At 37.8% G+C, this 72,089-nt stretch overlaps 3 protein-coding genes across 3 annotated transcripts; 2 read left to right on the top strand and 1 right to left on the bottom strand.

Annotated features, from left to right (window-relative positions):
- Positions 1-23,397: 23,397 nt before the first annotated feature.
- On the top strand, positions 23,398-25,826 carry LOC127107976 (uncharacterized). The gene is made up of 4 exons (XM_051045334.1): positions 23,398-23,676; positions 23,867-24,086; positions 24,166-24,270; positions 24,941-25,826. The coding sequence occupies exons 2-4, from the start codon at positions 23,903-23,905 to the stop codon at positions 25,669-25,671; spliced, it is 1,020 nt and encodes a 339-aa protein (XP_050901291.1). The 5' UTR covers positions 23,398-23,676; positions 23,867-23,902; the 3' UTR covers positions 25,672-25,826.
- Positions 25,827-29,760: 3,934 nt separating this feature from the next.
- Positions 29,761-30,168, top strand: LOC127103972 (uncharacterized). Its single transcript, XM_051041196.1, has one exon. It carries the CDS (start codon positions 29,761-29,763, stop codon positions 30,166-30,168), a length of 408 nt encoding a protein of 135 aa, XP_050897153.1.
- Positions 30,169-49,973: 19,805 nt separating this feature from the next.
- On the bottom strand, positions 49,974-51,572 carry LOC127103973 (uncharacterized). Its single transcript, XM_051041197.1, has 2 exons — positions 51,030-51,572; positions 49,974-50,912 (listed from the first exon to the last, which is right to left on the bottom strand). The coding sequence occupies exons 1-2, from the start codon at positions 51,570-51,572 to the stop codon at positions 49,974-49,976; spliced, it is 1,482 nt and encodes a 493-aa protein (XP_050897154.1).
- Positions 51,573-72,089: the final 20,517 nt, after the last annotated feature.

Below are 72,089 nucleotides of genomic sequence, written 5' to 3' on the forward strand. Positions count from 1 at the left end.
CCAATACACACCCCATCGAGTTCTCGGTCACTGATAGGTACATTATCAGAGGTCTCCCAGGAACTGGAGGTATAAGGATCGGAGGTTTCTGTAGATACTCTTTTATCTTCTCGAAAGCCCTTTGACAATCTTCATTCCACCTGATAGCCTGATCCTTCCTCAGCAATTTGAAAATTGGCTCACACGTGGTTGTTAGGTGAGAGATGAACCTTGCAATGTAGTTCAACCTCCCTAAGAAACTACGGACTTGCTTCTCTGTTCTTGGCTCAGACATTTCCTGTATTGCTTTTACTTTGTCAGGATCCACCTCAATCCCTTTTCCGCTAACAATAAAACCCAGCAATTTTCCCGATCTCACCCCGAAAGTGCACTTATTCGGATTAAGTCTCAGTTTGAATTTCCTCAAACGCTCAAACAATTTCTGCAAATTCAACAAATGTTCTTCTTCTGTCTGAGATTTGGCAATCATATCGTCCACATAAACCTCGATTTCATGATGAATCATATCATGGAACAGAGTCACCATTGCTCGCTGATATGTTGCTCCGGCATTTTTCAGACCAAACGGCATCACCTTGTAGCAGAAGGTGCCCCATGGGGTTATGAAAGTTGACTTTTCCATGTCTTCTGGTGCCATCTTGATTTGGTTATAGCCAGAAAAGCCATCCATGAAGGAGAATACCGAGAACTGAGCTGTATTATCCACCAAAACGTCGATGTGAGGTAATGGGAAATCATCTTTAGGGCTAGCTCTGTTCAGATCCCGGTAGTCGACACACATCCGTACCTTTCCATCCTTCTTAGGTACTAGGACGATGTTTGCAACCCATGGCGGATAATTGGTGACTGCTAGAAACCCTGCATCCAACTGCTTTTGCACTTCTTCCTTTATCTTGACAGCCATCTCTGGTCTTGTTCTTCTGAGCTTCTGCTTGACCGGAGGACAACCTTCTTTGAGAGGCAAGCGGTGTACCACGATGTCTGTGTCCAGCCCAGGCATGTCTTGATAAGACCAGGCGAAGATGTCAACGTATTCTTGCAGCAATTCAATCAGCCCTTTCTTCACATTATCTTCCAAAGCAACCCCTATTTTGATTTCTCTCTTGGCGTCTTCGGTGCCGAGATTAATCACTTCAACAGACTCTTGATGCGGTTGAATAACCCTTTCCTCTTGTTTCAATGACCTGGTAAGTTCTTTAGGGAGTTCACAGTCTTCATCACCCTCTTCTTCAGCTTGAAAGATTGGATTTTCAAAGTCGAAACGAGTCATAGCAGAACCGTTATCAATAGGATCCGGTGTTGTGCATCTGCATGAGTGATGGTATGTGCTTATGAGTGTGAACAAGAAGTGAAAACTAAACAAAACATTGCCATTTTTTTTTATTTTGAAAAACTGCAAAAATAGAAAGACAGGGAACGAAATATTTGAATGCAAAAAGACGTCCTTTATTTATGATAAAAATGCAATTGTCACATAGATGGGCCCTACAATGAGTCATTACGCCCTGGGCGGAACGTAAGACTTGGATATGCATGAATAAACAAAGAAAATTACTCTTCAAGAAAAGTGACTTGGATAATCTCTTCAGAAGACCAATTGTTGATGACTTCACCCGGGATCTTCGGACGCACCCAATTGTCAATGTCACAATCACTATCCCCCTCTTCTTCGTTGACTGCAGAGACTTGACCATACTGAATGATGCCAGCACTGGAGAAAGTGATCGGCCCCTGATGAGTCTGAAGTGTTGAAGTTGTAGAAGTTAGAGCTGGCTGATATCCAATCCCGAACTTATCTTCTTTCACTGGTAATTCCAACAGACGCCCCCAACCGGGAGCAACACCTGAATCCACCACGGCCCGTGCCTGCTTAAAGGATGAGATAGAGGCACCCGCTTTAACCTCTTCCACCGACTCTTGGACAGACAAATCTTCAACCTGGAGGATACCTTTGTCGAGCAAGGCCTGGATACCCTGATGTAGCTTCAAACAACCTCCACTCTGAGTAGCACAATCCAAACAACCCTTCCCACAACCGGGGAAAACATCGGCCTTCAGCAAGCATCCTTTGATATCCAACAATGGAGTCTTCAACTTCAACACATCCTTAATGGACTTGGCTTCTCCCTCTACCAAATTAACGTTCGCACCACCATGCTGGGGCATGGGATTGTTGACGACATTCGGAGCCGGTGCAAGATCGATGGCCTTTGAATCTATGAGGTCCTGAACTACGTGCTTAAAAGCTTTGCAGTTCTCAATATTGTGGCCAGGTGCCCCAGAGTGGAAGCTACACCTAGCGTTGGTGTCGTAACCCACCGGAAGTCTACCAACAGGAGGAGCCAGAGTGCGCAGTTGCACAAGCTGTAGTTGTTGAAGACTAGAAAGCATCTGAGCGTACGACATTGGAAGGGTGTCGAAACGCCGGTCCATCATCCTTTGCCTCTGTTGATAAGCGGGTCTGTTACCCGGTTGTTGCTGCTGTTGATACTGAGCTGGTTGACGTTGTGATTGTTGTTGTTGTAGTGGTGCTGTAGCTGGAATGGTCACCCCTGCGGCAGTACCTGTTATGCAAGACATGCTAATGAATATGCAAATGCAATGACATGTTTATCAATTCCAAAGGTATTCTACCCCCTTGATTCCAGTCTCACATTTGATAAACAGTGTAAGAAAAGACTAAGCCGTTGATGAGAACCAAGAAAATTCCAACTAGAATCAAGTGGAAGATATAAACCCCACAGAAATGGATAAACATGTGTGAATGATTATGAATGCAAAATGATGTGATGCAAAATGATGTGAATGCAGTGCAGTGGTATGTCAATCAGGATTGCTATATCTGCTTGAACATCTGTCAGGTTGCACTGTCTGGAGAGAAATTAAGAGCACACCAAACAAAGGTCATGGGATGGATCATGTTATCCTTAATATCAACCACCCATTTTGGCGGATTATGGTTTACACCTTATCAATACCCGAGTTTCATTGATATTAAGGATACCTGATCGGATCAACCATGAATCAAGGGTTTGTCGCAAGTCACGAGCATGGAGTTTAGGTTAAGAACCACCCAAAAGGAGTGTACTAAGGTTTAAACCTGCCAAACATGTTCTACAAAAGGTTCCCATAGTCATAATCCCATCTTTCGGATATTATCAGAGGAACGACTACTCGTATTCCAACAATATTCTCAAGAGAGACTCTTATGAGTGTAGTATCGCGTAACAATCGTATCAAATCTTACATTTGAACGACTTTCGCACTACGTCCTACGAATAGGCCAAGATGGGTTAGGTAAACTAAGGTCCTTGGCTTCTTAGGTCTATATTGGAACAAGTAATGTCTAACCACAACTTACTTATGTGACATTATTGATCTCAACATGACCTCCACCAAGTGAATGGGCTTGCAAGTCAACTCGCTAAGGAATACTCCACACAAGTTGACAGGACTATGCCATTCTCCTATCTTAAGTGCACTCGAGTTCGGGTATAGAACTCATCTCACAAAGATCAACAAGCAGCCAGCCAACAGAAACAGATACAACAATGATATGTACACAATGTAATAAGGTAAAGCAGGTAAATAAATAACTGTACAAAAGCATGAACACCCAATAAACAAACAAACTACAAAAGCTAGGAGGGACTCGCTTAGGGAAGATGGACCAGCAAGAGGTCAACTTCTTAAAGTCCCCAGCAGAGTCGCCAGCTGTCGCAACCTGAAAAATACAGTGTGCGAAAAAAAACAACCGGCGAAAGAGAATGACAGAAGAGTCGCCACCGTGCGTTATTCATCCCAAAGGAGGGAAAGGAAACGCTCGAAGTAAACCTGAAAAAGGAAAGGACAAGACGGGGTCTCGCAACCAAATCTTGGGTTCGGGAGTCGGTTATGCGGAGGGAAGGTATTAGCACCCCTACGCATCCATAGTACTCTACGGGATCCACTTTTGTAGTTTTTGTCTAAAGGGTGTGGGTTTACCTAACGTGTTTATTTACTAAAAAGGTTAAGAGAAATGACTCGCGCGGATGTCGCATCCACTGCATACGTATCTCATCTGAATATGAGAATCAGAGTCTTCGTAGCTCGGCTGACCTATGGGTTAAGGGGATGTGTGCTCGCTAAGACATCGCGTCTTATGCCTACGTATCTCATCTGGAATAAGAATCAGAGCAAGCCGTAGTTCGGCTAACTACGGGGTTATGGATTGGGTTTTGGGTGAACAACGTTACTACGCAATCTACCGGATGCTCGACCTTTGGAGACTTACTCGCCTGTAGTAGAAGGAGTAAACGTGTGTTATGGAGAAGAAAAATCAATAAAGGGTTAGGGTTTGGGATGCTCAAGGGCAAAAAGGCAGTCCTTGACGAAGGAACCGCGCTACCTGCAGGGATATGAATACAAAACACAAAACATGTATCTCAAAGTAAAATGCCACCAAGGGGCTCAAACATTGCCTCCTATCGAGGTCTTCCAGCTAAGAAAGCGATAAAGTATGAGAAAGGGAAAAAATTACCACACGGATAAAGATCCGAAGTTACAGCAATTAAAGGAATGGGAAACCCAGGGATCCTTCCAAGCTAAACACCATCAAAGAAAGTGAGTCAGTACAGGTAATCGGAATGAAACCTCTAGGGGTATCCCACAAATAAAGTGGGAAACCACGCAAGTTATCCCTGCAAAAGTCATGTGCCTTCACAAAAACTCAACAAAAGGGTTAGTGAAACAAAATAGGGTAACCAAGAGTTGCCCTCAAATCAAAATGTAACCACATGAATCATGCCCTTTCAATTCACAAAAAGCAATAAAGGGTAGGAGGCTTAAACCTCTTGTCAAACACATGCATCAAAAGGGTATCAAATTCACCCATAATACCTAATATATTTAGAGCATTCAAATTAAAGGCATAAAGATGATGGATATAGGGCAAACCTGATTGGAGAGCTTGATTGAAATTGAGTTGCACCCGTCAGGTTTACAAGTTGATTTCCCTTCAGGGTTTGGAGGCTGCTCTGAACTCTGTTAGTTCTTCTCTCACTATCTTTTTCCTCGGGGTTTTGTTCCAAGGAAACCTCAGAGTATTTTGCTTCTCTCCCTTTTTCTCAAGTGAATCTCCCAGTGTAACTCCAAGTGTGTTTTCCTCTACTGAAACTTCAGTATTTATAGACTGATTTTCGTGGGTAATGGGCTCAAATGAGGGAGCCCCAAGTCCAAAATAATTTGTTATATTTTATTTATTTTATTTATTTAATTAATTAATTAATTAATTAATTAATTAATTAAATTTTTTTTTTTTCGTTTTCGTTTTTTTTTTTTTCGTTTTTTTTTTTTTTTTTTAGGAAAAATGAAGGGTAAATTTTGGGGTATTACACCGAGGCACCCTGGAAATTTATGCAGTCAAAGAAAAACTATTGTTGGACACAGTGGGATGAAAACTGGATTGAGATAGAAGTATGGTACACCTGAACCAAAAAGAAGCTACATTACACAGAGAGTGCTTTGGAACCTGCAAGTTTACCCCACATGGTGAGATTACAAAAAGTCAAATACTAAGAGATCATCATGAGAGTTAATCCAGGTATGACTCTATCGCTCTGGTTTTGCGTACGTTCTACTGACATAGCACTGCATTATGACACACACTGAGGCATTTTTGTTGTTGTTTAACCTTGAGCCTTTCCAGCCACCCTTGTACGTTTTATCCGTTGCGAACCCCTTTGAGCCTTTAACCATTTTGTTTGTTTGTAAACCGCTTATGTTACCCTATGGCCAGAAAAAGAAAAAAAAATAGATAATAATCTCTTCTACCCTTGCTCGGCATAAATGTTGTGGATTTTGGAAACTGTGTGAATTCTAAGTTTGGGGTGGTAAATCTAATACCAAAGGGACAAGTGTGCGAAAAATTGTTACAAGAAAAGAGAAAAGAAAAATTGAAGGCGCTTTGAATGCTCCGGAAAAAGAAATAAAAAGAGAAAAGAAAAATAGAACTCATCAAAACGCACTTGTCCCAATTAAACGACTTGATTACATTTGAAATACTCAATCAGTTGAGTAAAGTTAAAGAGTCGATGTCGAACCCCTGTATATCAAAATAAGCACAGGTACAAGAAACATAACAGGAGTGCCGAGCCCAAACCCCTTGTGTATCCGTTTGTTATTTATCCTACCTGTCCTAAGCCCCGTTACAACCCTAAGTCCTCCAAAAGTGTGTGAATTATGTTTGTGCAATAGAAGTAGAATTTATTCAAAAACTAAGAGTCGATATTGCATACACTGAGTCTTTAGTGCTAACCCTGAGAGATTGTGTGAGATGTAGGAAAAGCTTGCAGGTAAAGAGGTGCTGGACTGTGAGGTGTAGCGGATAGTTCGGATTGGGTGGCCAACGTCTTGACCATGAAGGTAGGAAACTCGGTGCGAATAACATCGGCTGCATAGTGGTAAAAAGGAATTTTGGGGTGACCTCTGTTTGTTGTCTCTGGCATCACTTGAGGACAAGCAATGAGATAAGTTTGGGGTTGTGATCGGTCACATTTTAACTTGATTTTCATCATGTTCTCGGCCAAAATTCATCAATGTGGTAACCCTTTATTTTGTGTTTTAGTGTTTGAATCTTAAGTATTTCATAGTTGAGTAGATTTATGCTTATTTTGCTTTTGGTGTTAATTTAAGTTTTTAGATGCGTTTTATGTCGTTTCCATGGTATTGTGCATGTTTCAGAAGTAGTTGAAGAGTCGGAAGTGCCAAGGCAACAGTGGAAGAGTGAAAGAAAAAGAAAGAAAAAAATAGAAGGAAATTCCTGGAGCCAAACACGGCCCGTGTCTCCTGACACGGCCCGTGCTGCAAGAAAACCTTTTTCCCATACAAAAACCAGGGGGCTGACACGGACGGCTGTAACACCCTTCTAAAATACCCCAAATATTTAATTAAAATAATAAACATATATCAAATCAGAGTAATTATGCCATTCAAGGGTGTCACACATAATATTCACACCATTCAACCATATAACGGTCATGTTCTTTTATTAATTCAAAACATAAACATTTGCATAAAACGCAGCGGATAGAGATCTCCTCAATCATGTAAAACATGTAACATTCACATATAAATTATTCAACAACATAAAACATCCCATCCCGATGTTACATCTATCAGAGCACGACCCACTAAGGAGACTACACTAGACTCCAAGCATTCGCTTCTACTCAACTCATTTCTCGTTACCTGAAAAATAGTTGTAAGGGTGAGTTCCTCAATCAATATAATAAGCATTATAGAATATAATGTCATGTTAAGTAATTTAACACATTAATCACCCTAATCGCAACATACAATCAGTAACAGCACATCAGCTCAACATCATACTCAACACCAACATAAAGCACAAGTATAATCTCAAATCATACTCCACAACAACATAAACACACGTATAATATTGGAATACATCCATTCATATTATACGCCATACATACATTATGCAATGAGACTCCACACATGCGGTACCGACTATTCTTGAACATATAGTTCAAGCTCACCGATCAATCCAGATACGGCTACTAAGCTCACTAGTCCCACTCATTTGAGATCTAATGACTCACTCACTAATTCCTCACCATGGGAATTAGCTACAGCCCCGAAGGCTATGCTATGCACACTAATCATCTAGCATGCAAACATCAACAACAAACCCACAATGGTTCACTCACTAATTCCTCACCATGGGAATTAGCTACAGCCCCAAAGGCTATGCTATGCACGCTAATCATCTAGCAATACAGCATCAACAACAATTCATAATGGACATATGCTCACACTCTAAGCCATACAACAGTCCATTCACAAATACAGGCATAATATATACATTCACATCATTATGCATGCCATCATACATCATCAACACATGTATCAACACATCATTATCATGTAAATCCATTAAACACAGTATTAGCACACTCTACTAATACCTATACTGCTCAAAACAGCGGGAAATAATCCCTATTACATCATACGCCAACATAGGCCAACTCTCAATTATGTACACAACATTAAAAAAGCCAATTTTTCCACTCTGCAACAGTGTTAACCGGTTAACGCCCTGGGTTAACCGGTTAACGCAGGCAAAACACGCTCACTGCCCAAAACTTAACAGTGTTAACCGGTTAACGCCCTGGGTTAACCGGTTAACGCAGGCAAAACAGCACCAATTTCACAATTCGCAACAGTGTTAACCGGTTAACGCCCTGGGTTAACCGGTTAACGTAGACAAAACAGCAGTTCCTGCGCTAACACAAGGCAGAATGCAGAATTCTCCGCATTTTCCGCCGTTGGAGGACTTCCGGACCTCCAATCCCGATTCCGTAAAAAGCTATACGTTCGGAATTTCACAACTAACCCAAACACAGATTCAATTACAGTCTAAATATAATTTATCCAATGCAATTCTTCAGCATCAACAATCCCAATTAGGGTCAAATTAACGGCTTATCACTACCCATCACATATTATCCCATAATACCCATTAATCGACGATAAACCCCCTTACCTGATTAATCCGGCAAATCTTTGAGCTCCAAGCTTTTCTCTCCTCAACCTTCAGCCCTTGCTCTGTCTCTTTGCCCTTTTCCTCTTTCACGATCGTTTCTCTGTTTTCACGTGAAACTTTCTTTTTACCAAATGGGATTCTTTCTCTTATTTCCAACATATATATATTTTCCGAATAATAATAATAATCCAAAAATAATAATAATAAAATTTCCAATTATTTAATTAAATTAATAAATAAATTATTAACTCAATTTAAATAATTATTTTATTATTATCGGGGTGTTACAACTCTCCCCCACTAAAAGAGTTTTCGTCCTCGAAAACATACCTCAAGCGAACAACTCTGGGTAAGACTCCTTCATCTTACTCTCCAGTTCCCAAGTCACGTTGCCACCTGCTGGTCCTCCCCAAGCTACTTTCACCAAGGCAATCTCTTTACCCCGCAACTGCTTCAACTCTCGATCCTCGATCCTCATAGGTGATGTCTCAACAGTCAGGTTATCTCTCACCTGTACATCATCTACTTGGACTACATGCGACGGATCATGGATGTACCTCCTCAACTGAGACACATGAAAAACCTCATGCAAATTCGCAAGCGACGGCGGTAAAGCGACACGATAGGCTACCTCCCCTATCCTCTCCAAAATCTGATAAGGACCAATAAATCGAGGTGTCAACTTTTTCGACTTCAAAGCTCGCCCAACACCAGTTATCGGAGTAACACGAAGAAACACATGATCTCCCTCTTGGAACTCAAGTGACTTCCTCCTCTTGTCATGATAACTCTTCTGACGACTCTGAGCAATTCTCATCTTCTCCTGAATCATCTTAATCTTTTCCGTAGTTTGTTGAACAATCTCCGGTCCAACCACAGCACTCTCACCGGACTCATACCAACATAAAGGTGTCCGACATCTCCTACCATACAAAGCTTCAAACGGTGCCATACCAATACTTGAATGAAAACTATTGTTGTAGGTAAACTCAATCAAAGGTAAATAACAATCCCAAGCACCTCTTTTTTCCAAAACACAAGCCCTCAAAAGATCCTCTAGTGACTGAATCGTCCTCTCAGTCTGACCATCGGTTTGCGGATGATATGCAGAACTCAATCTCAGCTTAGTTCCCAAAGCCCTCTGCAAACCTTCCCAGAACTTCGATGTAAATCTAGGATCTCTGTCCGAAACAATACTCGACGGAATACCATGCAAACTTACAACCTTCTCAATATACAACTCAGCTAATCTCTCTAACGGATAATCCATTCTGATCGGAATGAAATGAGCCGACTTTGTCAATCTGTCAACAATCACCCAAATGGCTTCAAAATTCTTATTTGTCCTCGGCAACCCAGAAACAAAATCCATACTGATACTATCCCACTTCCACTCTGGAATAGCCAACAGTTGCATTAGCCCAGACGGCTTCTGATGCTCAATCTTTGACTTCTGACAAGTCAAACAGGAATAAACAAAACTCGCAATTTCTCTTTTCATTCCCGGCCACCAAAATAACTTTTTCAAATCATGATACATCTTCGTAGCTCCAGGATGAATACTCAAGCCACTACGATGTCCTTCCTCCAGAATACTCTGCTTAAGTTCGGTAACATCCGGAATACACACCCGATTACCAAATTTCAAAACACCATTCTCATCAACTCTGAATTCACCACCTTGGCTTTGATTCACTAAAGTCAACTTATCAACCAAAAGCGCATCGGATTTCTGACCTTCTCTAATCTCATCCAAAATATTACTCGTTAATTTCAACATTCCCAATTTAACACTATTGTGAGTACTCTCACACACCAAACTCAAGTCTCTAAACTGCTCAATCAAATCCAATTCCTTAACCATTAACATAGACATATGCAATGATTTCCGACTCAATGCATCAGCCACTACGTTTGCTTTACCCGGATGGTAATTCAAACCAAAGTCATAATCCTTCAGAAATTCTAACCATCTCCTCTGTCTCATATTCAGTTCTTTCTGATCAAACAAATATTTCAAACTTTTATGGTCACTGAAAACTTCAAATCTTGACCCGTACAAATAATGCCTCCATAATTTCAGAACAAATACCACAGCTGCCAACTCTAAATCATGTGTCGGATAGTTCCTCTCATGAACCCTCAGTTGTCTCGAAGCATAAGCTATAACCTGCTTATTCTGCATCAACACACCACCCAAACCCAACAATGAAGCATCACAGTAAACCTCAAATGATTCCGACGAACTCGGTAATATCAGAATAGGAGCAGTAGTCAACCTTCTCTTTAACTCGTGGAAACCTTCTTCACATTTTGAGTCCCAAACAAATGCTTGTCCCTTTCTAGTCAACATCGTCAACGGTAACGCCAACTTAGAAAATCCCTCTATGAACTTCCTATAATAACCAGCCAATCCAAGGAAACTTCGAATCTCAGCAACAGACTTCGGAGCTTCCCACTTAGACACCGCTTCTATCTTAGAAGGATCAACAGCAACACCACCTCTTGAAATCACATGACCAAGAAAACTAACCTCTTCTAACCAGAATTCACATTTAGAGAGTTTAGCAAATAACTTCTTTTCTCGGAGAACTTCTAAAACCACTCTCAAATGCTCAGCATGCTCTTCTTCAGATTTCGAATACACCAAAATGTCATCAATAAACACCACCACAAACTTATCTAGGTACGGATGGAAAATCCTATTCATATACTCCATAAATACTCCAGGCGCATTAGTCACACCAAAAGGCATTACAGAATACTCATAATGTCCATACCTTGTTCTGAAAGCAGTCTTCTGAATATCCTCAGTTTTCACACGTATCTGATGATATCCAGATCTCAAATCTATCTTGCTGAACACACTCGCACCAACCAATTGATCCATCAAATCATCAATCCTCGGCAAAGGATACCGATTCTTGATCGTCACTTTATTCAGTTGTCTGTAGTCCACACACAACCTCATAGTACCTTCTTTCTTCTTAACCAACAACACTGGTGCACCCCACGGTGACACACTCGGACGAATAAATTTCTTATCCAACAGATCTTCCAACTGACTCTTCAATTCAGTTAACTCAACAGCAGACATACGGTACGGAGCCATCGATATCGGTCTAGTACCAGGTACCAAATCAATCGAGAACTCAACTTCACGTTCTGGCGGCAATTCATTCACTTCTTCCGGAAACACATCAGGAAAATCACACACCACAGCCAGATCACAAATCACCAGTTTATCTGTAGCCTCCAAAGTCGCTAACAGCATAAACAACTCCGCCCCATCTGCTACTTCCTCATTCACCTGCTTGGCTGATAGAAACAAACTCTTTCCTTCTTCAATCTCAGGAAATATAACAGTCTTATCAAAACAGTTGATAGAAACTCGGTTGAACACCAACCAGTTCATTCCCAAGATAACATCAATCTGCACTAATGGAAGACACACAAGGTCTATCCCAAAGTCTCTACCAAAAATACTCAAAGGACAATTCAAACAAACTGAAGTAGTAGTCACTGAACCCTTCGCAGGAGTATCAATCACCATACTTCCAAGCATCTCAGATATCTCTAACTTAAGTTTCACAGCACAATCCAAAGATATAAAGGAATGAGTAGCACCGGTGTCAATAGTAGCTACAAGAGGAAAGCCATTAATATAACACGTACCTCGGATCAAAGGATCATCTGCAGAAGTCTCAGAACCCGATAAAGCAAAGACCTTGCCTCCTGACTGATTCTCTTTCTTCGGCTTAGGACACTGTGGACTGATATGCCCCAACTCTCCACAGTTGAAACAAGTTACAGTCTTCAACCGACACTCTGCAGCCAAATGACCACCTTTCCCACACTTGAAACACTTCATCTCAGCACTGGTACACTCATGGACACGATGTCCAGCCCGACCACATCTATAACACTTAGCAGGGGCACTAGAGTCTCCCCCACTAGGCCTCTTCATCCCACTCTGTTTCTGGAAACCTTTGCCAGCTGCATACGGTTTTCCACGATCATTCTGATTCTTGCCTTTCCTATCAACCCTTTGCTGATAGCTCTCTGCTCTGGCTTTGGAATCCTGTTCAAAAATCCTGCAACAGTCAACCAAGTCAGAAAACACTCTGATCCGCTGATATCCAATAGCCTGTTTGATCTCGGGACGCAACCCGTTCTCAAACTTCACACATTTCGAAAATTCCCCAGTAGCCTCATCATAGGGAGTGTAATACTTCGACAGCTCTGTGAACTTAGCAGCATACTCAGTAACAGACCTGTTACCCTGCTTCAATTCCAAAAACTCTATCTCTTTCTTTCCTCTGACATCCTCTGGAAAGTACTTCCTCAGGAATCTCTCTCTGAATACATCCCAAGAGATCTCAGCATTACCAGCAGTTTCCAACTCAGTGCGGGTAGCAACCCACCAATCATCAGCTTCCTCTGACAGCATATGCGTACCGAATCTGACCTTCTGGTTATCGGCACACTCAGTTACTCGGAAGATCCTCTCGATCTCCTTCAACCACTTCTGAGCGCCATCTGGATCGTATGCTCCCTTGAACATTGGAGGATTGTTCTTCTGGAACTCACTCAGTTGACGAGCAGCTCCCATTCCCACAGCATTCGGATTTCCTCCAAGTACTCCAGCTAGCATACCCATAGCCTCAGCAATCGCAGCATCATCTCTACCTCTTCCAGCCATCTCTATTCTGAAAACCCAACAAGTTAAAACGATAAGTACTGATAGGGTTACCCAACACCTATCCCGTACAGGGAAACAGAATAATTACGACTCGACTCGACCGACTATGCTCTGATACCACTAATGTAACACCCTTCTAAAATACCCCAAATATTTAATTAAAATAATAAACATATATCAAATCAGAGTAATTATGCCATTCAAGGGTGTCACACATAATATTCACACCATTCAACCATATAACGGTCATGTTCTTTTATTAATTCAAAACATAAACATTTACATAAAACGCAGCGGATAGAGATCTCCTCAATCATGTAAAACATGTAACATTCACATATAAATTATTCAACAACATAAAACATCCCATCCCGATGTTACATCTATCAGAGCACGACCCACTAAGGAGACTACACTAGACTCCAAGCATTCGCTTCTACTCAACTCATTTCTCGTTACCTGAAAAATAGTTGTAAGGGTGAGTTCCTCAATCAATATAATAAGCATTATAGAATATAATGTCATGTTAAGTAATTTAACACATTAATCACCCTAATCGCAACATACAATCAGTAACAGCACATCAGCTCAACATCATACTCAACACCAACATAAAGCACAAGTATAATCTCAAATCATACTCCACAACAACATAAACACACGTATAATATTGGAATACATCCATTCATATTATACGCCATACATACATTATGCAATGAGACTCCACACATGCGGTACCGACTATTCTTGAACATATAGTTCAAGCTCACCGATCAATCCAGATACGGCTACTAAGCTCACTAGTCCCACTCATTTGAGATCTAATGACTCACTCACTAATTCCTCACCATGGGAATTAGCTACAGCCCCGAAGGCTATGCTATGCACACTAATCATCTAGCATGCAAACATCAACAACAAACCCACAATGGTTCACTCACTAATTCCTCACCATGGGAATTAGCTACAGCCCCAAAGGCTATGCTATGCACGCTAATCATCTAGCAATACAGCATCAACAACAATTCATAATGGACATATGCTCACACTCTAAGCCATACAACAGTCCATTCACAAATACAGGCATAATATATACATTCACATCATTATGCATGCCATCATACATCATCAACACATGTATCAACACATCATTATCATGTAAATCCATTAAACACAGTATTAGCACACTCTACTAATACCTATACTGCTCAAAACAGCGGGAAATAATCCCTATTACATCATACGCCAACATAGGCCAACTCTCAATTATGTACACAACATTAAAAAAGCCAATTTTTCCACTCTGCAACAGTGTTAACCGGTTAACGCCCTGGGTTAACCGGTTAACGCAGGCAAAACACGCTCACTGCCCAAAACTTAACAGTGTTAACCGGTTAACGCCCTGGGTTAACCGGTTAACGCAGGCAAAACAGCACCAATTTCACAATTCGCAACAGTGTTAACCGGTTAACGCCCTGGGTTAACCGGTTAACGCAGACAAAACAGCAGTTCCTGCGCTAACACAAGGCAGAATGCAGAATTCTCCGCATTTTCCGCCGTTGGAGGACTTCCGGACCTCCAATCCCGATTCCGTAAAAAGCTATACGTTCGGAATTTCACAACTAACCCAAACACAGATTCAATTACAGTCTAAATACAATTTATCCAATGCAATTTTTCAGCATCAACAATCCCAATTAGGGTCAAATTAACGGCTTATCACTACCCATCACATATTATCCCATAATACCCATTAATCGACGATAAACCCCCCTTACCTGATTAATCCGGCAAATCTTTGAGCTCCAAGCTTTTCTCTCCTCAACCTTCAGCCCTTGCTCTGTCTCTTTGCCCTTTTCCTCTTTCACGATCGTTTCTCTGTTTTCACGTGAAACTTTCTTTTTACCAAATGGGATTCTTTCTCTTATTTCCAACATATATATATTTTCCGAATAATAATAATAATCCAAAAATAATAATAATAAAATTTCCAATTATTTAATTAAATTAATAAACAAATTATTAACTCAATTTAAATAATTATTTTATTATTATCGGGGTGTTACACCGGCCGTGTTGCTTGGCACGGCCCGTGTCAGCAGGTCTGAAGGAAAATCAAAAAAATAAATAATTGAAGAGCCAACACGGCCGCCCGTGTTGCGTGGCACGGCCCGTGTTGGCAGGAGCGCTGAAGTTTCCGATTTCTTGTTTTCACTCATGTAAGTGATCCCGGAGGGCATTTTTGACTTTTTGGCCTGGCTGCAATGTGTACCACACTATTTAGACCTAATGGAAGGACAAACAAAGGGACGGGATAGAGAGAATGAGAGAATCAAGATTTTTGAAGAACGGAGATCATCAAGCGCGGAAGCAATTGAAGATCGAAGCTATCTAATCTCTTGTAATGTCTAATCTTATATTTGTACCTTCTTTGAATATTATCATGAGCTAAACCCCCCCAATGCTAGGGGGGTGTCCCTGAATTGCTTTTGTAATGAACCTTTTTCCTACAATGTTATGAATGTCTATGTTTTTATGAAATCAATTTGTTATAACACGAGTGTAATGCTTGCCGTATTGGAAAATTAGGTATTGAATTGGAGGTAAAGGAGGTCTGACAAATCCCTTTATCACTATGTGTATAACAACATCGCTAATTTCTCTTAGGAATGAGGATCTAATAGCGATGATGGAAAATTCTTGATATTCATACATGAGATTAATATTCTTTTGAATGGCTAAGGAATTGGGATTTAAAATAGAATGTTAATGGTTTCTGGCTAAGGAATTAGGGGAAACTTCTCTTGAGAACCTTATTGAATCATTCGAACATAGATATCATAAAATAAGGATTAAGTTTATTTCAGAGCAATTCATACACCCTTGATCTAGCATGTTTAACGTTTCTGCATTCAAAAATCTCTATTGTACCTTTATATTTTACAAAGCAAATTCACTCTTCACTTACCAACCTAAGGTTATTTTGTTTAATTGAATCATTATCAACACTGATAGTTCCTACGCAGTCCTCGAGATCGATACTCAGGATAATTCCTTTTATTACTACATCGGTAAAATAGTACACTTGCTATTTTCCCGATCAGTGCTTATGAGATTTGAAGAGTTTTAGAGGTTCTGATGAGGTGCTTTCTTATTTATTACATCAAAAGCTGTGTCCTAAGAGTCAGATTAACTTATGTTCAAACCTGCAAATTTAAAACTAGCTTTGACTTTCTCAGATTCAAGCTTATCATTAAACTCAACATTAGTTGATTCCTCAATGATGTTAGTTTAGTGTTACATACTATGTAGCTTTTTGAGGGTAACATAGTGTCTTAACATGATACATTTTTTTAGTAAGAATTAAACTTGTTAGTATTTACATACAAGGTACAACATTATTGATAGAGAGAAAAAGGTTAATACCGATAAATTATGAACCAATGATCTTACTCTCTTGGCCCTCTTTAGAACCTATAAAGCCACTAAGCTTAAGTTCCATATCTTGGAACATATTCCTTTTTCCCTTTATATGTTGAGAGCATCCATACTCTAGGAACCATGATTGGTGTCTCAACTTTGCTACTTAGGATGTCTACAACATAAGTTATTTTATCTTTTGGTACCCACATCTTTTTGGGTCCTATGAGATTAGTTTTCCCATAAGTTTTATAAACCCAAGGTTTATGAGCAGAATATAAATAATGAGAGTGACCATAAGCATAATAGGAATGCATTGCCCTTGGCTTTTTCACATTCTTTTTATGTTTAGGTTTGAATAAGGTGTTCTTTGGTTTATGATAACGAATACCTCTTTTCCCTTTACCATTAATTCCATAAATCATTGAAGCAATTTCGATTTTATCTATAATTTTAGCAAGAAATTCTTGAAAAAAACTTCATATTTCTTAAAAGCACATTCAATATCCATAGAAGCTTATGAAAAAATTTCTTTTCTAAAATTTTCACTGTGGGTTGGGACTGAAGGCTCAAAAGTGGCATTTTACCATAATTGGAGTAACCAGTATGGGCCAACTAGTAGCAGGTTTGTCCCTGGTTGATAGGTCTTCAGAATTTTGACAGCTTCTCCCAAAGACTCATAAAGTGAACCCATGATCCGTTGACTTAGGCAGATGTTGCGTCTAACGTGCAGTTGGTTCGCCAGGGTTAAAAATATCTTCACCACTTGAAAAGACTTTGAGCAGAAGATACATCTTGACAACCAAAGTGCCAGGAAGGCAATATGCTCTTCGTTAGAAACTCCATCATTTTCAGTGTTGTGATGGTCAGATATATAGTGAGTGAAGGTGACTCTGTTGGTATCAAAATTGATGGTGTTTTCGTTCATATCACTTGGGTCAAATACTTCTCCAGTTGGTCGAAACACAGCGATAACAACAATGTCGAAAAGGGCAGGAGTCAACATTCCGCAGGGGAAATGGAAAGTATTGTGAGTACTATCCCAAAAATATAAAGAGGCTATTAACATATTTTGACTATATCCTGGCCCTACTTTCGACATTTGAATCATGTCATAAATACCCACTTCTTTCCAAAATTGGGCTTTCTCCTTCTCAACTTTGGTAAGCCAAGTGAGATAGGGTTCAAGGTTTTTTGACAAGGGGAAATAGCGAAACTCTCTAAGAATGCCACTCATATAGTTAAGATTGATAAGCTTTTTTATTTCTAAGGCTTCAGTCGAAGACTAGGCTTGATTATCATCTACAGTTTTCACTTAGGAATCATTACTTTCTGGCTTACTGGCTAAGGGTTTTGCATGATGATAAGTAGGGAAAAACTTTTTGAGTTTTTCAGCATCAACATTAGGGATAGGAAAATGACCCATATATGCATGAGTTTTACCAGCAATAGTGAGAGGAATCAATACCTGGGATTGATATATTTTTCGCTTTTCTTCAAGGAGAGGAGGTTCGGGAACATATTCTTAATTTCCTACCAGTGATGGTTTTGCAATATAGGTTACGGGTGATAATAAATATTGATGTTGCTTGCCAGCTTTGTTGTTCTTGGTTTTTGAAGACGCCATTGTTGAAGATTTGAACTTTGGAAGAGGAAAAGCTTGTGTAAGTTGTTACTGAGAAGGAATCGCAGGAGAATCAGAGGTTATGACTTAAGAAATGGAAATTTTTACAAAGGAGGAAGATGAAGAATATTTATAGAGGGAGAAAAATCCGTTTACATTTCCTTTGTGATGACAAGTGGAACGAATAGTGGGACGCATATATGTTTTTCATTGGTTGAGCAAAATTTTGGAAGACTAACGCTTGTTTACCAAAATCCAAGGTAAACAACCATATACGTGACTTTCTTTTGAGGCTTATCCTCTTCTATTATGAAGACTTCATCCTTCTGGATTGAATCCAAAGCCTTAATTTTCTCCACTTGCTTATTCTCCACTTGCTTATCCTCTTCTATTATGAGAGAGTCATTTGTGTTTCAAGAAAATGGATCTTTATTTGACATAATTAAGTGTTTGACACAACGAGCCAATACCAGAACCGAGGCTCTAATTCCAATTGAAGGTGCAAGAAACACAAGAAATAGGGGTTTCAATTGGGTTTCTGGATTTAAAAACTTTTGCAACCCATAATCTCAAACAACAAAGATAATGATAAAGATAAGAACACAAGTATTTTTATCTTGGTCCATTGTTAACAAAGCTACGTCTCCCACCCGAGTGATTTTATGCCTTCTCAGTAAGGACTTAATTCAATAATCAAACCGATTATACAACTTAAAGACCAATTGTCTAAGACTTCTTGAGAATTATGACTATACCCAGGTCTCTCAAGGTAATACAACTCAAAGACTAATCGTAAATGACTTCTTAAGAATTTGGACTAAACTTAGTATCTCAAGAAAATTAACAATTGTTAATCAAATTAATTGTGTTTACAAAGATGCTTCTCAGTAAGCAGAATACCCATAATAACATTCAGGTTTACGTCAAAGAATATTTGAAATGAAGCTTGATGTGATTCTTCAATCTTTTCTTTGTTGAAGATGATTTTCTTTAAAGAATTTTCTTCATCATGAAGTTTCTTCACTCTTCTGTGCGAATGCCTTCTATTTGTATTTTCTTCTTCTTTTTAATCAACCATTTTTATTATATCTCACAAATCCCTTAACCTCTTTATAGATAACAAAATAAGACTGTTGGAAGATAGTATTGGAACACTCTTCAAGGTATACTATAGTTGTAGAATAGGTAGATTCAACCATAAACCTTGGGTAGTTGGTATATAATATTTTATAGCTATTTGAAGTACAATACTTTTGATTAGACGCTTAACATATACTACATATGAGAACTATTCACCCATTTTAGAACTCTAGAACATTGTCATTGCATACGAGAGATTTAACACATGTTCAGAATTCAGAACCTTAAGAATAGACATCAGAGTCTAATGAGTAAATGAGGCTTGAATGAATCGGAGTGCATCAGAGACGTCTATATCATAAGTGTTAATTGGTGACAACTAGAGTTGACTATAACTTTATAACTTCTTCAAGGATTGCTTTGTTTCAAATTCTAATGATGTCCAATATTCAGAATCTCTCAATATCAAAGTTCAGAGTCTCAATATTCAAAGTCTTCATATGACCACAGTTCAGAGTCTGATTTGGAGCTATCTTCACTCAATTTCTTTCTTGATCAGATTTAGCTTGTCTTTACTTTAAGTATGCTCAGAGTCAGCACACTCAACAAACTATTAGAAAACAAAAAATTTCTTTTATAATTTGTTATCATCAAAACTTAAGGATAATTGTAGAACCAAACTTGTTACAACATCTTTCTCATTCAATATATGATATTTAGAATCAATTTTATAGGAATCGTAGGAATTGAAAGTCGATTCCCACATACGACACAATTATTCTATTGCGGAACCATAAATGGCAATGGTTGCAAAAGCTACGGTGGAGCGAAGCTTCTGAAGTATTACATTGATATGACACTATGGATCAAAGGTTGCAATCACATATCTTCTTGAACCATAAGTATTGGTCTTGATGCAAGGTCGTTAATCGATGTTTGTCATCTCCGATACAGTGGACCTAGGGGATGTACCTGCATGGTTAACCCTCTAACTCCTAAGTCAATTTAGAGTTCAAGATAGTGATAGTGAAAATGGAGATAGAGATTGTGTACCTAAGAACCCTTTGCGAAGGTATTTATACCTTGGGCCTGACGAAGTAGGTTGGATAATGCGCCTCGTGCTATTGGGCCTTTGGGCGATGTGGAACAGTGGGTCCTGAGTCTTTGGTCGGCATGGAACACTATGAATGATTGAAGTATCGCTGCTTCACCATACAAAAATCGGTCACAAAGCATAATCAACATCGAACGTCCAAATTTAGAAATCTTGATGCCAATATTAATTTTCTCTACTAATATTATTTAATTAATTTTGTATGTTTAATCGAATTAAAATGAAAGGTACAAAAATAAACAATTATCATACTCACAATTTCATAAGTGACTCAGATACCACTAAAGGAAATAACGATTAAAATACACAATAATAAACAATAAGTTCCCTTAAATCAATCCTTATGAATGATCATGATCACTGGTAGAATGGTTGCCTCTTGTGGCGATTAACCATTGATACAAAATCCAAAGAATGATCATGAGTGTTGAATGAACAATAACACCTCTACTCAGTCCATACAAATAAAGTGTCTTCAATCTCATCATTAACTGTTTTGAATGAAGACTTTGATATATATATATATATATATATATATATATATATATATATATATATATATATATATATATATATATATATATATATATATATATAGAGAGAGAGAGAGAGAGAGAGAGAGAGAGAGAGAGAGAGAGAGAGAGAGAAAACATATGGCTAGGGTTTCACAAACCAAATTTCATCAAGTGTAAATACTTCAACACAAGGATTATATTTATATAATCGCTTGTGTGAGTTGCAAGCTCAATAAGTCCACTTAAGTGCATTGTATCTTATTATGTATTGTATTCCACTTAAATGCATTCTATCTTACAGTGTTCTATATTCCATTTAAGTTCACTATACCATACGGTGTTTCGTATTTCACTTGAGTACAATGTACCTTATGGTGTACCATGTGTATCTAGTTAACGTTAGTGCTTCGCAATAATGCACAATTGAATAAGCTTCACTTATTCATTTTATCTCTCTTCAATTCGTCCTTACATGTGTATCTCTTTAGGTTCTCGTGACGTTGACATTTAGATTAAATCATACATTAAATATAATAAACATTAAAGTATTTAGCAACACATCATTATTACCCTAGTCACAAAAAATTCAGGTAATCCAATGAAACCTTTATGTGATAAAGTTTGTGTATAATTACCTTTTTTCCCCTTGTGTTTATATTGAGCACAAGACACATATCATATCATCATTGTCTAGTTCAATATTGGATCTTTTGACATTTATTTTGTCACGTAAGATGGACAAATTTTATCTAGGTCACTCATATTCCTCAGTATGATTTGTGAAGTATACATCAACCATATTTATCGTCATCCTTTTATAGACAATGTTTTAATGGCAATAAAGTACTCGGCTACACATCAATGTTTTATAAACCATTATCACATTGAGAATAACTTATGACACTAGCGTAACATTTTATATAGTATTCTGATGGTAGGTAAATCCAATATAAATATTACTTCTAATATGTATATTTATGTGAAGACTTGATAATATTTTATCAATGATCTATGAGATGTGATCATTAGTCTATCCACATAATAGTCTAAATGCTTTAATTTTATCTTACTTCATAATAAAACTTAACTACAAATACTTTAAGAATAATATCTTTATGTTTAATGAGATCTCACAATTAAGTCACACTTAATGCTTTATCAAACGAATTAACTATTCTATGAACTTTATTACTTTAAAAAATTAAATATAATAAAGAAATCCATTATTATTATTATCATTAACATATAATTCGATAAAATATGAAATTCTAATAAAACTATTAACCTATTACACCAAAAGAAACCAAGGTTAATGTCATAGATTTGATTAAAATATAAAAAAAATCACGTGAAAGGTATATGCACAACTATGATCCTAGAATATGAATTAGTGCAAAAGGTTGCAAAGGGTTTAAACTATGACATTCGAAAGAAATTGTTTAGTCGACAACTTACAAATATGTCACAATTGGTAAATAGTGCTAGACAAATCAAAAAATCAAATATTGAAAATAAAAAATAAAGAAAAAACAACATTTTCCTCAAAAAGATAAAGGTTCTTATGTAACCTTGTTGAAGAGCATATACATGACACTTATAATGAATTAAGTTATCAAAGTGTCAGATGATTTGATTTAACTAAAACCTAGACTAGCTATATAGATATATTATAAGTATCTAAAATTTAAATCCACATATTAGAATAAATGTTCAAAATTCAATAAAAGAAAATATATGTTAGTATAGTTGATCATATTTTTGACATTCTATTGAAAGATCGACAAATTCATGCATACAGTTTGGTCATCTTACTAATTCATGGATACAATTTGGTCATCTTACTAATTCATTGGTACATTTAAAGGATAGAATCCAAAAGACAATAAAAGAATGATAAGTTATTTTTGATGACAAGGTTAACACAACAATGAAGGTTGATAATCATCAGATTCTTGTAGATATAAGTTTTGTTGAACCTAATTTTATTGGAAGTTGTGTTTGTAAAAAGAAAAAAATATCAATGTCGTGATTAAAAAATTCAGAGATTCTCAAAGAAAAATATATATTAAGAATAATGAAATTATGTTACATTTTCGATAAAAAAATATAAGACGCATAAATAAGACATCTATCTACAATATAATTTAATGTATCACAAGACTACAAGGAAAAAAAAACTTTTGAAACATCTAAAAGAAATAATTTTTTTAGAAGAATAACAAGACTAGAAAGGTCATTAAAGAGAAAGAAAGTCAATTTTATGCAACAAATTATTGAAGGAAATTCTAGAATCTAAGAAGGAATTATGAATCTCCTATGGACCCAAAAACTTATTTATCTAATAATGGGAAGAAAAAAAACTATTTCAAAAGCATAACTTTTGTTAATACGGTCGTTAATGGACTTTACTTGGTTTTATCTTGTTAAAATTTTCCACTTTATTTTAGCGGTCAAATATTTCTTTTTGCGAAACCCAGCCTCCTCTCTCCTCTCTCACAGAGTCGCTTGACTCAGTTAGTTAGCCGCACCCGCACATCATTAAAAAAAAAACCCTTTTCGTTTCCCCCATTTTCTCCACACCATGTCTCCGTCCACAACCTTCCACCACCCTTGCGCCACCGTTTACTCATAGGCCAACGCCGTTCCACATGCACTTTACCATTTCTCTCTTTCTAAGTATTACTTGTATTTTCTCTTCGTTTTATTGTTTTTGCATTGTTAATTAGAATTTCATCATACTTTTTTTTTTCATTGTTAATTAGAATTTCATAATACTTTTTTGGTGTTGTTTTTGCATTGTCAATTAGAATTTTGTAATACTTTTTGGTGTTGTTTGTGCATTGGTAATTAGAATCTATTTGTGTAGCTTCTTCTTCCTCAACATTTTGTTTTATCTCTTAAAATGAAACAACAAACGAATGGGTCTAGGGTTCATAAGCCAAATCATACTCGAGTTGAAGGACCTACCTGGCTTATTATTGCTGCTGGTGCTTTCTTGAGTACATTGTCTATTCGCCTCGGTTACAAATTGAAGCAGGCAATTGACGCTAAATCCACCACCCAGAATGCAACTACTATCCTCAAAGGTACACAACTATTTTGAACTTCCACAGATGTGTCCTTTGTCTATAGTGGATTCTCAAAGAATAAAATTCTTAATTTCAGGTAATGGAAAATCCTCCAACACAAGGAAACCTCCAGATTGCTTTATACAGCCCAATGGATATTCCCAAATGCAACATAATCATGCCCGCTTCACTTGCAATCCAGGTCTAATTTGTTCTTTAAACTTGTTTTTGATGTTGCTGACCAATTGGCTTTTTTTCCTTGTATGTTTATTTCTCCCCATCTAGAATTTATATTTTTACTAATAACAAATTTTGCTCTTGTATTTTTCTTCTTCTTTTCATTTGCCAAGATTTATTGAGTTGAGCCTTAATCCAACAATGTTTAGGACACGTATCTTTTCTTGTCTAAATATGTTTACTTTCTTTCTCTTATCTGTCTCTAGTTCCACTTCTACATTGGTAGCCGTGGATGAGAATTCTAAATCAAAATCTTTAGCCCAGCAGGTCTACGACACTTGGTATTTGTTGTAGAATAATTGCAGTTGTGGAGATAAAACATTTTAATTGGTACCAGCAAACTATATGAATTTACTTATTCTTGAATGTATATGAGATTGGCTTCTGATAAAATCTTGTCTACTTTCTACTAGAGTTATTCACAATTAATCTGTAAAATTATATTTATGGCTAAAGAAGTCATTGTTGATGGTGGTTTCGTGGATCTGATTTCACATTTTCTGACATAAATTACATGACATATACTTCTATTATGGTGCAATTTTTCTGGGCAGGGCAGCGAGTGTCTGGAATGGTTAATTTTTTCTAAATATGTGCTGCATTTGACTTAGATTTATGTATGTGATGATGGACAGGAACTGGAACTGGAGGTTCTATGGAACTAAAGTGCCCACAAAATGAACAGATGTTGAGTGAATTCAATGGGGCCCTACCTTTGGTGACTGTCCCTCCTGCTGAGTTTAGCAAGGAAAATGGTGTTGTCTGGGCTTGCTCCCCTGATCGTCTTGAATTGCCTTCAAAGCCATTCCATCTTTCAAACTGCTCAGATTCACCATGTGTATCAGAATCTGGTTCGGACATTTTCAGCAAGCGGGAAGTTATACAGAAACTGCGGCAACAGTTGAAGAGAAGAGACGATATGATATTAGAGATGCAAGATCAAATGGCTGAATTGCAAAATTCACTCAATGCTCAGCTGGGGCTTTCTTCTCATTTACAATTGCAGGTTGAAGCTGCAAACAGGGACCTATTTGACTCGGAGAGAGAGATCCAACAGCTAAGGAAAGCAATTGCAGATCACTGTGTTGGATATGTTCCTCATGACAAATCTCCCACAGGCACAACGTGGTCTGCTGAGACTAGAAATGGGCATCTCGATGGGGATATTCATTTGGACCTCTCTGAAAAAACAAGGGATGAGGAGGAGCGAATTGAGATGCTGAAAAGGCAAGTGGGAGAATTGAAAGAGGCGATAGAAGGAAAGGAATACTTGCTCCAGAGCTACAAGGAGCAAAAGGCCGAACTCTCTATGAAGGTCAAAGAATTGCAGCAGAGATTGAATTGTCAGCTGCCTAATATTTTGTAGAGCATGTGAATACTTTTCATTTAAAGCGTCTTCCCTCATTCTTTATTTTCTCACTGTAATTAGCTCAACTTTGATTGTTTGATATAATTCAAAGTTTGTGCAGTGTGGCGAACCTGAGGGCTGGGTATTCAAATGCATGCTCCTTGAAATTTTAACTCTTCGTTTTTCTTACATATTTTCTAATCTTATGCTCAGTACAGTTTACCTTTCTACAAAACAAAATACAGGATAGGTTAGAAACATTGTGGAAGAACAGGGATTGGTGGCAGTCCCAAACGGCTTGTTTATTGCCCATTGATTTATCATTGAAAAATACAAATGTAGGTTCAAATTTGTAAATCTTCAATCCTAATATTCCATTTTTTAAAATTCTTATTCAATAGCCTGGGACAATTCAGTTATGCTTTTCTAATCCCTTATCTCTAAATAACTCGAGGTTGGTAAGTTTCTTTCATTAGTTTTGAACCTAGGCGAAACATGTCTCTTGTAAAATCCATAGTTGAATGCTATTTTAGTAAACATTGATTTATAAAGCCATGTTTTGATGCAACATGAGAATGCCAAGCTTTGGTTAACTGTTAAAGCGCAATTAGTATACACGAGTATTCAAGAGAACAATCAAATACATGTTTTTAGAATTTTATATACTAGTATTTAGGCTCTTGTGACGAGAAATTTTTTGAGCTTATAGTTTATAAGATTTATACGACAATAAAAGAGTTTTTTGGTAATAGTCTTTTATCACGAACTTATAATTTATTTTACTAGTTTATAATTTATTTTTCAGACGCTATTTTAAGTAGTATTTTAGTTTATAACTTATCATTTTTTCTTTCAATTTTGTGATTATTATTTTAACTAAAATTTATTATTATTCTTTATAATTTATTTTAATTTAAATAAAACAATTATATATTAAATATCTTTTATGTTATTTTAATTTATTAACTAATTAAACCATTAATTTTACAAAACAATTTAATTAATTTATCAACTATAAATCATCAACTATAAGCTATCAGTCATCAGTTATCAACTATCAACTAACTTATCGATCAATCACTATTTTTACCACTTAGAGCCTTGGTACATATGGAATATAGTAAGCAATTATCATATTCTCCTCTTTCTTTTTTTCAAATATTTTACTATGATTATGAAACTCATAAAAAAACAATATTAAAAATGAAAATTAATCTATATATAATTTTACGATAATTTTGTTTTACATTTTCATATAATTAATTGTATAATTTATTGACAATTTAAAAATAATTATGTTAAATAAATTAAAAGTAAATAAAAATTTGATGTTTATACAGTGAAATTATAATAATTACATTTCAAAATATGTTATTTATTCTTTTATTTTTATTTATTGAACCAAGAGATACCTGAATAATGACCCAAATACATAGAAATACAAATAGTCATTTCCAAGAAGTGTTCAATCAATAAAGGTTAGTTCGAATTTTCAAAAATATTTTTGACAATTTCATTTTTCAACTGAATAGTTGTTTTGTACTGTAATCATAATTCGAATTGATTAGTGATGATTGAATCCTAATGCGGTGGTATGAGTCTTTGATACAACAGTGCATAGATGAATCTGCAATGTTAGCACTCCAACGCTTAAGTCAGTTATATAGTCTATAATAAGTGTTGTAAAAATATGATATAAAAAAGTGTAGCTTATGTCTCACGAATGTCAATTATATATAATGGATAATTTTAATGGGTTTTGCGCCAAACAATGGGTTTAGGGCACCCCTAATGGAGCGAATCGTGACTTAGTTGGGTACACCGATTCTTATTTCATTAGATGCAAATTGGATAGAAAAAGTGCAATACTTTGTATTTCCTTAAATATTCAAATTCATATCAGTTGAGATCAATTGAGTTCATATGTGCTCCAAAAGTTATCAGTTGAGACCAACACAGTAACTAGTGAACTCAGATTGACTTAATTAATATTATTTGAGACTGACCTTTTATTAATTGGCATAAAAAGGGATATTTTGGTAACACTAATAATGAGTCAATTGCTCTAGTAGAACAAATATTAAAGTGTAGCATCACTTGGGATATTTGTTACCATCATTAATCTTTTCTAACCACACATTTCTATCTTTCAATTGTGACCACATACATCATTTCACCCTTTTGCCAATGTCACCACATGTTAATCTACTTTATCTAAGTATCATCCTTTCCTTTATCAGTAGAAGAAGTTAAAGAGAGCAAAAAGGAAAAAGAGGTGAGGGAAAAAGAAGAAGAAAACTTGTGGAAAGGAGAATAAGAAACTTGGAGAAATCAAGAGTTTGGAATCAGTATCTCATCTCAACATCATTCAACAATCTCTTCATCTATTCATTAAGGTGAGCTCTAAGTAGAAGTTATTTGTTTGTAGAAATTAGGGTTGTAGAAACATAGAGTAAAAATTGATGACTCTTAACATGTTGTTATGTTTTCTTCCATCATTCTTGAGAAATTGCTATGGTTGTTATGTTCCTATATAAATGTATGTTGTTGTTGTTAGAATGATGGATATTGATGTATTGTACCATGAAAATCTTGTGTCTTATGATTGGTTGTTGTTAGGGATGTTTGGGTATGGCTAGGAATGGATAGAAATATGTTTCAGCAAGTATTTTTGACATAACTCACTGTGACAATCAATTGTCACTATCTTACAATCGATTGCACCTTCGCAAATTACTGAAAAAACCAGAAAATTAGATAGTACAATCAATTGTACTAATATGACAATTGATTGTTTCCCCCTAAAACAGAAACAAAGGATTCTGGACATTGATGCAATCGATTGTGGTCTTTATGCAATCGATTGTATCCTTTAGTTTTTGCAAAAAAACATGTTTTCTATGGTTCCTGAGCTATCTTAAGGGTCATATAACTTGTCCTATGATATGTGGGCATGGAATTATCATTGAATCAACTATATTTCTTATATGATAACATGATGAATATGTTGTGGCTTAATTGATGTGTGAATGTGATAATATGATTGGAAATTCATAAGAATTGTTGAGGAAACCCTAGTAGCAAACTAATTGAATGAATTAGAAAGATAATTAGGGTATGATGTATGACTTAGATGATAATGCTTGTCTAAATGATACCTAGGTGTGTGTCATGGACAAGTAGTTGTTTAGCTAAGGATGTTAGGCATTGTAGGTAACATGTGTTGTTGTTGAGAAGGTTAAGGTGAATGAGATTGCCTTGTGGTTGTAAAATAAAATCATGTTGTGTTTTATCTAGTCAGGTAGTCAGAAATAACCCTTTGATTGTGCCGTATTAAGTTGCGATGCTTATATAGATTAAGAATTGGGACGTACACACTAATACTTATATGACATGGGTTTGAATCCCAAAAGCGGTGGATCTCATGGTGGGTGGAAATCCCATACGGGTAAAAGGCTTGAAATGGGTTTAGAGTCTTATAGGAAGCGACGATTCTTAAGGTGGATGTTATCCCTTAGAATCTGATGTCCATTCGTATTTCAAAGTATAAGATAAGTATATGTGACTCGTGTTGAGAATCCTAGATGTAGGGTTGGCCGGGGAAAGATACTTATGATACAAAGATCCGTGAACTGTGTCGAGAATCTTAGACGTAGGGTTGGCCAGGGAAAGATACCTTGGTATGGTTTTCGATTATTGATTGTTTGAGTTGATGAACTCAAGCGAATGTTTTAGGATGTTAATTAGAACCTTGTAGAGCCGAGTGGACCCATAAGACAGGGAACCTACTGGGATTATCATCTCACCCCATGTTGTTGATTATTTTTCAGGTAGTTCTAAGCAGGTGAAGGGTAAAGACAAGATAGCTTGATGTCCTTGCTTGTTTGATATTTTGGATGACTTTCTGTTGTGATTATATCTATTTTGAGATCATTCTCTATTGATATAGTTCCTAGTTTTATTTTGAGCCCCCTTGTATATATATAGTGCCATGTTTGTATTTAATTTTGTGCATGTAATATGTACAATGTTGCCACTAGGTACTTATGTATTTCAGTGCCAACATTACATCTATGCATAATATGTATTTCTAGACATGTATTATATATGGGTGTTACACTAAAGAAGGTTGATGCAGTTTTGGGGATGGACTGGTTTTCTGCCAATCCGGTGTTTATTGGATGTGAAAAGGAGTTAATCATCATTCCATCTAGTGAAGCTACTCCAAAGGATGTATTAACTATTATTTTGGAAGGTACGGTTGGCATGGTTAATTTCTTGTTCGAGAAGGAAAAAATTGTTCTCTTGGTTCTCACCAAGGAATCAAGTGACGATCTGAAGGTTGTGCAAATTCCTATAGTTTGTGAATTTCCAGAAGTTTTCCCCGAGGATGTCACTTATCTCCCTCCCAAAAGGGAAGTGGAATTATCTATTGACCTGGTACCTGGAGCGACCCCAATATCCGTTTCTCCGTATTGTATGACACCACTTGAGCTGAGAGAGTTGGAGAGTTGATTGGAAGAGTTATTAACCAAGCATTTCTTCCGGCCTAGTGTTTCACCATGGGGAGCTCCAGTGTTACTAGTAAAGAAGAAGGACGGTGGTATGCATTTGTGTATTGATTATCGTCAATTGAATGAAGTCACCATAAAAAACAAGTATCCCCTACCTATGATAGACGATTTATTGGATCAATTGAAAGGAGCACGTGTGTTCTCGAAGATTAATTTATGATCGGGCTATCATCAAATCCGAGTTAAGAGTTCTGACATACCAAAGAAGGCATTTAGAACCCGATATGGCCACTATGAGTTCCTTGTAATGCCATTTGGAGTGACGAATGCACCTGATGTTTTCATGGATTATATGAATATGATATTCTAACTTTACTTGGACCAGTTTGTGGTGATCTTTATTGATGACATTCTTATTTATTCTTGTACTTTATAAGAGCACGGAGAAAATCTAAGGATTGTTCTATCATTACTGCAAGAGAAGCAACTTTTTGCGAAGTTAAGTAAGTGTGAATTTTCGATGGGCGAAGTTAAGTTTATTGGTCATGTCATATCACAAGGAGGGGTAACAGAGGATCCCTCTAAAGTTAAAGCGGTTGTTAATTGGGAAAGATAGAAGAATGCTTATGAAGTCAGAAGTTTCTTAGGATTGGCAGGTTATTATCGAAGGTTCATTAAAGAGTTTTCTCAGTTGGCTTTACCAATGACTAGACTTACCCAGAAGGAGATTTATTTTAGTTGGGATTCAAAGTGTGAACAAAGTTTCATGAGTTTAAAGGAAAGGTTGATAACTGCTCTTGTTTTAATCATTCTTCAGCCTAGTAAGCCTTATGGAGTACTTTGTGATGCCTCTAAGAAGGGATTAGGAAGAGTGCTAATGCAGGGTGGTCAAGTTATAGCATATGCCTATCATCGGTTGAAGACTCATGAAGAGAATTATCCAACTCATGATCTTAAATTAGCAGCTGTTATCTTTACCTTGAAGGTGTGGCGCCACTACCTGTACGAAGTATGTTTTGAAATGTTTAGTGACCACAAGAGTCTGAAATACTTGTTTGACCAGAAGGATTTGAACATGCGACAAAGAAGATGGATGGAATACTTGAAGGATTTTGAGTTTGAACTAAAGTACCATCCAAGCAAAGAAAATAAATTTGTAGATGCGTTAATTCAGAAAGAGATGCACAAAGTTGAGTTAATGATGTTAGAGTATGCATTATTGGAAAAGTTTCGAGATCTTAACCTTCAGTTTGCTTGAACTCTGAATTGTATGATAATGGGAAATTTGAATATTACTTCCAATATAAGAGAAGATATCCATCAAGGGAAAATTTTAGATGAGAAGTTGTAAGAAATGTTAATTCGACTAGGTTTCGCTCAAGCTATGAATGGTATTTTCCTTTTAAATCAAAGGATTTGCGTTCCGAATGATGCAGAGATGAAAAGAAAAGTTTTGGAAGAGGCTCGTAAAGGTGTGTTTACCATACATCCAGGTTCATCAAAGATGTATCAAGATTTGAAGAAGGACTATTGGTGGCCTGGAATGAAAAAGGATATTGTGGAGTATGTGTCTGAATGTGTGGTATGCTAGCATGTAAAGTTTGAACATCAGAATCTAGGTGGTTTGTTGCAACCCTTAGAAATTTCAGTGTGGAAATGGGATATCATTTAAATGGACTTTGCAGTTGGGTTACCTCGTACACAAGGTGGTTATGATTTAATATGGGTGATTCTATATCGGTTAACTAAGTCCACACATTTCCTACTTTGCTTCCAAAAATTCTTCGTCACAGAACCAGAGTTTCGAACCAACAGGCAAACAGAGAAAATATGTATAGGTTAGTAACAAAAGCAATATATACAGAAAAAAGATAATAGGTAAAATCTCCACGTACGTAAAAGAGAAACAACCCAAACTAGGCTAGACTTGCTTAGGGAATATCATCCCCAGCAGAGTCGCCAGCTGTCGCTACCGGATTTCACGATAACGAAATCGGGACTAAAGAGATGCCAAAGAGATGCCAAAGAGAGGCAAAGTCAGAAGATTCGCCATCGAATTTTATTTAGTTTACCTCTATTGGAGAGGAGAGGGGAAATAGTCGATAAAACCCTCAGAAAAGAGACGCACACGGGAAGCGCTAAAAGAGAATAAGGAATCGGCCTCGCAACCGAGATTTGGGTTTGGAAGTCGGTTACGTAAGGGGAAGGTATTAGCACCCCTTACATCCATGGTACTCCATGGGAACCATTTGGGTTGTTTTACATACATGGGATTTATCTATTATTGTTTTATTTTCAAAAGAATGTGTGAAAAGAAGGGGGTGTTTTTTGTTATTATAGTGCTCGCCAAGGATTGGGGCCCTTGTGCCTTCGAATCACTCATTCGGGGATGAGGAATCAGAGCTCCGTAGTTCGGAGTAGAAAATGTTTGTGTGTTGGTTGATTTTACCTTTGAGAAAAGGGTTTTCAGGATGATGCCCTAAGGCACAAAAATGAGTTTGATGAGTTGTATTATTTTTACCTTGAATAAGGGTTTTATGAAATGAGTGTTTGTGATTATATTGTACTAAAGTCTATGGGCGGAGGTGATTATTCTAGACAACAAGCCAAGCGTCTTGCGTCCAAAATAATCAGAGTAAGGGTAGGAATGCTCCATTCTCAATCATTCTCCACCACTTAAGGCTCGTGGCGCACAATAATAATTGTAATTATTAAGTATTTTTGAATTTGGCTAAGAAAATGTCACTTGACGTTGAATCAAGGGTTTATTTTATTTTTATTATGAAATTTGGCTTATGCAACATGAATGCAAAGTAACCAACAAGAAATTAAAGAGTATCATTGTAAGGTAGACCAAGAGAAAGCCTTTTGTGTGCAAAAGTGACCTAAGCTAAACAAAGGATAATGGTCTTACAAACATGTCCCCCTAAGGTGGTGCCATGATGCCATTCTTACAATATGCATGTAAGTTACGGATGAAAATCCAAGTGTTTACAAAGTATCACAAAGAGTAAAGGAAGGCCTCCAAGCAAAGGTCCTAAGATGAAATCCTCTAAGTCCAAGTTGATTAAGAGTGGAGTGAATATTTTTGGTCTTACCATTTTATCATGTTTTTGTTATTTTTAATGTATGATGACTATAAAATAAATAACAAGTAAATAAACATGCATGATGAGTTTGTACAATGATGATGATAATGAGTACTTGAATGTAAATTACAAGGTAATGACATGAAAGTAAAATCACAAGATGAAGAATGATAATATCACAATAATAATGGTTAGTGAATGTAAATGACACAAAATAAACCACAAGTTAATGGTAACAAAATTGCAATGACAAAGGTTAATGATAAAAAAGAGTTAGTGAAGTATAATTAGTGGGTAGTAATATGTACAAAATGAACATCTTGAGGACTATTTCTCATAGGTCAAAAAGACTCAAAATATGACACATTAAGGGATAGCTTATCATTGATGCAAAGTATTGAAGATGATTGAAAAATCAACTAACAATAGATTTGTAACAAAGAAAGTTATGCAACCCTAAGTCCATCTATCAATATTATGATTTGTTCTCTTTATTTTTGTTTTTACTCCTCTTTTATTTAGCAAGAGAGTAAATAAATTAGCATAATGTAAATGATATGGTTAGATAACAATAAACATAAACATAAACATAAACATAAAATACTTGAAATAAAGTGAACAATAAAATAAATTGCAAGGAAGTCAAGTGAAATAATGTAAATGTTAGGAGTTAGTAGTTAGTGGTTGGTGGTTAGTAGAATAACAATAAGCAAATAGAATAACCGGTTAATGTAAATAAAATGGTTTCATATATGTATCAAATTACCCAAACATGGTTGAAATAGAGGCAACCTATCAATGCCTCAAAGTATCATGAAGGATCTATTGATCAATCATTAATAGGTTTGAAACATTGAAGGTTTTATCAACTCTAAACAACCATGGCCATGATCTAATAGATCTCATCAACCAAATAAATGTGAAAACAAGTCAACAATAAATAGCAAATGAAACAAAATACAAAGTTTGATTAAAGATGGTGGATAAAAGTAGCAAGAGCAAAAAAATCCCCAAAAGGGTGTAAACCCAACAAAACCCACTTGTCTCAAAGTTGACTCAAATCTCTCTCAAAACACAACCCATGAGTAAAAATCCATTTTCAAACACAAAACAAAACCAAAAATGTCAAGGAGTTTGAGTCCAAAATATTACCAAGATTGTGGTGTCAAAACTAGGTTGTTGTTGTGTTTAGGTTTGAGAATGAAGCAAAAAGCTTGGAAGAGGGTGGTTATGATTGTTGTGGTAGAAAATGGATGGGAAGGAAGTTGTATGTTTATGTGGTGGTGGTGAATGATTATGTAAGTGAAGGTCACAAGTTTGCTATTGTTTTTGTTGTGTGGAGATTGTGGATTTTTACATGGTGGTTGGGTGGTTCAAAGTAGAAAAGAGGGTTTGGGTGAGTTAGGGTTTAGGTTGAAATGAGGGAGCTTGAATGTGATTTGGGCAGAGGTTTTGTGGCTTTTAAGCTTGAAAAATGAGTGGGGATAGTGCTCTATTTATAGAGGAAGCAAAGGGGTTGAAGTGGGTGAATTAAAATTACTTTGTGGTGAAAAAATAGAGTTACTACTGCTGTCTGCGCAGGTGTAATCGATTACCATGATTGGGGTAATCGATTACACCATCCAAAATGGCCTGGAAATCATTTTTTGTCTGTGTAATCGATTACCATGATTAGGGTAATCGATTACACAGTCCAAAATGGCCTGGAAATCATTTTTTGTGTGTGTAATCGATTACCATGATTAGGGTAATCGATTACCCAGTCCAAAAGTTGATTTTTCCCTTATTTTGTTGGTTTTTTCCTCCAGAACTTTAACCGGATAACCCCAGTTTTTTCCGGGTGTAAACACCATGCCTTGAGTCTGTGTAATTTGTATTTGGTTATGAAAGTTCAATGAAATTATGATGATGAAATAATGAAAGCATGCATGTGCAGTAGGGCCATGGATCAGATGAAAGTTGTATCGGGGTAGGGTGAATTTTGGGGTATGACAATGCCCATTCGTAAGGATCACTAAAGGAGAAATTTTGTAAATTCCGCTGCATTTTGGATCGCTCTTCTCCTTCAGTTACCAGCTAATCTTCTCAAAGTCTTCTTATCTTTCAAAGATGCCCAGGTGGGTAAATCTGACTTTGGAGGAGACATTTGATATCATAATACCATGGCTTTTTATCTTTGACGTCTTCAACAACAAACACATGAGATGGCCTATCAAGATACATCATAATCAAATTAGGAACTTCATTCCAATACTTCACCACAATCATTGAAGCTAACATTGCAAGAGCAATTTCCATCCGGTTTTCATCTCGAGGGATATGATGAAACTCAACCTTTGTAAAGAAAGTTGATATCCTCCTCGCATAATCTCTATTCGGTATCAAACTGGGTTGATTCCTCTCCCGTTCACCTTTGATCTGATTCATAACCAAAGTTGAATCTCCATAGACGTCAAGATACTTAATTCTGAGATCAATGGCTTCTTCAATCCCCATAATGCAAGCTTCATACTCAGCCACATTGTTTGTACATTTGAAGGTTAATCTAGTTGTAAACAGAAAATGAGTGCCTTGAGGAGTAATAATCATTGCCCCAATGCCATTACCATATGAAATAACAGGTTCATCAAACACCATGCCCCAACAGGAACCAGGTTCTAGCCCCTTTTCAAGCAATGGTTCATCACAGTCTCTCATCTTCAAGTATAAACTCTCTTCGTCAGGAAAATCATATTGTACTGATTGATAATTTTAAATGGGTTGGTGCGCCAAGTGGTCAGCCAAGACACTACCTTTAATAGCTTTTTGAGCTCGGTATTCAATTTCATACTCAGATAATATCTGCCAACGGGGAATCCTCCCAGTTAAAGCAGGCTTCTAAAAAATGAATTTGATTGGATCCATTTTGGATATCAACCAAGTAGTATGATTCAACATATATTGGCGCAGACGCTTAGCAGCCCAAGCCAATGCATAACTTGTCTTCTTAAGCATAGAATACCGAGTCTCACCCTCGGTGAATTTCTTATTGAGGTAGTAAATTGCATATTCTTTCTTCTCAAATCCATCTTGTTGACCAAGAACACAACCCATACTTTCTTCAAGCATAGTCAAATACATGATCAAAGGTCTTCCTTCAACAGGTGGAGACAAAATCGAAGGCTCAAGCAGATATTCTTTGATGTTGTCAAAAGGTTTCTGGAAATCCTCGGTCCAATTACAAGACTGATATTTCTGAAGAATCTTGAATATAGGCACACATGTGGCAGTCATATGCGGTATAAATCTCTAAATGTAATTCAAGCAGCTGAGAAAACCTCTGAATTGTTTCTCAGTTTTGGTCACAGGCATCTCTTGTATTGCTTTGACCTTGGAAGGATCAACTTCAATAACCTTCTCGCTGACAATAAATCCCAACAACTTTCCAGAGCGGACACCAAATGTACATTTATTGGGATTCAAGTGGATTTTATACTTCCTCAAACGCTGGAATAACTTCAAAAAATTCTCAACATGCTCTTTTTCATTACTTGATTTAGCAATCATATCATCAACATAAACTTCAATCTCCTTACGCATCATATCATGGAAAAGAGTGGTTATAGCTCTCTGGTACGTTGCACCAGCATTCTTTAAACCGAAGGGCATCACTCGATAACAAAATGTTCCCCAAGGTGTAATGAATGTGGTCTTCTCCATATCTTCAGGTTCCATCTTTATCTGATTATAACTGGAAAATTTGTCCATAAACGAAAAGACTTTTAATTTAGATGTATTGTCTACCAACATATCTATGTGTGGTAGAGAAAAAACATCTTTTGGACTGGCTTTATTCAAATCTCTGTAATCAACACACATACGGACTTTTCCATCCTTCTTAGGAACATACACAATGTTGGCCACCCATTGCGGATACTCAGAGGTAACAAGGAAACTAGCATTGATCTGCTTCAGCACTTCCTCCTTAATCTTTACTGCCATATCAGGATGGGTTCTTCTCAACTTCTGCTTGACCGGCGGGCATTCTGGCTTCAACGACAATCTATGCTCCACGATCTCAGAATCCAAACCTGGCATATCTTGATAGGACCAAGCAAACACATCAGAATATTCTCAAAGAAGATCAACCAACCCCTTCTTCACCTATGGACACAGTTGAGACCCAATCTTGACTTCCTTCACATCATCCTCGGAACCCAAGTTGACTAATTCAATTTGCTCTTCAAACGGCTGAATGACATTTTCCTCATGCTCAAGCAAATGGGTAACTCATCAGATACTTCTTCATCATCATTCTCTTCTTCAGCTTCAAACACAGGGAAATCAAAGTTTGGAGAGGGAGTAGGATCATTACATTCAATGGGTTTGAGAACCAACCTGCATAATGATTTGATATTTTGATTTTAGAGAAATGGAGTGCAAATAAATATTATGTAGATGGAAAAATTATTATTTATTTATGTTTTTTAATGATTACCATTTTCGAAAAAAGCAAAAAGTAAAAACAAACATCATAGATGTAGATGAATAAAATTGTATTTTATTGATGATAATATTGAAAATGCCCAATAATGTATTACTTCTCCCTTAGGCATAGGATAAGGATTTTTCTTAAATAATAAAACAAATTACTTCGAACGGTGTATAACAACAGGAATGTCGACAACAACCCAATTGTTGCAAGTTTGGCCATGTGTCACAAAACTGGCACAATCTTCGTCTTCATCATTGTCTTCAATAATGGCAGTTGAGTGTTGATCATCCTTGTAAATGATCCCTCCACTATAAAAAAACTTCTTGCATAGCCTTGACTTTGGCGTTGAGCGGCCCTTGCTGAAATCCCAGGCCTGATCTATTCTTGTTCTCAATAACTTCCACAACGCGACCCCATTTGTTGGTGCTACCAGCCTGAACAACCTCTTTGGCATCCTTCAGAGAAGACATGGGTTCCCTAGTCTTATTCAATTCATCAGTAATGGTCAAAGCTTGGAATGGTGTTCCAACTTCTTCTTCAGCATCCACATAGGTGAGGGATGACAAATGGCTCACTAACAACGCTTTCTCCCCACCAACAACGACAAGCTTATCGTTCCTAACAAATTTCAACTTTTGATGCAGAGTAAACGTCACAGCGCCAACTCATGAATCCATGGCCTTCCCAAGAAACAGTTGTAGGTCGGGTGAATATCCATCACTTGAAAAGTAATTTGAAAATCACTCGGACCTATCTTAACCGGAAGGTCCACTTCTCCAATGATAGTTTTTCGAGAACCGACAAACATTTTAACAACCACGCCAATGTACCTCATCAGGGCGCATTGATAAGAAAGTCTTACCAGGGTTGACATGGGCAACATATTCAATTATGAGCCAGTATCAACCAATACATTGGATAGAGCGCCCTCCTTGCAGTTCATTGAAATGTGTAGTGCCAAGTTGTGATTTCTACCTTTCTTAGGAAGTTCTTCATCATAAAAGCTCAGGTTATTGCAAGAAGTAATGTTGGAAACAATGTGGTCAAACTGATCCACGGTAACATCGTGCTCCATGTAAGCTTGTTCCAACACTCTCTGCAAAGCCTCTCTATGTGCCTTAGAATTCATCAATAATGACAACACGGAAATGTTTTACGGCGTTTGAAGCAAATGTTCCATAATGTTGAATTCACTTCTCTTGATCAGACGTAATACCTCATCAGCGTTGTTAGCCTTCAACCCGCTGGATTCATCAGACAGGCAAGTTGGAGCACTAACCAGATCAATTCCAGGAACTTTTTCCTTCTTACCCACTGAAACATCTTTGACAACTCTAGGAGATACATGGCCAAACACACGACCACTATGGGTCACCTTCACTACATCTGTGATGCTCACCACTGAATTTGCAGCGGGAAGAGGAACCTCTTGCCAATTCTCAATCATGGTGGCTGAATACTTATATGCCACAGCTTTATCGGATGAATAGGGTATGGGTCCCGTTAACCGTATAACCAACGGCGATACCGATATGTTGTCATTTCTACTGCTGCTATAAAATTGAATAACTACTCGCTCGGGGGTTTTGAACACCGGTATGATAATGTTTACATCATTTCCCATATACCTGGATTGTTGAACTTGAATAACATTTTCATCCATCAGTTTTTGAATATCCCTCTTAACAATTACACATCCTCGAGGGTTGACGCTACAAATAACACAACCATCATGGTCATGTTCACAATCGCTTACCAAGCATATGTCTCTATGAATTCCCACCAACAACCTTCGAATATGACGCACATCAAATACCCTAAAATTCCCAGGACAACCATCTACCATGTTCACAGAAGCATTTCCATTAGCAGGCAACGGGTTTGCTTTATCATGTGGTGCTTTGTCCTCAAGGACACCATACTGCTCTTAACCAGCTTTTGAACCTTATACTTCAAAGGATAACAGTTTTCAATATCATGACCAGAAGCTCCCTGGTGAAAAGCACAATGCAAGTCAGGTTTGAACCACCATGGCAATGGTTCAGAAATTTGTAGAGGATTCCTTGGTTGAATAAGATTTTTGACTACCAAGGAAGGGTACAATTCTGGATATGTCATAGGAATAGGGTTAAAAGAGACCTTCTTCCTTTTAAAGTTCTGATGATGATTGTTGTATTTGTTGTGGTCGTTACTGATGTTGCTAAACAGGAACAAATTGATTTGTTGAATTATTGGTAAAGACTAGAATCACTGATGATACTTGATGCTGATGTTGACGGGACTAGGAATTCTTCCTCACATGAGGCCTCCTCTTCCTCCCTACCGATACTGCATTAGTTTCTCCTTCCTTCTTTTTGGAGAAGCTACTACTGTATTTCTTGCTCGCTGACGCTTCATCTTTGGATAATTGTCCCTCTCAGACTCCTTCTTCCAATGTCATCCACATGTTCCCCATCTCGGTGAAATCATTAGGGGCACGTGAAATCATATATTCATAGTATAATGAACTTAGCATCTTCAAAAATATCTTGGTCATCTCTTTCTCCTCCAGAGGTGGACTAATATGAGCAGCTAACTCCCTCCATCTTTGAGCATACTCGTTGAATGTCTCTTTATCCTTTTGAGACATTGATCTCAACTGATCCCGATCCGGAGCCATATCAACATTGTACTTGTATTCTTTCATAAAGGCCTCTCCCAAGTCATTAAAAGTACAAACACTAGCACTATCCAAGCCCATATAACATCTGAGTGCAGCTCTAGTCAGACTATCTTTGAAGTAATGGATGAGCAGCTGATCATTTTCGGTATGAGTAGACATCTTTCTAGTATACATGACAAGATGACTTAGAGGGCAGGTATTTTCTTTATATTTTTCAAAGTCTGGGACCTTGAACTTCACTGGGATTTTGACATTAGGCACCAAACACAGCTCAACAACACTCTTACCGAATAAATCCTTTCCTCTTACGGTCTTCAATTCTTTGTGCAACTCAAGAAACTGATCCTTCATCTCGTCCATCTTCTCATAGACATTTGGACCTTTAGAAGGTTCAGAATGGTAAATGGTATCCTCGACACGAGGTAGATTATGCATAATAGGAGGAGGCACAAACATGACCGGGCTAGATGTCGGCATATAATCAAATGTTGGAGCGTACCCTTCAGGCACAAAGTTTGGTGGCATTCCCCACGGGAACCCAATAGGCATGGTAGGCATCGACTGGCTAGTAGCAACAACAGGCACAGATGCTGAAGCGATCTCTGAAATAACAGTCCTCTGAGGAGGAGGAGTTGCAAGAGGCGGAGATGGTTGGTTCTGAGCAGCAATCACAGACTCCATCAAGGTAGTGAGTCTATCAATCTCATCCTTAAGCTCCTTGTTCTCTGGTTCAAGATGCTCCATTCTTCTCAGACGATTAGCTCGGGTGTTATAGTCATGAGTCAGCTTGGCTGATACACAGAAGAACAACTGATAAGACATCTGGATGAAGAAACATGTTATGCAAATGATGCATGAGGTGCAATGTTTTTTATTGCTTTTAATTTCAAGGAACATATGAAGCCTTACTTGCAAATATTAGTAATAATAATTAATAACAATTCAATTGACCATAAAATCTCTTTTTATTCATATTTGGAAGGATTACACCGAGTATAATTTCAAAAACCAAAATATAAATACAAGAGAAAAAGAAACTATCATCCTAAGGATCCCTAGGAACTACATCAGATGATCTGGCCAAGGGAATATACTTCCTTCGGATGCGTTGAATCTCCTACTGAAAAGTTGTCTGTATTTGAGCTTTCTCGAGGACAAGTCGATCAACAATCTTCTTCCAAGCACTGGAAGGCTGAGGCATACTAGAGGAAAATAAATCCTCTGGCTCTCTCTGTCTCTTTACTGCATGCTCATCAAGAATCTCAATGAGTGCATCTTTGTCTTTCGACTCAAGTTGCAACTCCTCATGCTTTCGATTCAAAGCATGGAACCGCTTTTCCCACAAGTCTCTCTCTTGCTTCATCTTGGCAAGTGCGTCTTCCAACTTCTCTACATCTTGGTTAGGGAGAGTTGATGGCTCAGCCACAACCACAAACATAGGTCTCTCACAAGCGTACGACATCTTGAGCTCCAAAGATCTCTTCTTCACCCAAATAGTGTAAGCTTCCAAAGCTACACAGTTGCATGGACCAAGCTCAGATCTTCCTTTCCTATGTACATTGTGCCAAGCACGCACCATTCTACTCTTCAAAAGTTAGGGATCTTTACCCTCCTGATAAAATAGACCCTCTAACTTAATGTTATTAGGCTTATCTCTCAAGGGGAACCCAAACTGGCAACGGGCCAATGCTGGGTTGTAGTTGATTCCTCCTTGCATACCAATAAGAGGCATGTTAGAGAACTCACCACAACTGTCAATAATATCCAAGCTGCCCAATGCAGAATCATACCAAATAATATCATCATTAGTGAGAGACATAAGTCTTTAGGACCACCATAGACATTGTCGGTTCTCTAAGAAAAAGCAGGCGTCTAAGGCAAGTCTGAAATAAACCACTTGTACAGAAGAGGAACACATCACACAATAGTTCCACCACCCTTAGAATTCCTCAACTGCAAAGAGAAATACATGTCACCCAACAAAGTTGGAATTGGATTCCCAATCAAGAATATCCTAATGGGGTTAACATCAACAAAACCATCACTATTAGGGAACAAAGCTAAACCATAGATGAGCAATACAAAGATGGATTCAAAGCATACAAACTACCAGCTTGAGCAAAATCAGTAGCTCTTCCAATGAGAAAATCAGAAGTCAATCCTAGAATCCCTCCTTTATTCACCATTTTGGCATCAATCTCAGATATCTTCAGATGAAGAGCTTCGGCTATGACGTGAGATCTCAGGATCTCCACTAATCCACTGAAAGGTACCTTGTTAGACACGGGCATACCCAAGAGATGGGTATACTCTTCCAACACAGGCACAAGCTGATAATCAGGAAAAGTGAAGCACCGATAAAGAGGGTCATAGAACTACACCAAGACACTCAGAAGTCGTTCAACCACATAAGTAGATAATACGTACAAGAGCTTCCCATGACATTGCTTGAAGTCCAAGGGATCTAATACAAAGGATGATAACTTCCTTAACTCTTTCAAATCAGGACATCTGAAATTGTACTTCTTAGTGTTCCTTCGTCCATAATCCATGGTCTGAAAATATTTGCAAATAAGACCTTAGTTCCCTTGAAAATTTTATTTTCTGCGATGAATGTTATGATGCGCATGTATGCATGAATGCAACAATCACACACAAGGCAAACACAAACAAAGGTCAAAGGATGGATCAAATCATCATCAAGATCAATCATCCATTTTGGTGGATTATGGTTTTGACCTTATCAACACCCAAGTTCCATTGATATTTATGAGGCTGATCGGATCAACCAAGAATCAAATGGTTTGTTGTGAGTCACGAGCATGAAGTCGAGTTAAGAACCATCCCAAAAGGAATGTACTAAGGATAAAAACATGTAGATCATGTTCTAAAAAGTTCCTAGAGTCGTGATCCCATCTATCAGATACTATAGGTTAGGATGTCTGACTCATCAACCCATAGTATTCTCAAGAGAAACTCATCTGAGTGTAGTATCGCGTAACAAATGTTATCAAATCTACACTTGAATAGTCTCTGCACTACATCCTAAATAGGCCAAGTTGGGTTAAATGTTCTACGGTCCTCAGCTTCTCGGACCCCCAAATTAGAGAAAGTAATTCCTATCCACGACTTACTTGTGTGACATTAGTAACTCCAAAGAGGTATCCACTGAGTGGGGGATCTCATGTCAACTCTTTCAGGACTACTCCTTCAAAGCCAACACGACTATACCACCCCCATACCTTAGATTGCACTCAAGTCTGGGTTAGAACTTATCTCACCACACAGAGATCACCAAGCACAATAGATAGAGTATCACACAACAATATATACAAACAAACATCAAATATACAAATATACACACAAAAAAGTAGGTTAAACCCACTGAGGACTACTCCCCAGCAGAGTCGCCACTTAATTTCTGAAGTGGTAAATTCATGACCATCAAGCTATGGATAAACTTGACGTCAATAAAACCAGAGTCGCCACCGCGCTTTTATTGTTTCCAAAGGAAAAGGGAAAAAGTACAAACAAAACCCAAAGATAAGAAGTTTTCAAATCAAAACTAATAAAATGCCAGAGATTACAGGTAAGGGGGTTGGTTACACAAAGGGAAGGTATTAGCACCCAAAGTGTCCTAGATGCTCCTATGGAGCCCTTTTTTGTGTGCAAGTGTTTTGTTGAAAATGACGTTTGATAAAAATATAGATGCTCTTAGGTATTATTAAACATCATTTTGACCAAAACAATTGCACACAAAAAAGGGCTCCCTAGGAGTACATAGGACACTTTGGGTGCTAATACCTTCCCTCTGTGTAACCAACCCCCTTGCTTGTAATCTCTGACATTTTATTAATTTTGATTTGAAAACTTCTTATCTTTGGGTTTTGTTCGTACTTTTACCCTTTTCCTTGGGAAACAAATAAAGTGCGGTGGTGACTCTGGTTTTATTGATGTCAAGTTTATCCATAGCTTGATGGTCATAAATTTACCACTACAGTATGTATTTGGTTTAAATGGTTGTAGCTTGTGAATGAACCATGGTTTATGATCATGTATGGGAATGTTGATGTTGTAATGCTTGGATTGTAGTTTTCATGATGTATAGACTTGGATCATATTGTAAGCTTGGAAAACTGTGATTGTTGTAACATGAATTTGTGATTTTGGAAATGTAATGTAATTTGAAATTGAAATTATATAAGATAGTTGTATGAAATTATTGAATTTTGGAATTAGAATGGTAATGGTTTAAATTGGAATTGAAAATGTAATTGAAATGTGGTTTGAAATTTCTAGGTATATGGCTTAAAATGAAATATGGTTTAAAAAAGGTTTAGAATGAAAATGGTTTGAAAAGGTTTAAAACGAAAATGGTTTGAAAAGTTTAGAATGAAAATGGTTTGAAAAAAGGTTTAGAATAAAAATGGTTCATGGTTTGAAAAGTGACTTATAAATGAACACGAATTATGACTTGGGAAATGATTTGGTTCAACATGGACATGAACATGAAATGGTCGAATTGGCTTGTAAATGAGGAAATCCAACTAGAAACATGACTTTGCATAGTGAATCAAGATCCTTGATATGGGATTAGGTTTTAGGGTGGTTAGTTGACTTTGGTCAACTGGTTGACCAAAAAGTCAATAGTTGACCAAAAGTCAACTTAGGTAAAAATGTGTATTTTTGTGTGGGCAATTGAATGTGGACCACAATGTCTCTGAACCAAATGAGATAGGTCATGCTATGAATCAAACCATATGAATATCAATCAAACAAAAGGTCATGAACATGTGAAGCTTTGAATCAATCCCAATCAATGAATCAGGACCATGAATATTAATCAAGCAAATGAACCATCCATAATGGACCAAATGAAATAGATGAAACCTTAATCTTGAATGCACGCACCACAGATGTTGATGCCATAATCAGAAACTAGGGTTTCAGGAATTTGAATTGATCTTGATGATGCTTACAACCAACATCCCTGGATTAGGGTTTCCATGTTATGCTCCATGATAAAAACAACCAAGATGAAAAGTTCCAATACAACCATGGTCATAACATGACCCCTAGCCTGGAAACTCAACCCTCCTTCCCTACCTTGTGTGGTCGAGGCCCTTGAATCCATGATTTTGAGCTTTTCAAGTGCAAGTGGAATGTACTATGATATTATGGATATGTAGATGAGATGAATGCTTATCAGGATATACAAATGACTAGGATTAGTGACCTAGATGGTCATTATGAAGGGTAGGGTGAATTTTGGGGTATGACAGATGCCCCTATTTAATCTTCTCAAACCTGAATGTATGGATAGTAATAACTTCCGGACATTCGAGGTATGAGAGGACTAAATACTAAAGTATCAAAAAATTTGCCCACCAAGAATAAATGAAATGTGAAGATAGGTCACAAAGAAATCCTCTATTCGGGTATAGGATGAACAAAATGGATTTTATGCAGGGAAATTGCTAGGGGATCAAAATGTTATTTGGGTAAGTGGATAGCTACGGATAGTTAGATATGCATGACGTATGCGGGATGCTAATGTAGTATGATTATTCTTCTTTTTTTCACAACAAGCTCTTTGTTTTATCTCTCTTTTTTTTGTTCTTCAAAGCTCTCTAGCAAGCACTGAGAAAAATTTTATGTTTGGGAGAAAGAATGAAAGATGTATGAAAGATGGTTTGCCAGATGAAACCTGAACTTTAAGGTGATAGCTAGGGTAGAAACATGATAGACCCATCATGCATTGGGCTCTTAGAGGGGATTTTTATTGGTTTTGTGATTTGATAACTAGATATAAAAGGAAGGAATGCCAAACATGGTCCGACTTTGCTGGAGAGATGGGTGTTCTCGTATAACCAGTAACGAGAACTCCTCAGCAAAAGGCTAAGAAAGAAAGGCGGAAGATAAGGTATTGAGAATTTCTTTACCAAAGGGTTAAGCAGAAGAGTTGGGTCCACACAGACGAGTGATGGATACCAATATAGACGAGTATCGAAAGGGGTCAGTGCGGCTGAAAAACTGAAAAAACAATATGAACGAATACCGGCAATGAGTCACAATGAAGGAAGGTTAGAACCTCAATACGACAAGTATTGGAAAAATAATTAACACAAAATAGGGAATCAACAAGAACGAGTTATGTAAGAAGGATAAACACATACAAGTGTTAAGAATCAATATAGACGAATATTTAAAAGAAATTAACACCGAAGCGGGAATTGCTACAAACGAGTGTCAAAAAAAAGTCTTTAGGAGAAGAAACAAGCGAGTGTTGGGGATTAATACACACGGGTATTGAAAAACAAGTTAACACAGACGAGTGTTGGCGCCCAATATAGACGAGTATTGGAAAAAATGTTTTAACACAAACGAGTGTTGACGACCAATACAGACGAGTATTGGGAAAAAGGTTTAACATAAACGAGTGTTGACGACCAATACAAACGAGTATTGGGAAAAAAGTTTAACACAAACGAGTGTTGATGACCAATACAAACGAGTATTGGGAAAAAAGTTTAACACAAACGAGTGTTGACAGCCAATACAGACGAGTATGGGAAAAGGTATAGCACAGACGAGTGAATCATTACAGACGAGTATCAAAAAAGGGTTTACCAACACGGACGAGCGTTGAGGGGTAAATATAGACGGGTATTGAAAAGAAGGAGAATTATCATAGACAATTGTTGGGGATCAATACAAACGAGTATTGAAAAGAGAGGGACCAACACGGACGAGTGTTGGAGATCAATACAGACGAGTATTGTAAAAAGAGGACTAACACGGATGAGTGTTGGAGATCAATACAGACGAGTATTGAAAAGGGAAAGAGGGATAGACACTAACGGGTGCAGGGATATCAATACAAACGAGTATTGTAAAAGTGATAGACATTGACAAGTGTTGGGATATCAATACAAACGAGTATTGGAAAAGTGATAGACACTGACGAGTGATGGGATATCAATACAGATGAGTATTAGAAAAGTGATAGACACTAACCTGTGATTAACTGATTTCTTGGATTTGATAGATAGGGGTAGGAATCACCAGACAGGAGTTGGGTTTAAAAATTTTTTTGCCAATGGAATTGGACTTTGAAAAAGGTTTGCCAAACAAGGTCTAGGCTTTGGCAGGCTATGTCAATTGGGCACTTTATTGTAGGTACGACAACCTCAAGGTGTCCCACAGGAACAAATGCGGGGATGAATTTTTCGAAACATGGCTACCCTTCCTGGGACTCACCAAACCTATACTGGGCATTTCGAAACAAATCAAAAGGAAAATTATTGACAAAGACAACCCTTCTCGTGCAAAAGGCAACAAAAGGGAGATGTGATTTCGTGCACCAAGCAACGAAATAAAATCATGAAATGAGAGTTATCTCATTGAAATCATCTCCATGAAGGAGGCAAAAGGCTTACGATAGGTAAGTGAAAAGGAATGGCTTGAAAAATATTATCGGGGTTGCTAACCAGGAGTCCTTCAAGGGTCAAAAAGGTTATGTGTTTTATTATTTTTTGTAATGCCAATGGGGTGGGCTATGGAAAGGTGCCAACGAAAATGGGTTGTTGAGTAGTGCCAAGAGAGTTTGGGGCTTGTTTCTTTCTTGTTAGACAACTCCGTGCTATGGTGGATGATATGCATGAATGGGATGATATGAATTATGCATGTCAGGTTGATGCAATGATATGAGGGTCTATAGTTTCCCCAAGCTTGGTTACGGTATAATGAATACTGAGAAAATTTTGATTGGGTTGTAAGGCTTCTGATTTATAGGGTATGTGCTATGTCTCACATGACTTCCTGACATCCTAACTTCTTGATATTGCTGGACGAAGAATCTGACATGGACTTCTAATGCCCCGGGCTGGATCTGAAAAGTTTTCACGAATAGGGAGAGAACCTTCCTCTCTTTGGACAGTCTTACCTCAGTCTGCTGGATATCTGCACGGATTGCCCCATTCACAAGTTATGAAGCAACTTCGTCATAAATTATCTCAATCTGACCTACCCCAATGTCTTGGATCTACATTCCTCTGATTAACCATATCGGGGATATTGACTTCTTATGCTCTTGGGGTGGCCTTCCCTAGTATGAGCCTTTGAAGTAACTTTGCATATGGCTGGATGATCTTTGAGGGAGCTCCCCTGACTAACTGGTCTTCGGAGAGATTGTCAAATCTCGACGTGGCTACTTCAGATTGACTGAATCTTGTAGAGATTTCTCAACGTGAATGCCTCAAATTGACTGAGTCTTGAAGCGACTTGTCTTTCTACTCAACAGAGTCTTCCGACATTCTACTCTGGTGTGATCAAAAGAAGTGGCTTGCCCTTGCTCAATTGAGTTCTAAGGCATTATGCATCTTTTGAATCATCAAGTTCCTCAAATCATGTTCGTTGTAGAAGATTTCTTGATGTCAGGTGCTTACTCACGAGTAAGGCAAGTTCATTTGAGAAATGATAATGCTAATGTCATGTTTATGCTGGTTCTGAGATCTAATTTTGTCCACTGGAATTATGAAATATAGGGAATAGATCACTAAGGAGAATGTCATATCGATACCAATACAAATGATAAGCTAATCATTAAGAAGTCATTTTTAACACGATTTTACTGACCGTAGTATGCTTTCGAAATAAACCCTGCTTCAATTAGGTCTTTTGAGGGTTGTAACGTGGCCTGGTTTACGGTTTCAGAAAGAAAGGATTTAAGGCTCAAACCTATCCTAACCCACCCGTTCTTCGTGATGTTCTCTAGTCCTACGTTCAACTAATTTGATACAAGCGTTCATCTTCCAAAAGGGATTTGGGAGTGAAAATGATAAACCAACGGGCTTTCTTTCTTTTTTTGATTTGATTTCTTTTGTTGAAACAAACCGTGTGACATTTGTTTGATTGATTGGAAGGGGTTGCGACTGCCTAGTGCCTCTGTAGGTGAGGGACAATTGTTGTGGATTTGGTTTCCGACCTCTTGTGAGGGATAAAATGTGGTTGATCCTCAAATATGACACTCATCTTTTTTTTTTCTTTAGAATTTGAACACATGGTCAACTTAGCTGAAGACTACCCTACCCCGGGTTAAAATTGAGGGTTTTATGTATAGAAAGAAACTCCTACTCCTTAGCTCGAAGGGGTTAACTAGGAGTTATCTTCCTTATAACTCCGGTGTTTGGGGATTTGAAACAATACCTTACATCGTCAACAAGGTTCTATTCAAAAGCGTACTTGCAGTGATTTCGTGTTTTTTCAATTTCATCATTCTCCTTTTGATTTTGCTTAACAAAAGTTCGATATCGACAAAATAAAGTATGCGTGAACACGAAGGGATTTATTCAAAACATGCATATTTATTTCAATGTCATTATTATTCCAAACAAACGAGTTTATTACAAGTGAATGCTTACAAATGACAAACAAGAAAATTACACATGAAAATGATTGAATAAATTAATGATTTCTAGAGTGATCAACCTTATTCTTCCCACAACTTGGGGTCTTGGTTCTGGCAAAAACTGATGGGACAGTCCCACAGATTCAACTTCTCAGACCTACCACTGATCTGGCTATGGTATTGCATATGTGATTGCCTGCATGGGGTTGTTCGTTACATTTGGAACAGCTGGCGCAAACGAGATATCTTTTGAGCCGATCAAGTCTTGGACCTTATGCTTCAGGGCTCTACAATTCTTGACAGTATGCCTAGGTGCTCCAGAATGGAACTCACACCTAGCATTTGCATCATATCCTTGAGGTAGAGGTATTGGGGGAGGTCTCAACTCTCTAAATTGCACCAAAGAGTCTCGAAGCAAGTGAGCAAGCAGTTGATTGTATGACATAGGGATCAAATTCATCCTTCTCTCTAGCTTCCTCGATTTTTGCTTCCCCTCTTGATAAGGATTCTTCCGTTGCGGAGCATATGACTGTCGATACCGTACTAGTGGAGGACCAGTAGGAATATCATATGTTGGTTGCTGATACATGTTAGGTGCTACTGTTTCCACCTGATAGTATAGCATTTGGTAGGCTTCAGCTTCCTCTTTAGCAATTATGGCAGCATTAGTTTCCCCTTCCTTCTTCTTTGGGAATCCAGAATGGGATTTCTTTTCTCCACTAGCCGTAACTATTGTATCTTGTATTTTATCGATCTTCAAGCAGTTCTTGATTCTCTCACTAGCGATGACCAGGTCTAAGAATCTTAAGGTAGCGCTTCCAATTATCTTATCAAGGTACGGTCCTTGAAGGGTGTCCATGAACATATATACCAGTTCTCTTTCAAGAAAAAGAGGTTGAACTCTGGCAGCTAGATCCCTCCAACGTTGGGCGTATTCTTTAAATGATTCATCTGATTTCTGAACAAGGTTTTGGAGCTGAGTCTGATTGGGAGCCATGTCTGAATCATACTGATACTGCTTTAGGAAGGCTTCAGCAAGTTCCCTCCAGGTTCGTATACGCATGCGCTCGAGTTGCATATACCATTCCAGGGAAGCCCCACTAAGAATGTCCTGAAAAAATTGCATTAAGAGTTTTTCATCATCATAATGAGCAACCATCTTTCTTCAAAAAGCTCGGATGTGGTTCTTTGGATAGGTGACCCCTTGGTATTTTTCAAAGCTCGGAACTTTGAACTTAGTAGGAATTTTCACGCCTGGTGCTAGGCACATGTCGGCGGTATCCAACCCAAAGGTATCAAGACCCTCTATTGCCTTGAATCTCTCTTCCATCATACAAAACTTTCTTTCGATGTCCACAGGAGAAGGACCAAAAGCGTCATAAACTAAATCAGCCATTGTAGTGAAGAAAGCATCTTGGTTATATTCGATCTCAGGTTGAGCCCTCCCACTGACAGGGATGTTGAATGTCTGAGCAACATTTTGATACACTAGACCTCTTTCGGCAAGTGGTTGAGTCATAACAGGTGTATTAGCTCCTCCTAGTGGATTCACTGGCATGGTCACAATAGCAGGGTTAGTAGTGGCGGCTCTCATATTAGACTGACGCATTTCCTCTTGTCCTCTAGCCAAAGCTTGTATGGCTTTAATAAGCTGACCCATTTGGGCCTTCACAGTGGTCATGTCTTCCCTTATAACAACTTGGTTCTGTTCCAACTGATCCATGAGAAGTTTCTGATTACTGTGTGTGTTGTATGGATGTCGGGAAGTCATCTTGATTGTAGCAGGTTTTGGACAAAGGCCAAACAATAGTGAGCTTTCTGAATAGATCTGATGAGCAATGATGTATGAATGCATGCAACAGTTTTTTATGTTCCCGGAGGAATGTGTATGCTAAATGATATGATGAAATGGCATGCAACATCATAGATTCAACAGTTCAACTCAATATGGAGATTCAGGATAATCTTGCCACATCATACAATGCAAGATCAAAAGTATGGCATGACCTAGAAAATTTGGATAACCTGTCCATGTAGCTCAATATAAGATCAAAAGTCTGATATGATCTGAGAAATCTGGATAATATAACCTACCCATGTAGTTCAACATAGGATCAAAGGTCTGACTGAAATTCTGGTATCAGATATAAGATGTCGAAGGGAATGTCACGACACTAATATCTGTTAACACACAATGGAAAAAATACAGAATGGTAAAGCGAATAACACAAGCAATTGTTAACCCAGTTCGGTGCAACTCACCTACATCTGGGGGCTACCAAGCCAGGAAGGAAATTCACTAAAATAGAATTAGTTCAAAGACTCTCCGTACACTTCAATAAGTTACGGTCTTTCTCACCTAATCTCTACCCGTGCAATTTCTACCTAAGCACTCTTAGATATGAGAACCCATTCACTTCCCTACAATCACACACCAGTGATTTTAAACTAGGGGTGGCAATTGGATCCATTAAGAGAAAATCCATCCAATCCATCCATCAAAAAATCCATCCAATCCATCCACTACATAAAAAATTAAGTTAATGGATTGATCCAATCCATCCATTTATAAACATGGATTGGATCAATCCATCCAACACAGTTTAATGATCCAATGGATTTTTTTATCTAATTTTAAAAAAATAATTTTTTTCAAATATTAATTATTTTTATAAAAAATAAAAAATAATTTTTTTTTCGAAAAAAAATCAATTTTTTTTTTCAAAAAAAAATCATTTTTTTTTGAAAATACAAAAAATCGATTTTTTTCAAAAATTTAAAAATAAAAAAAAATTCTTATTTTTAAATTAAAAAACTGATATTGTTTTTTTTACGAATATAAAAAAAAATTTAAATTTTTTTTTTTTACGAATATAAAAAAAAAATTAAATTATTTTTTTCAAAAATACAAAAATATATTTTTTTTTGAAAAAAAATAATTTTTCTCAAAAAAAAAAACTGATATTGTTTTATTAAAAAAAAGTAAAAAACTTTTTTAAAAAAATAAATTTCAAAGAAAAATTTTAAAGAAAAAAAAAATGGATGGATGGATATCCATCCACTAAAAATATGATAATGGATGGATTGGATGGATTTTTATTCTTAATGGATGGATTGGATTGGATATTTTTAAAAAACTTTTAGTGGATTGTTAATGGATAATGAATTGTTTTGATCCATCCATTAACGATCCAATCCATATCCATCCAATCCATCCATTTTGCCACCCCTATTTTAAACAACAATCCCTTGTGAAAAGAAAATACTTTTCAATTACACACTCTTGATTTTACTTCACAGTTTCAATCAAGAAGACACACTCTTGATCTTACTTCACAGCTCTGATCAAGAAGACACACACTCTTGCTTAACAGCTTTAGAGTGATAAATTACAACCACAAATCAGTCCAATTCAATCATCAATGGATGACTTGAATGGCCTATAAGTCTCACGACTAAACAAACACAAACACTAGCTCTCTCTCTATATTTCGCTCAGTATTGGTTGTGTGTTCAAACAGGTTTTCTAAGTCCCTTTTTATAGAAGCATCCAGCTGGGCTTGGACATCTAGAAAACCCTAAATCTATTTTCCAATCAAATCTTTTTATAACAGCTGGTTAGATCTCCTTGGAAAATAAGTAAATCTGGTTGTAATCCATGATTGAATGCGCCAGCTAATCATATCTTCAATTATACAAAGATTGCCATTAATTGTGTAATCACAAAACACCAGACATTCATACTGAATGTTCTGTGTACAGGATGTCATGACATCGGGTCTGACATCTTGGAAAAATCCTGCATAATCCAATAATTCCTTTTATAACTTCCAGCAGGTACAGCCATATCAGATGTCATGACCTTGTGTATGTCATCTGAAACAATCCTGCATGAACATGTCTTTCATTTAAGCTCCAACAGGTACATCCAATATCAGAAGCCATGGCATTGTATGTGGCATTCTGAAACAATCCTGCATGAACATGTTCTTGAACTCCAGCAGGTACATAGGATATCTCATGTTAAGACATCACACATAACATCTTGTGAACACTCTTTGTTTTACCAAAAATGCTGCCAACACTTAGAATCAACACTGACGTATATAAGAGATCAATGGTATGAAGGGTCTTGGTTTCCTACAGAAAAACCCAATATCCTTCTCACAGGTGTGTACTAGTCCTCAAAGGTTGTCTATAAAAGGTCTCCCAAAGTCATCGACTCAAATGAAAATACCCTGCCGTAGCGAATTCTCGCAGGACAAAAGTACTTCCAAATGAATTTAGTCTAGGTGTGGTTCTCGTGACAACCCAACCCACAAAACACAGGCCGACACGACTATCCACGAATCTATCATGTGTATATACTCAAGCTCGGGTGTATAGCTTCTCTCATATAGTATCATCCCATCCAAATAGATAATATGACATATAATATCCAGAAAATAGCAGCAAATGAATATTTAAATCAATAAAGTATTGTAATAGATAACACAAATAAAGCGAGTAAAGCAATAAAGATAAACAGTTTGTTGAACTGTCTTCCCAGCATTGCTACTTCATTGGCCAAATCTTTATCACCATCCTGACTATTTTCCTCTTCTGTGTTTGACATGAAGGCCATGCTTTTGGTTTTCTTTTCAGAACCATCATTCAATCCCATCTCAAATGTTTGGAGGGAACCAATTAGCTCATCAACCCTCATGTTGGAGATGTCTTGAGACTCTTCAATGGCAGTCACCTTCATAGCAAATTTCTTAGGGAGTGACCTGAGTATTTTTCTTACCAATTTTTCATTTGACATCTTCTCTCCCATGGCTCCTGAAGCATTAGCAATTTCAAGGATACTCATATGAAGTTCATGAATATTTTCATCTTCTTTCATCCTTAAATTTTCAAACTTGGAGGTGAGCAGCTGTAGTCTAGACATCTTTACTCTAGAGGTGCCTTCATGAGTGGTCTTGAGAATGTCCCAAGCATCTTTAGCCACTTCACAGTTGTTAACCAACCTGAAAATATTCTTGTCTACTCCATTGAATATTTCATTCAATGCTTTAGAATTTCCAAGGGCTAGATCATCCTCCTCCTTGGACCATTGTTCTTCAGATTTCTTACCAATTGTGGCCTTTCCTTCTTTAGTAATTACAGGATGTACCCAGCCTGTTAACACATCCTTCCAAGCCTTGAAATAGGGTTAATAAATAGACGTGCTCGCCAAGGATTTGGGCCCTCATGCCTACATATCCTCATTCGTGCAATGAGGAAATCAGAGCTCCGTAGTTCATGGAACTAGGGCGGATGCGTTATTTATTTTTAATGAACAGTATTAACATTCGCATTCTACTGTCAACTAGCTTGTATGCTCGAGCATGAGAGTCTTAAGCGTCTGTCTGTTTGCGGTAGAATGGATGAACTCGGATCGCACTCTAGTGGTTAGACATTTCTTGCTTACACATGGAGACTTAAGCGTCGTTCACGGTAAAACGGAAGTAACACGTCCTTTCTGAAAAGGTTTTAAACTGAAAATGAAGCCCAAAGGCAAAATGGAGTTTGATGAGGTGAGTTTGCTTTTATTATGAAAAGAGAGTTGTGATTTGAATCATACTAAAGTCTATGAATGGAGATGAATACAGTGAGAAATTGGGTCATTCGTCCCGTACCCAAAGATATTCATAATGAGGATAGGAATTCTCCACTCTCATCCCTTCTCCATTTCTTAAGGCTCGTATCGTACAGTGTTAATCGTATGGTTAATTGTTTTTGGGTTTATTCACAAAATGGTTTTAGTTTTACTGGGAGAACAAAGGGGAAAGAAGAAAGAAACCGTGGAAGGTTGAAGTCTGATCTTCAGGTCTGTGTAGGAAGACTTATCAATTATTTGATTTAAATTGCACTAAAGTCTATGAATAGAGATGAATACAGTGAGAAACTGGGTCATTCATCCCGTACCCAAAGATATTCAGAATGAGGATAGGAATTCTCCACTCTTAATCCTTTTCTACTACTTAAGGCTCATGATGTGCAATTTTCCTCATAACTGATGAGTGTTGAAGTTGAATTTCCTTGCATCTCCCTGTGATGAAGGATTGCCTTTGAAGAAAGAAGAGACTTGACAATCAAATTGAATCAAATTATGCTAAACTTTATGAACAGGGGTGAATACAATGAGCAACTAGGGCATTCGTCCCGTACCCAAAGATATTCAGAATGAGGATAGGAATTCTCCACTCTCACTCCTCTTCTATTACTTAAGACTCATGACACACAACATGGCTCATAATCGACAAGTGTTGAATTTGACCTTTGTAGTGCTTGAGTAGTAGTCTTGTCTTGTACTGATTTAAACTCTTGAACTTGTGTTTGAATCTTGATCTTTGAAGCCTTGAAGTATGGAAGTTTTGAGGTCTAGTATCTAGCACATCTTAAGCACAAGGACTTGCCTTATCAAGTGATCAAGGGTCGTTTGATCACTTGAATAGGCTTGGGGAAATAAGCACAATCAAAGGATTTAGTTTATCAAAGCGTACTTTGATCAACTTAATCAGTTGGGAAAAAGTTAGTTGAAAGTGAATATACACTAACCTAAAGGGTTAATCAACAATGAGAATATCTCTAAGTTCTAAAACTAGGGGAGCATGCAAGATTAGATCATTTTTAAACCTAGGGGCAAAATAGTCAATTTACAAATCAAGGATAATTACAATCCTAATGTCTAATCATGGTAAAATCAACCATTAACCATCTTAATCAGTTGGGAAAAAGTTAGTTGAAAGTGAATATACACTAACCTAAAGGGTTAATCAACAATGAGAATATCTCTAAGTTCTAAAACTAGGGGAGCGTGCAAGATTAGATTATTTTTAAACCTAGGGGCAAAATAGTTAATTTACAAATCAAGGATAATTACAATCCTAATGTCTAATCATGGTAAAATCAACCATTAACCATATTAATCTCAAAAAAAATCCACAAAACTAAATAGCAACCTAATGGTCAATTACAATCCAAACATAGCAAAATTAACCTAAAAACGAATTATGGAAAAATCTACACTTAACCATATTAATCCAAGTCATGAATAAAATCAATAAAGTGGATTAACCAAAATATAATGGTAAGTTATGTCACAATAAAAGCATGGCTAAACTATACTTGAGTTAATTCTGGAAAAAATCCTAAAATCAAGATCAAGACAAAATAAAGTATGCGTGAACACGAAGGGATTTATTCAAAACATGCATATTTATTTCAATGTCATTATTATTCCAAAAAAATGAGTTTATTACAAGTGAATGCTTACAAATGACAAACAAGAAAATTACACATGAAAATGATTGAATAATATAATGATTTCTAGAGTGATCAACCTTATTCTTCCCACAACTTGGGGTCTTGGTTCTGGCAAAAACTGATGGGACAGTCCCACAGATTCAACTTCTCAGACCTACCACTGCTATGGCTATGGTATTGCATATGTGATTGCCTGCATGGGGTTGTTCGTTACATTTGGAACAGCTGGCGCAAACGAGATATCTTTTGAGCCGATCAAGTCTTGGACCTTATGCTTCAGGGCTCTACAATTCTTGACAGTATGCCCAGGTGCTCCAGAATGGAACTCACACCTAGCATTTGCATCATATCCTTGAGGTAGAGGTATTGGGGGAGGTCTCAACTCTCTAAATTGCACCAAAGAGTCTCGAAGCAAGTGAGCAAGCAGTTGATTGTACGACATAGGGATCAAATTCATCCTTCTCTCTAGCTTCCTCGATTTTTGCTTCCCCTCTTGATAAGGATTCTTCCGTTGCGGAGCATATGACTGTCGATACCGTACTAGTGGAGGACCAGTAGGAATATCATATGTTGGTTGCTGATACATGTTAGGTGCTACTGTTTCCACCTGATAGTATAGCATTTGGTAGGCTTCAGCTTCCTCTTTAGCAATTATGGCAGCATTAGTTTCCCCTTCCTTCTTCTTTGGGAATCTAGAATGGGATTTCTTTTCTCCACTAGCCGTAACTATTGTATCTTGTATTTTATCGATCTTCAAGCAGTTCTTGATTCTCTCACCAGCGATGACCAGGTCTAAGAATCTTAAGGTAGCGCTTCCAATTATCTTATCAAGGTACGGTCCTTGAAGGGTGTCCATGAACATATATACCAGTTCTCTTTCAAGAAAAAGAGGTTGAACTCTGGCAGCTAGATCCCTCCAACGTTGGGCGTATTCTTTAAATGATTCATCTGATTTCTGAACAAGGTTTTGGAGCTAAGTCTGATTGGGAGCCATGTCTGAATTATACTGATACTGCTTTAGGAAGGCTTCAGCAAGTTCCCTCCAGGTTCGTATACGCATGCGCTCGAGTTGCATATACCATTCCACGGAAGCCCCACTAAGAATGTCTTGAAAAAATTGCATTAAGAGTTTTTCATCATCATAATGAGCAACCATCTTTCTTCAAAAAGCTCGGATGTGGTTCTTTGGATAGGTGACCCCTTGGTATTTTTCAAAGCTCGGAACTTTGAACTTAGCAGGAATTTTCACGCCTGGCGCTAGGCACATGTCGGCGGTATCCAACCCAAATGTATCAAGACCCTCTATTGCCTTGAATCTCTCTTCCATCATACAAAACTTTCTTTCGATGTCCACAAGAGAAGGACCAAAAGCGTCATAAACTAAATCAGCCATTGTAGTGAAGAAAGCATCTTGGTTATATTCGATCTCAGGTTGAGCCCTCCCACTGACAGGGATGTTGAATGTCTGAGCAACATTTTGATACACTAGACCTCTTTCGGCAAGTGGTTGAGTCATAACAGGTGTACTAGCTCCTCCTAGTGGATTCACTGGCATGGTCATAATAGCAGGGTTAGCAGTGGTGGCTCTCATATTAGACTGACGCATTTCCTCTTGTCCTCTAGCCAAAGCTTGTATGGCTTTAATATGCTGACCCATTTGGGCCTTCACAGTGGTCATGTCTTCCCTTATAACAACTTGGTTCTGTTCCAACTGATCCATGAGAAGTTTCTGATTATTATGTGTGTTGTATGGATGTCGGGAAGTCATCTTGATTGTAGCAGGTTTTGGACAAAGGCCAAACAATAGTGAGCTTTCTGAATAGATCTGATGAGCAATGATGTATGAATGCATGCAACAGTTTTTTATGTTCCCGGAGGAATGTGTATGCTAAATGATATGATGAAATGGCATGCAACATCATAGATTCAACAGTTCAACTCAATATGGAGATTCAGGATAATCTTGCCACATCATTGTAGGTGTTTAATTGGCTGCATTGTATGGTAAAACACTAGCTGGATTCTAATGTCTTGACTGATGTCATGACATGCTGTGAAGGTATTTGTGTGACTGCGTTGTAGGTTAGAATATCTAGCTGTACTCGGATGTCTTGACTGATGTCATGACACACTTGAGTAGTTTACTGCAGGATTAGCTAATACAGGATTTATTGAATGTCAAAGTGGATGTGGTGACATTAATCCCTGTCAGCAGATACTGAGGAATAGAACAGTTGGTGTTCTGTTAGAACTCAGTATTTATTTTCAGTCTGGTTATCAAGGAAATACCAGATATGGCATATGGCCTACTGTCTGAATGTCAAACTGGATGTTATGACATTCATCATTGAAAGCATATACTGAACAATAGACAGAGTGGTGTTCTGCTACCCTTCAGTATGTTTATCAGTCTGTTCTTCAAGAGGATAACAGAACTGACTTAAGGTTAAATGTGTAAATGTCAAATTGGATGCTTTGACATTTATTAATGTAAGTTGTTACTGTAGAATGGACAGATTGGTCATGTACAGTTCAGCAAATTTGTACAATCTGTTTTCAGGAAAAACAGACTTAGCATATGGACCTTGATGTCAAGCTGAATGTTGTGACATTCATTCCTGACAGCATATGCTAAATTGTAGGTTGTTTAGTTTTTCTGTTTCAGCTTTTTCTCAGGCTATTCTTCAGGGATTCAACAGCTGAGAGAAAATCCAGGAAATCAACAACCAAGCTACATTTAATGAACCTAACAAATAGCCTATTTGTTAGTAACCTAGATATGGAATTTAGGGGAACTCGCGTGTCCTTAAATTCAGGAGAATACAAGTACAAGGCCCAAGTACTGCAATATAAAAGGAAGTTATTCCTTCATTCAGAACTGGGGATTTTGAGGCGTGAAGATTTAGTGTGTCCATCATACTTCACTGCTGTATTTTTGTGAGTCTTGTATTAGACATATCTTGTAAGCCAAGTTATTATCACATAGATGATTGCATTGGTATAGGTTGTTCATTGAGTTGTAAGTGTTGTGTCACTCTAAGCTTTTAAGCGTGAGTGCTGTGTATTTTGATTAAAGCTGTTAAGCACAATCAAGAGTTGTTTGAAGTGTGTCTTCAAAATTGTCTTTAATATTGATTAAAGGTAGTAATCACTGAGGTGATTGAGGGGGAGTGAGTAGGAACTCTGATCTTCGTGTAAGATTGAAATTGCATTGGGTAGGTATTAAGTGATAGGGTTAAACAATTGGTTTAAGGTCTGAATTAATACTACTAATAATGGATTTCCTCCCTGGCTTGGTAGCCCCCAGACGTAGGTCATGTTGGACCGAACTGGGTAAACAATTACTCGTGTTATTTACTGCACTTACTATTTTCTGCATAATCCTTGTCTGCGCAGAATTGGATGTCATAACAACCCGTGTGACATTGAAAGTCTGTTAACTAGAATTTCAATTAGCATCAGAGCAGGCACCCTGCCTGTTAAGTTCTGGGTGAGATCTAGGGAAGTTACTTTCTAGTACCATGGACAAGGATGTAGGACACTCAAATAGACCACCCATGCTGGATGGTTCTAACTATGATGACTGGAAGCCTCGTATGATAGCCTTCTTAAGGTCTCTAGACAACAAAGTTTGGAGAGCTGTCAACAAAGGATGGGAACATCCAACGAAGACAGGTGAGGATGGAGTCAGTGTGCAGATCCCTGAAGAAGAATGGGACAAGGAGCAAGAGGCATTAGCCCTTGGAAATTCTAAGGCCTTGAATGCATTGTTCAATGGAATAAGTAAGAACATCTTCAGACTAGTGCACCACTGTGAGCTGGCCAAGGATGTGTGGGATACCCTCAAGGTAACTCATGAAGGCACCTCCAAAGTGAAGATGTCCACACTTCAGATGTTGACCACCTAGTTTGAAAATCTGAGGATGAAAGAGGATGAGACTATTCATGACTTCCACATGAATATCCTTGAGATTGCAAACACCTCTGGTGGCTTGGGGGGAGAAAATGGCTGAAGAGAAACTTGTAAGAAAGATTCTCAGGTCATTACCTAAGAGATTTGCCATGAAGGTCACTGCAATAGAAGAGGCTCAAGATATCTGCAACATGAAGGTGGATGAGCTCATTGGTTCTCTCCAAACCTTTGAAATGGGGATGTGCGAGAATGTTGAAAAGAAGAGCAAAAGCGTAGCTTTTGTATCAAATTCTGAAGAGGAGTCAGAATCAGGATATACTGGAGGTGATGAAAGCATATAAGAAGCCATAGCCATGCTTGGGAGACAGTTCAACAAGTTCGTGAAGAAGATTGATCAAAGAGGTAGACCAAATGTCAAGAACATCCCGTTTGACATAAGAAAAAAATCAACTTCTGAAGAAAAGTTCAACCAAGGCAAGGGAATCCAGTGTCATGGATGTGAGGGCTATGGACACATTCGAGCTGAATGCCCTACCTACCTCAAGATGCAAAAGAAGGGGCTAGCTGTCACATGGTCTGAGGGAGATTCTGAGAGTGAATCACTAAGGAGAATCTGCTAAACATGTCACTGCACTAACTAGTGTTTGTGTCACTGATGATGATTCAAGTGCAGATGATCTGACCCTTGATGAACTTGCTACATCATATAAGGAGCTATGTGTCACCAGTGCAGAAGTCCGTGTACAAGGTGAAAAGCAAAAGAAGCGCATCAAGGAGCTGGAAGCTCATAATAAAAAGTAGTTGAAAGTCAAAGAGGGTCTGAATGGTGAGATATCTGTGCTGACATCTAAGCTAGAGCAGATGACTAAATCCATCAGAATGTTGAATAAAGGAACTGACACCTTGGAAGAGATCCTAAAGGTGGGACATAAGTCTGGAACCATGACTGGTTTAGGCTTTGTGAAAAAATCCTCAGCTACACTCAAACGCTCAAAGGCTAAATTCAGAAATTCAAGCGAAGGTCACCCCCAATGTCTCAACATCAGGGAACCAGGATGAGTAATCATCAAAAGAGGAAATTCCAGCAATGGAGATGTCACCACTGTGGTAGGCTTGGCCATATAAAAGCCTTCTGCTACAGGCTTCATGGTTACCCTAACCAAGCTCCTCATGACAGACCTAACCATAAGACATATAGGCACAATGTCCCCACCAAGAAGCGACAATGGTAGGCTAGGTTAGCTCACACAGCTCTAAGGGCTTCTACCAGAGAAGACTGGTACTTTGACAGTGGCTGCTCAAGACATATGACTGGTATGGAAAATCTATTGGTGGATATTCAACCTCACACTACCAGCTATGTGACCTTTGGTGATGGTGCTAAAGGAAAAATAAAAGGTGCGGGTAAGTTGGACTGCTCTGGAGTTCCAGAACTGAATAATGTGCTGTTAGTAAGAGGATTAACCGCAAACCTCATCAGCATAAGCCAGCTGTGTGATCAAGGGTTCTATGTTCAGTTTACTAAGGAGTTATGTATTGTGACAAATGGTGACATACAGGAAGTTATGAGAGGATCCAGATCCAAAGATAACTGTTATCTGTGGGAACCTAAAGTCTCAAACTTCTCAACAATCTGCTCCTCAGCCAAGGAAGAACAGAAGGTGAAGCTGTGGCATAGACGCCTTGGACATCTCCACTTACGGGGAATGAAGAAGATCATATCCAAGGAAGCAGTCAAAGGAATTCCAAAGTTGCTTATTGATGAAGGAAGAGTTTGTGGAGAATGCCAGGTGGGCAAGCAAACCAAGATGTCACATCCGAAGCTGGGACATCCTACAACTTCCAGAGTTCTGGAACTGTTGCACATGGACTTAATGGGACCTATGCAGGTTGAAAGTCTGGGTGGAAAGAGATATGCATACGTGGTGGTTGATGACCATTCCAGATACACGTGGATAAGCTTTATCAGAGAGAAGTCAGATACATTTGATGTCTTCAAAGACCTGTGCATCAGACTTCAAAGGGAAAAGTACAGTTGTGTTGTCCGAATTAGGAGTGATCATGGTACGGAGTTCAAAAATTCCAAGTTTGATGAGTTTTGCTCGTCTGAAGGAATAAGTCATGAGTTCTCCTCTCCTATAACTCCTCAGCAGAATGGGATAGTTGAAAGGAAAAATAGAACTATTCAAGAATCTTCCAGAGCTATGATTCATGCAAAGAAGCTCCCTATGCACTTTTGGGCTGAAGCTATGAATACCGTGTGCTATGTTCACAACAGAGTCACCTTGAGAAAAGGAACCTCCTCCACTCTGTATGAAATATGGAAAGGCAGAAAACCCACTGTGAAGTACTTTCATATCTTTGGAAGTAAATGCTACATTCTCACAGATCGTGAACAGAGAAGGAAACTGGATCCCAAAAGTGATGAGGGTATATTTCTAGGATACTCAACTAACAGCAGAGCGTACAGAGTGTTCAACTACAGAACCAATGTCCTGATGGAATCCATAAATGTTATTGTGGATGATAAAGAGGAAGGAATCGATGTCATAGAGGATGTTGGAACATTCCTTGACATTTCAACAGACATTCCAGTCAAGTCTGAAAAAGTACAGGAACATTCTCCTGAATGCGAAGTAGATGCATCCACCAAAATGCCATCTATCAGAATTCAGAAAGACCACCCTAAGGATCTTATCATAGGGGATCCTAATAGTGGTGTGACTACCAGGTCAAGGGGAATTAGCTCAAATTCCTGTTTTGTATCCAAGGTTGAACCAAAGAATGTGAAAGAAGCCCTGACTGACGAATATTGGATCAATGCCATGCAAGAGGAACTTGAGCAGTTTAAAAGGAATGAAGTATGGGAGCTAGTTCCAAGACCTGAAGGGACCAACATCATTGGTACCAAGTGGATCTACAAAAACAAGTCTGATGAGAAAGGAGTAATTACTAGGAATAAAGCAAGACTAGTAGCTCAAGGATATACTCAAGTTGAAGGGGTTGATTTTGATGAGACGTTTGCACCCGTTGCTAGGCTTGAGTCCATCAGATTGCTGTTAGGTGTAGCATGCATTCTGAAGTTTAAACTGTTCCAAATGGATGTGAAGAGTGCATTCTTGAACGGCTACTTGAATGAATAAGTCTATGTGGAACAACCTAAAGGGTTCTGTGATCCTAACCAACCTAAGCATGTGTACAAGTTGAGGAAAGCCTTGTATGGGTTGAAGCAAGCACCTAGAGCGTGGTATGAAAGGTTGACTGAATTTCTGACCTCAAATGGATACAGAAAAGGTGGGATAGATAAAACTTTGTTTGTGAAGGATGAAGACGGCAAAATCATGATTGCTCAAATCTATGTGGATGATATAGTCTTTGGTGGAATGTCAGAGCTAATGGTAAAACATTTTGTTCACCAAATGCAATCTGAGTTTGAAATGAGTCTGGTTGGGGAACTGACTTATTTTCTTGGAATGCAAGTCAACCAAATGGAGGACTCTATGTTTCTCTCCCAAAGCAAGTATGCCAAAAACATAGTTAAGAAGTTTGGTATGGATAATGCTAGGCACAAGAGAACTCCTGCTCCTACTCATCTAAAGTTAACCAAAGATGATGGAGGGCCTAGTGTTGATCAATGCTTGTATAGAAGCATGATAGGCAGTCTTCTATACCTAACTGCAAGTAGACCTGACATTTCCTATGCAGTTGGAGTGTGTGCTAGATACCAAGCAGAGCCCAAAATGAGCCACTTGAATCAAGTCAAAAGGATTCTCAAGTACATCAATGGGACTTGTGACTATGGGATGTTGTACTCACATGGTTCTGAGCCTGTCTTATCTGGGTACTGTGATGCTGACTGGGCTGGGAGTGCTGGTGACAGAAAAAGCACATCAGGAGGATGTTTCTTCTTGGGAGACAATCTCATGTCTTGGTTCAGCAAGAAGCAGAATTGTGTATCTCTGTCCACTGCAGAGGCTGAATACATAGCTGTTGGAAGCAGTTGTTCCTAACTGGTTTGGATGAAACAGATGCTCACTGAGTACAATGTCACTCAAAATGTCATGACATTGTTCTGTGATAATCTCAGTGCCATCAATATTTCCAAGAATCCCATCCAACACAGCAGGACTAAACATATTGACATTAGACATCACTTCATCAGAGATCTGGTGGAAGACAAGGTGATTACCTTGGAACATGTAGCCACTGAACTCCAACTGGCTGACATATTTACAAAGGCTCTGGATGCTACTCAGTTTGAAAACTTAAGGGGCAAACTGGGGATATGTCTCTCTGAGAACTTATAGCAACCAATGATGTTTGGGATGTATTGTTTAATATCTCTGCCTATTAAACAATTGGAACTATGCTCTGATTGGTCAACAGATCATAGCTATGCCACTTGCAACAAGTGTGGCAACAAGAGGTTAAGGAGATATCCTAACTTGAGGCGGCCTATGCACCTACAGGAGTTCAAGGACACTGTTCATGCAGGAGTGGTTCTGGATGTCAGACACAAAGTCATGGCATCTGATATGGCGGTACCTACTGTAAAGCAAAAGGGTGTGACAACTTGATCAAAGCTGTGAAGCAAGATCAAGTGGGTGTTAACTTGGTTGAAACTGTGAAGTAAAACCAAGTCTGTAATTCTGTCATTTATGTGTAATTCTGTTTAAGTTATGTTGGTCTGTAGTTTAGAGTGTTGCATTGGCAACATTTTTGCCAAAAAGGGGGAGTAACAGGTGATACCCCAGGACAACAGATTGTTTTGCTAAACAGATATTCAGGACAGATATTCAAGATCCTCTTATCCAGAGGTTGTGCTGCAGCAGATGTTCCACTTCTGTTTGTGTGCTGATGTGTGTGAGTGTGCTGCCACTCTGAGTGTATTAGCTAGGTCTATTTCCCGCTAGATGTGTGATTTCCGCTGCTATGAACTCTGTTGTGGGATCAAAGTGTTTTAGCCAAAAATTTGTCAAAGGGGGAGTTTGTAGGTGTTTAATTGGCTGCATTGTATGGTAAAACACTAGTTGGATTCTAATGTCTTGACTGATGCCATGACATGCTGTGAAGGTATTTGTGTGACTGCATTGTAGGTTAGAATATCTAGCTGTACTCGGATGTCTTGACTGATGTCATGACACACTTGAGTAGTTTACTGCAGGATTAGCTAGTACAGGACTTATTGAATGTCAAAGTGGATGTGGTGACATTCATCCCTGTCAGCAGATACTGAGGAATAGAACAGTTGGTGTTCTGTTAGAACTCAGTATTTATTTTCAGTCTGGTTATCAAGGAAATACCAGATCTGGCATAAAGCCTACTGTCTGAATGTCAAACTGGATGTTATGACATTCATCATTGACAGCATATACTGAACAATAGACAGAGTGGTGTTCTGCTACCCTTCAGTATGTTTATCAGTCTGTTCTTCAAGAGGATAACAGAACTGACTTAAGGCTAAATGTGTAAATGTCAAATTGGATGCTTTGACATTTATTAATGTAAGTTGTTACTGTAGAATGGACAGATTGGTCCTGTACAGTTCAGCAAATTTGTACAGTCTGTTTTCAGGAAAAACAGACTTAGCATATGGACCTTGATGTCAAGCTGAATGTTGTGACATTCATTCCTGACAGCATATGCTAAATTGTAGGTTGTTTAGTTTTTCTATTTCAGCTTTTTCTCAGGCTATTCTTCAGGGATTCAACAGCTGAGAGAAAATCCAGGAAATCAACAACCAAGCTACATTTAATGAACCTAACAAATAGCCTATTTGTTAGTAACCTAGATATGGAATTTAGGGGAACTCGCGTGTCCTTAAATTCAGGAGAATACAAGTACAAGGCCCAAGTACTGCAATATAAAAGGAAGTCATTCCTTCATTCAGAACTGGGGATTTTGAGGCGTGAAGATTTAGTGTGTCCATCATACTTCACTGCTGTATTTTTGTGAGTCTTGTATTAGACATATCTTGTAAGCCAAGCTATTATCACATAGATGATTGCATTGGTATAGGTTGTTCATTGAGTTGTAAGTGTTGTGTCACTCTAAGCTTTTAAGCGTGAGTGCTGTGTATCTTGATTAAAGCTGTTAAGCACAATCAAGAGTTGTTTGAAGTGTGTCTTCAAAATTGTCTTTAATATTGATTAAAGGTAGTAATCACTGAGGTGATTGAGGGGGAGTGAGTAGGAACTCTGATCTTCGTGTAAGATTGAAATTGCATTGGGTAGGTATTAAGTGATAGGGTTAAACAGTTGGTTTAAGGTCTGAATTAATACTACTAATAATGGATTTCCTCCCTGGGTTAGTAGCCTCCAGACGTAGGTCATGTTGGACCGAACTGGGTAAACAATTACTCGTGTTATTAACTGCACTTACTGTTTTCTGCATAATCCTTGTCTGCGCAGAATTGGATGTCATAACAACCCGTGTGACATCGAAAGTCTGTTAACTAGAATTTCAATCATACAATGCAAGATCAAAAGTATGGCATGACCTAGAAAATTTGGATAACCTGTCCATGTAGCTCAATATAAGATCAAAAGTCTGATATGATTTGAGAAATCTGGATAATATAACCTACCCATGTAGTTCAACATAGGATCAAAGGTCTGACTGAAATTCTGGTATCAGATATAAGATGTCGAAGGGAATGTCACGACACTAATATCTGTTAACACACAATGGAAAAAATACATAATGGTAAAGCGAATAACACAAGCAATTGTTAACCCAGTTCGGTGCAACTCACCTGCATCTGCGGGCAACCAAGCCAGGAAGGAAATTCAGTAAAATAGAATTAGTTCAAAGACTCTCCGTACACTTCAACAAGTTACGGTCTTTCTCACCTAATCTCTACCCGTGCAATTTCTACCTAAGCACTCTTAGATATGAGAACCCACTCACTTCCCTACAATCACACACCAGTGATTTTAAACAACAATCCCTTGTGAAAAGAAAATACTTTTCAATTTCACACTCTTGATTTTACTTCACAATTTCAATCAAGAAGACACACTCTTGATCTTACTTCACAGCTCTGATCAAGAAGACACACACTCTTGCTTAACAGCTTTAGAGTGACAAATTACAACCACAAATCAGTCCAATTCAATCATCAATGGATGACTTGAATGGCCTACAAGTCTCACGACTAAACAAACACAAACCCTAGCTCTCTCTCTATATTTCGCTCAGTATTGGTTGTGTGTTCAAACAGGTTTTCTAAGTCCCTTTTTATAGAAGCATCCAGCTGGGCTTGGACATCTAGAAAACCCTAAATCTATTTTCCAATCAAATCTTTTTATAACAGCTGGTTAGATCTCCTTGGAAAATAAGTAAATCTGGTTGTAATCCATGATTGAATGCGCCAGCTAATCATATCTTTAATTATACAAAGATTGCCATTAATTGTGCAATCACAAAACACCAGACATTTATACTGAATGTTTTGTGTACAGGATGTCATGACATCGGGTCTGACATCTTGGAAAAATCCTGCATAATCCAATAATTCCTTTTATAACTTCCAGCAGGTACAGCCATATCAGATGTCATGACCTTGTGTATGTCATCTGAAACAATCCTGCATGAACATGTCTTTCATTTAAGCTCCAGCAGGTACATCCAATATCAGAAGCCATGGCATTGTATGTGGCATTCTGAAACAATCCTGCATGAACATGTTCTTGAACTCCAGCAGGTACATAGGATATCTCATGTTAAGACATCACACATAACATCTTGTGAACACTCTTTGTTTTACCAAAATTGTTGCCAACACTTAGAATCAACACTGACGTATATAAGAGATCAATGGTATGAAGGGTCTTGGTTTCCTACAGAAAAACCCAATATCCTTCTCACAGGTGTGTACTAGTCCTCAAAGGTTGTCTATAAAAGGTCTCCCAAAGTCATCGACTCAAATGAAAATACCCTGCCGTAGCGAATTCTCGCAGGACAAAAGTACTTCCAAATGAATTTAGTCTAGGTGTGGTTCTCGTGACAACCCAACGCACAAAACACAGGCTGACACGACTATCCACGAATCTATCATGTGTATATACTCAAGCTCGGGTGTATAGCTTCTCTCGTATAGTATCATCCCATCCCAATAGATAATATGACATATAATATCCAGAAAATAGCAGCAAATGAATATTTAAATCAATAAAGTATTGCAATAGATAACACAAATAAAGCGAGTAAAGCAATAAAGATAAACAATCTGTTGAACTGTCTTCCCAACATTGCTACTTCATTGGCCAAATCTTTATCACCATCCTGACTATTTTCCTCTTCTGTGTTTGACATGAAGGCCATGCTTTTGGTTTTCTTTTCAGAACCATCATTCAGTCCCATCTCAAATGTTTGGAGGGAACCAATTAGCTCATCAACCCTCATGTTGGAGATGTCTTGAGACTCTTCAATGGCAGTCACCTTCATAGCAAATTTCTTAGGGAGTGACCTGAGTATTTTTCTTACCAATTTTTCATCTGACATCTTCTCTCCCATGGCTCCTGAAGCATTAGCAATTTCAAGGATACTCATATGAAATTCATGAATATTTTCATCTTCTTTCATCCTTAAATTTTCAAACTTGGAGGTGAGCAGCTGTAGTCTAGACATCTTTACTCTAGAGGTGCCTTCATGAGTGGTCTTGAGAATGTCCCAAGCATCTTTAGCCACTTCACAGTTGTTAACCAACCTGAAAATATTCTTGTCTACTCCATTGAATATTTCATTCAATGCTTTAGAATTTCCAAGGGCTAGATCATCCTCCTCCTTGGACCATTGTTCTTCAGATTTCTTACCAGTTGTGGCCTTTCCTTCTTTAGTAATTACAGGATGTACCCAGCCTGTTAACACATCCTTCCAAGCCTTGAAATAGGGTTAATAAATAGACGTGCTCGCCAAGGATTTGGGCCCTCATGCCTACATATCCTCATTCGTGCAATGAGGAAATCAGAGCTCCGTAGTTCATGGAACTAGGGCGGATGCGTTATTTATTTTTAATGAACAGTATTAACATTCGCATTCTACTGTCAACTAGCTTGTATGCTCGAGCATGGGAGTCTTAAGTGTCTGTCTGTTTGCGGTAGAATGGATGAACTCGGATCGCACTCTAGTCGTTAGACATTTCTTGCTCGCACATGGAGACTTAAGCGTCGTTCACGGTAGAACGGAAGTAACACGTCCTTTCTGAAAAGGTTTTAAACTGAAAATGAAGCCCAAAGGCAAAATGGAGTTTGATGAGGTGAGTTTGCTTTTATTATGAAAAGAGAGTTGTGATTTGAATCATACTAAAGTCTATGAATGGAGATGAATACAGTGAGAAATTGGGTCATTCGTCCCGTACCCAAAGATATTCATAATGAGGATAGGAATTCTCCACTCTCATCCCTTCTCCATTTCTTAAGGCTCGTATCGTACAGTCTTAATCGTATGGTTAATTGTTTTTGGGTTTATTCATAAAATGGTTTTAGTTTTACTGGGAGAACAAAGGGGAAAGAAGAAAGAAACCGTGGAAGGTTGAAGTCTGATCTTTAGTCTGATCTTCAGGTCTGTGTAGGAATACTTATCAATTATTTGATTTAAATTGCACTAAAGTCTATGAATAGAGATGAATACAGTGAGAAACTGGGTCATTCATCCCGTACCCAAAGATATTCAGAATGAGGATAGGAATTCTCCACTCTTAATCCTTTTCTACTACTTAAGGCTCATGATGTGCAATTTTCCTCATAACTGATGAGTGTTGAAGTTGAATTTCCTTGCATCTCCCTGTGATGAAGGATTGCCTTTGAAGAAAGAAGAGACTTGACAATCAAATTGAATCAAATTATGCTAAACTTTATGAACAGGGGTGAATACAATGAGCAACTAGGGCATTCGTCCCGTACCCAAAGATATTCAGAATGAGGATAGGAATTCTCCACTCTCACTCCTCTTCTATTACTTAAGACTCATGACACGCAACATGGCTCATAATCGACAAGTGTTGAATTTGACCTTTGTAGTGCTTGAGTAGTAGTCTTGTCTTGTACTGATTTAAACTCTTGAACTTGTGTTTGAATCTTGATCTTTGAAGCCTTGAAGTATGGAAGTTTTGAGGTCTAGTATCTAGCACATCTTAAGCACAAGGACTTGCCTTATCAAGTGATCAAGGGTCGTTTGATCACTTGAATAGGCTTGGGGAAATAAGCACAATCAAAGGATTTAGTTTATCAAAGCGTACTTTGATCAACTTAATCAGTTGGGAAAAAGTTAGTTGAAAGTGAATATACACTAACCTAAAGGGTTAATCAACAATGAGAATATCTCTGTGTTCTAAAACTAGGGGAGCATGCAAGATCAGATCATTTTTAAACCTAGGGGCAAAATAGTCAATTTACAAATCAAGGATAATTACAATCCTAATGTCTAATCATGGTAAAATCAACCATTAACCATCTTAATCAGTTGGGAAAAAGTTAGTTGAAAGTGAATATACACTAACCTAAAGGGTTAATCAACAATGAGAATATCTCTAAGTTCTAAAACTAGGGGAGCATGCAAGATTAGATTATTTTTAAACCTAGGGGCAAAATAGTTAATTTACAAATCAAGGATAATTACAATCCTAATGTCTAATCATGGTAAAATCAACCATTAACCATATTAATCTCAACAAAAATCCACAAAACTAAATAGCAACCTAATGGTCAATTACAATTATAGCAAAATTAACCTAAAAATGAATTATGGAAAAATCTACACTTAACCATATTAATCCAAGTCATGAATAAAATCAATAAAGTGGATTAACCAAAATATAATGGTAAGTTATGTCACAATAAAAGCATGGCTAAACTATACTTGAGTTAATTCTGGAAAAAATCCTAAAATCAAGATCAAGACAAATAAACCTAATTTCTAATCTCATTACCTAATTAATTCTAACAATGAATTAAGCTAATTAATAACAAAACCATGTTAAATCCTAATTAACAACAATCAAGAAATCCTAATTTTTAACAATAGCAAGCAAATCAGAAGTGAAGCTAATCAACAAAAATTAAATAAATTAACCAAGGATTAAGC

This window comes from Lathyrus oleraceus, chromosome 7 (genome assembly GCF_024323335.1).
Source record: "Lathyrus oleraceus cultivar Zhongwan6 chromosome 7, CAAS_Psat_ZW6_1.0, whole genome shotgun sequence".
NCBI classification, from domain to species: Eukaryota; Viridiplantae; Streptophyta; class Magnoliopsida; order Fabales; family Fabaceae; genus Lathyrus; species Lathyrus oleraceus.

What these genes read in the sequence shown, in the direction of transcription:
- LOC127107976 (XM_051045334.1), top strand. Translation starts at nt 23,903, where the DNA reads ATGAAACAACAAACGAATGGGTCTAGGGTTCATAAGCCAAATCATACT. An exon ending in TGCAACTACTATCCTCAAAG is followed by an intron (nt 24,087 to 24,165) that starts GTACACAACTAT and finishes TCTTAATTTCAG; the next exon opens with GTAATGGAAAATCCTCCAAC. An exon ending in CCGCTTCACTTGCAATCCAG is followed by an intron (nt 24,271 to 24,940) that starts GTCTAATTTGTT and finishes GATGATGGACAG; the next exon opens with GAACTGGAACTGGAGGTTCT.
- LOC127103973 (XM_051041197.1), bottom strand. Translation starts at nt 51,572, where the DNA reads ATGACTTCCCGACATCCATACAACACACACAGTAATCAGAAACTTCTC. An exon ending in AAATTCCTACTAAGTTCAAA is followed by an intron (nt 50,913 to 51,029) that starts GTTCCGAGCTTT and finishes CAATTTTTTCAG; the next exon opens with GACATTCTTAGTGGGGCTTC.
- LOC127103972 (XM_051041196.1), top strand. Translation starts at nt 29,761, where the DNA reads ATGGGTGTTACACTAAAGAAGGTTGATGCAGTTTTGGGGATGGACTGG.